This window comes from Numenius arquata, chromosome 13, assembly GCF_964106895.1.
Source record: "Numenius arquata chromosome 13, bNumArq3.hap1.1, whole genome shotgun sequence".
In the NCBI taxonomy this organism is placed as follows: Eukaryota; Metazoa; Chordata; class Aves; order Charadriiformes; family Scolopacidae; genus Numenius; species Numenius arquata.
In genome coordinates this window covers 6,285,465-6,357,553 of record NC_133588.1, presented here as the reverse complement: position 1 = coordinate 6,357,553, position 72,089 = coordinate 6,285,465, and the positions used below count along the sequence as shown (strand labels likewise).

Sequence of the window (72,089 nt, the reverse complement as noted above, 5' to 3'; positions counted from 1 at the left end):
AATGATGACCCTACCAATAAAACAGCTGTGTTTTAATTGTTTCTGGATAGACACATGCCATGCTTCTCAACCTAAGTTTTGCTCCATGAGAAACTTCCTTGAAGAGTTTCAGAAAACATTTCCACAATCACATCCAAACATGCAGTTCCACAGACTAAAATCATAATGAGAAAGCTCTTCAATATTTTCAACTTCATTGTAAGCTTAGCTTAAAAAACTTCAACTTGATCTCCCACCAGATTTGCAGCTTGGTTGGTGTCTTTAAACTGGAGGAAACCAATCAACAGGCTTAAGGGCAATACTGCCATTCAAAGGGACTTAGGCTGGAGGTTTGGGTCAGCAGGAACCTTATGAAATTCAACAAGCGCAGCATCCTACATGTGGGATGGAACAACCCTGTGCAAGGATACAAGCTGAGGACTGTCTGGCTGTGAGCAGCTGTGCTGAAAAGGAACTGGGGATCCTGGTTAACAGCTGAACATAAGCCTACAGTGTGCTCTAGCAGCCAAAACGGCCAACAGCATCCTTAGCTGCATTAACAGGAACAGGCATGTAGATTGAAGGAAGTGATTGCTCCCCCTGTACTTGGCACTCATTAGGCTGCATCCAAAATACTGTGACGCATTTTGGGTTCCCCAATCAAGCAAGACATTGATAAACTAGAGACCGAGTTCAGCGGAGGACCACCAAGACAGCTGGGGCCCAGAGCACTCATCTTGTGAGGAGAGGCAGAGGAAAGAATGCTGATACAGCCTCGAGAAGGGAAGGCTTTGTGGGGGGACCTGATACCAGTCCCCCAGCACCTACAAGGAGGTTATCAAGGAGACAGAAGGCGGCTCCTCACAGTAGTGTATAGTAGAAGGATGCAAGATAAAAGAAAAATTGAATCAAGAGAGGGTCAGATGGATACAAGGAAGAACAAACAAACAAACAGAAGAAGTCTTTTGAGCATGAGGACAGCCAAACAGTGGAACAAGTTGCTTAGTCTCAGTTCTTGGAGGTTTTCAGGACCCAACAGGATAAGGCCATGAGCAGCCTGATCTTGCAGCTGACCCTGCATCTTGCACTAATTGTTAGCCAAACTCAACAACAATGAGAATAAAAGATAGTTAAGATCTTTCAAAGATGCTTAGACTTCACAAAAGCATTCACTATAGAGAACATAAGGAACATGGGTTCTGATAAAGCCAAAGTAAATGAAAAAAAAAAAAAAGCAATCTTTTTTTCCTTTTTTTTTTTTTTAAGGAGGAATAAGCACACTAGATGCTGGCTTTACTACTCTAAAAAGAGAAGTTGTATAGATATGATATTGTGATATTCACAGAAACGAGAATTTCTCATGTATAAATACAGAATTTCCATATCAAAATTCTTTTCTCCTACCACCCTCAAAGGGAGGTTCTGGAAAATTATCTTGGGGTCTGAGATGCAAGCCTGGAGCTTTATTTTTCTTCAATAACAGTAAGATTTTGCAGTTAAAGGACTAGTTATTAAAGGACTCCACATAAGTATTTGAAGTTAAGCAGAAATAAGTTACTATAGGCTGAAAAAAAATTATCCAAGAGCAATGCTTTTTTTTTAATGCTTAGTACTTTAGAACCATCTACCTTTAGATGGATGCCTTCATTCTATAAGTGAAATTCTTTTCTTTTTCATTTCCTAATTTAAGACCTTATGTTTGCCATTGAGTAGACAGTGGGCCAAACAGAACTAATGTACAGAATCATCACAAACATCAAGCTCACTGGTAATACAGTTATTGAAAAAAGTTCAGTCATTGAGACAAATTTTTTCAAACTTAAAAACAGCCAAACAAGCATGTAGTCCTATTAAGGTCAGCTGAATAAGAGCTGGAGGACTAGGTAGCTGGTCTATGATATTAAAATAAAATTTTAGAGCATTTAATAGATGCCGTTAATGAAACTCATGAGGCTATAGGCTTCCCAAATAGCAATTTCACTCTCATGTGGATTATTTCCAAAGATTGCCTTTGTGGGCAAGGATTTTCTTTAATTTCTGACCTATTTTTTGAGAGAAAACAGTTCCAGTAAATAGATTACAAAGGGAGCTGAGCATCCTGGCTCAAATAATGAAACCTTATACTGACTCTCCAGGTATACATGCAGTCTTCCCCATTGAACTCTAAGTTTACCATATAGATAAACCAGCTGGGAAGGTTCTGCAGCACTACAGTGAATGACCCCTTCCAGACCATATGCTCCTTCCAAGACCATATGCCCTTTGTGACAGTCCCAGATTAACCCAGTTTGTGTTAGCTCAAAACCCACACACAGCACTTTTATAGGCCATAGGAATAACTCGGAGCCTCCTTCTCTCTCAAAAAGACCCAAACCTCAACCAAAAAACAAGCGCCCAAAAAACCCAAACCTACTAGGCCCCCAAAATGCACCTCCCACCAAAAAACAAGAAACCCCTCCTAAAACCAAAACCAACCACCACACAAAACATTTAGTTTTCTGTTTTTGTTTTTTGAAACCCCCAAATTAAGGCACTTCCAAATTAAACCTAAACTGTAGACCAGTTATGACATCTCTAGAATTTAGAAGAACATGCTTGCCTGCAAGTCTTCTTTAAGTACACAACCAATTTTGTTTCACGAATGAAATAAGCGGTACGTTCAAGATTCCATTTGCAAGTGCATTGGCTCTTGCAGCTTAATTGCATGCCTCACTAACTTCACACATCCAAGCATTTCTGCATGGTTGCTTCATATTGAACAATTTACAAGAAACAGAAAATATCACAAAACACTTCTGTAATCAGATATGCCATTGTACTACATATTATTTTTGTGTAATAGACACTGTGCTAATAGAGAGGCAGCTGGTAGAGAAGCCTTTATGGTTAAACGGGCCATCATCTCTTTATCACTGGTTAAGCAGAGGGGAATTCCTAAGGAGACAAACACTTCTAAGAAGCTTACCTCCCAACTGCCAGGCTAGGCAGATTAACAGCATTGTCAGTCACACCAAATCACCATGATTGTTACTTCACTTTTATGCAAGCATTCTGTTACTTGCTAGTTTTGTATTTTAAAACCAAGAAAAGCGCTTGTGTATCAAAGTTTCAAGTAAACCTTTATGCTTACTTTTGCATTCAACAGCAGTCACAACAGCAGTTATGGTAGAGGATGAACTAAGGGCCTGGAAACCACCAGCAAAACAAAAACTCATGAAGGAGATGAGGAGTTTGTCAAGAAGCTCTTTCAGGCCAAGAGGGCTCTGATTTCATATTAACCTAAGATCAAAGCATCACTACATTTAACGTGCCAAATACATTCAGAATGGCTTTGTGGCATACTTCACACTGGAAATGCTCTTTCTGCTTTGGTAAAGTATCATCCTGTGCCAGGTTTAGATAAACCCAGACACTCTGACGTACACTGAAGCTTCTGTGAAAGCATTTCAGTGTCAGCCTCTAGAACAACATACTGAACTCACTACCTTTAATGCCAGCAAGCGACAACTGAGCCTGACACTCAGTATCTTAGGACTCATAACTTTCTTAAGGGCCTCATTTATTTAAGCCCCGAACACACGATGAACCCTCTAAAAACAATCTTGGGCTGCACCAACAACTGCAATGAAACCAGTGCAGCATTCCCAACACACCTCAAAATTCAGACTGCTTGTTCCTGTGCAGCTGCTATAGTACAACCTGCTTCACCTTTATGCCTCCAGCTTTGAGTCTCTCTTCTTTGATCCCTTCCATCTTTATGACAGCAAGTTTAATAATGATCAGAACTGGAACCACATCCAGTAAGTTTAGCAAGTCCACAGTTTCATTAGTGTGAAATCAGTCTCAAGACTCCCAGGCGCACAGTGGATCTTGCAACAACCTGTAGCCACATTCGGGGCAGTTTACATGGAAATGCTGCACAGCCATGTGGCTGCAGTTGTGCATTCCTGTAGCATACAGCATACTGCTCCAGATGGTGCTAATGGTGTGGGACCTAAAGTACCTTTACTGCCCACTGTAAATCCACATCTGATCTTCCTTCCTAAGGCAGTCACATTTTGGTGATACTATATGAATGCAAGAGATGGGCATTTCAAAAATGTAAGTGCTTAGGTGCCAAAGCCACGCTTTCTAAAGTACCTGAATCACTGTGCTATTTCAGAGGTATTTATGTACCTATACACTTCTGAAAATTCTGTAGAGCACCTAACTGCACCTTTAGACCCTTAAGTGCCCTGTAAAGCTCCTGAGTACCTTCTGGAAAAAAACCTGCCCAGTTAAAAAAACAACAAAAAAAAAAAAGATAAAAGAAAAAAAAAAAAAAGAGAGAGAGAAGCTGAAACTCCTGGAGCACAATCCATTACAAATGGATGAGCTGGAGGTAAGGAAATATTTGCCAATACCTTCACATTGTCCACAGAATTATTCTAGATTTAAAAAAACAAACTGGAAAGCCCACAAACCCACAAAATCCCTGAGTGATAGCTAGATGAATATCATCCGTACTGAAAAGCAGAAAAGAGAAGGATAAGAAAAATGAGCTCAGCTGGCTTGATTTCATCAAATGCATATAATGTTCCTTCTTAAAATTATTAAGCAGGTTTATTACATTGAACACCAAATCACGAGAAAGAAAATGTATAGTGTATTACCATCACTTAAAAAATGTCTATACATATCAACAGGCAACAACCACATATAGAAATATATGTTATATATAATGATGCAAATATTACCTTTTTTTTTTTTTGCAAAATTTTGGAAATACTGTGAAGACAACAGCCTGAAGAATACAAATTGTATCTTCTCTACAAGATTTTTTCCTATTATTTTCTTTATTGCCAATCCAAACTACAGGTTTTCTAAATTGCCTAAGCAGACCTCTTTCTGCAAAACGCGTGAATTTTTTTGCACTTAAATTTCTCTATCCATCAGTGGAAGTAACAATATGTACTTCTTAGTAATAATCCTCTAAAGATTACAGGCGAAGAGTCCTCTGTGTATCCCAAGAACTATCATTAGTCTGTAAATAGTAAATATTTTGTTCTGCAGCACCTTTAAATGGATTTCTTTGGGAAAAACATACGCTTGAATGAACTTTTTTCTGTAAGTGTGCTAATTTGTATCAGGGCTGATAGGGTTAACTAGCTTAGAGAGAAATATTACATCTAACTAGCTCAAATGGTATTTAAGCACCTAAAGATACCAACGAGAATCATAGCAAGATTTTCATTACTTATTTTTACTTTTAAATTAATTCTACTCTGCAACAGAGCTCTCATAGGGAATCAAACCAACACAATGGAAAAACATGTCTATCCAACCACCTGCTAGCTTATTTATAAATAAATCATAAATATCTTCATTTTTTTCCCACTAAAACATTATGATATACCTCACTATTTAAGATGCACCAAGATGACTAAAGCCAACGCAAAAATGGACTTGCATATACATACAAAAACATCACATTAAAAATTGTCCTTATAAATTAAGAGTTGGTGATGTGTGTTTTCAAGCTCAAAATTCTGGCTTTCCATTAGTGGTTTGGTTTCTTCCCCCCAGACCACTCATCACTGCATTAGAGTCAAATACAAAACATCATAGGCTTACGCCAAAGATAACTTAGGCAGATCGCTAAAACAACAAGAAACCGATAAAAACCAACAATCAAAATTACAAGATAACTAGAAAATGTAGAGGAAAAAACTCCAAACCTTACATGAAAAAACAGCTACCAAACTCTTCATACGCCTGCATCACCCTCTCAGTTCTTCAAATTTTCAATTCAGAATGCAGTCTTCGTGACACTGCCTATCTTTTACTCTGAATTTGCAGGTCACATGGCACAGCAGAACCTTAATTCAGCTGGGTCTCTCAGGTATTTCCATAATAGCAGTTACCAATCATACCAGTATACATTCTGTTCACCTGTGAGCTAAATTACCTCGTCGGTGCTGTAGGAGTCATAGGGGAGTGGGCTATCACAGATGTCTTCAATATAGTGCTTGCAGAAAGCTTCAGGAAACAACGTGGTTGAAGAGGGAACACAGATAATGTTGCAGCCCATCACACCAGGTGCCATAGTTTCTCCCCTCAACTCTGTTAAGAGATGGTGAAATCCTTCCTGCTCTTTTTTCTGTCTTAGCAGGAAAGTCTTGGAAGCAGCTTAGCCTTTTTGCAAGTCTTGGCCTGAGGAGCTGCGTAATGATAGGTCCTGATACAGACCTTCACACCCTCTAAAGCCAATACCTGCATAACATAGGAACCATACAGTATATATGCCATTTTTTCTACTGAAATATGCACAATGGAAAATGTGCACCTATTGCCAACATTGTTCAGTAGCACAGAGCATTAAATCAATTAGAACAAACAACTCCCAGAAAGGCAGTTAACTCATATCAAATGATAGAAGTGTAAAATTTTAAGCCTGTTAAACTTGTATTGTACAGTAGGATATGATTTAATATTCAGCTTCTTCCACAATTACAGTCTGTACAGAGACAGAGTGAGACAATAGCATTGTCTATGGCAGTTTATTAAGCTGTTACAACTCGCAAACACAATCCATTCTGAAATATAAACACAGTTTTCAAATATACTGTTGTATTTTTGCTTGTGGAACAGAAGTTGCTCCGTATACCCACTCAGTGTCTTTCAGAGACTTCTGCTGAACACTGCTTATCGTATTTCCCACCCTTCTACACAGTGATATCTGATCAGACCTTCTGCTCCATGTCTGCATTCACTTACCACAAGACAGCCTTAAGCAAGATTCTAACGGACAGACTTTGTGCTTGTTTCACCCAGCAAGAAACTGGAAAAAAACCCATCATAACTTCACATTGTCATACTTTTTTTTTTTTTTTAAATAATTTTATAGCAGAGTATAGAACTCTTCACTTTTTTTGTGTAAGGATGTCATCCTTTGGACTGGAAAGATCTTTCTAGATAGAACAGCACAAAACCTCTACTGTTTGTTTTGACACCAAACAAGGTACCTCCTTGCCCAACAGCTTGTCTTCTTTAATTTAGCTGAATTCATCTTGTGTATGAGTGTTTCTGTATGTTTACAGTATTAGGAGATATTATCTTAACGAAACTTTTTCAAAGTACACCTACCCTGGATTTTATAGGAGGCAGAGAGGACATGCATGCAACAGTACTATTTAATCCATAACCACCACAACTAAATAGCAGTCCTAGTAATGACAAGGTGTCACTTGCGATGGGAAAAAAAACCATCTAGATTCTATTTCTTTCTCTGCCACTACAGCACCAACTAACCATCAGTAACTCTGTTAACTCTCCACCACTTCTCCTCCCAGCTAAGGGCCTAGGAACAGATACACACAATTTAAGGCAGATTCCCATTACATCCTTCTTACTATGTATCACTCATCATTACTGTATTATGATACAAACAAGAGACAAGCAAGAGCCTATCAGTGAGGAAAGAAAGAAGGGGCCATAACATTTTTACAGGAACATTACAAACTCATTTAAGCTGCTTTATTATTTGTATATAATTAAATATCATATTAAAAGAAATCATAACCTCCCCTCCCAAATAGCTCCTCAAGCAGAAATTACATTCACCTCCTACCGGAAACATTTGAATAATGTCCCTGAAAGGCCCTGAGACTAAACCCACCAGATGGGATAGATGAGATATTCTGGGCTTTTGCATGAATTATTTCAATCCATCATAATTTGGAAGACTCATAGCTGCTGTAATACTGGAAAGCTTAATTTGATTTCTGTTTTTAAAGTAGGGCTTTGATGGATGCTATGAAACAAAGGATAACCATCTAGCTACTATATCTTTATCTTCTCTGCATTTTTGTTGACAGCAGAGAACTGAGGGCTCTGACTCACGACCTACAGCAGTTTAAACCAATATGCCAGCTGTGACAACTGCGAAACCAACACACAGCAGCCCTGCAGGAGCAAGGGCAGCTGAAGTGAATCTCCCACAAATAACATCGGTAACATTTTATGCCACTAGGAGATAGTCTGTTTATGAATTAGAGTCCTAAATGATTTTTAGTAAAAATTAATATATTGAAAAGTTTAAAACAAAAATAATTTTGTGCACACACTGAATCAGTAGACACTCTGCAAATGAATTTCATGATCACACTAGCATTGCCTTAAACCATTTAATTTCTAGTGCTATCTCCTTACCCATTTACTCAAAGGTCAGTTCTGGCTCAGCTCTGGAAGAGAAACAGGCTTGAACATTGTGAAGCTGAGTGTTGATGTTACATGTTTCACATTAAGTTACCATCAGCCTTGGAAATTTCTCTTTAGATTAGGTGCTAGCAGCTGATAGACATGCATGCCAAGAGAATAAAAATTTGGTTAAAAGCTAAAATATAGCAAGTTCTGTTTCCCTAATGTAAAGAATCCTTGGGTAGCTACAAATGCAACAGAATACATTAATTTGTTTCCATTGAATGTCAAATATTACTATTTTAATGCCCCTTCACTTCAGAATGTCAAGAATGTCCTCGTCCATATTCTTGGTGTTCTGCCAGTAGGAGATCTGGCAAAGGACTCTGATGTGCTCTTTTTAATTCAAGGCCCTCTGCTGCAAAGATCTCCCACAGAAAAGTATTTATAAACCACAATGTATTTTCTCCTCCTCTTGGAAAATATTGCCAGACCTTCATGCTCTGCCTTTTAGATATTCCCAATTTTCTTCTGCCTTTGCAAGACACACAATTGACCTGGGTTCATTGGGATTCAAGGTGCAGTAACGCTCCTCACATAAAGTCAGGCTCAGACTGGCTTCAGTATCATCACTGGCTATGATATCTTCTCTGATTTTTAATGTAATCCCTCTGAATTTCGTTTTTTTAAACATAATTTCTCATGCACTGATATCTTAACTTTTGGCAATCAGAATTGTCCAAACAGCAGATTTCTGGTTGCAATTTTGAATTCAAAGAACCCGTATCAAAGGTAAATATATTACCACCAATTTCATTTGCATCTCAAACCTAAAGTACTAGCAAACAGAAGAAAAGTACAGTGCCTGAGCCAAGAATAAAATGAAACCTAACATATGGCAGTAAGGATATCAATAAAGGTCTAAAACGATACAATAAGACATACAAGTGAACTAAGACTGGGTAACTGCAAATTTTATTATACTCATACATCATCCCATAACATTCTAGATTTTCTTCGGAGGCCAAGCTTGCAACTGTTTGCCTTTAAACTGAAGAGTTAACAAGTGGCTCCCTCTACTGTTATAAGAATGTCAGTACTGCTTTTTCCTTCCAGAAACTGTTCTAGACTGTTTTTTGACCGTCAAAATCATTATATAAAATTAAAGAACTGAAACGTTTGGATTAATCTTTAACATTTGGTTTTAAAAGGTGTCTATACCAACAAAAATGCAAGCCAGCCTTTTATTTTTTGCTCCTATTTTTCCCTAATAGCCTCTGAGTAATATTTTGCTCAAAGATTTCTCTTAAAATTAATAATACTAATAATCAATACTTTGAATATTGTATGCTCATTCAACAACCAGGTGGAAAATTTATACATTACTTTAGATTTGAGTCACAACAATTCCTACACTTAGTGACAAATGATAAGAAAATAAAACTTAATTGACATATTTCAGCAGAACTATGATACCTTTGGAGCATAATTTCTATTTTTTATGAAAAATATTTTATATTTTAGTTCTTTTATGTACATTTAAAGCATCACTCCTGAAACAGTTAAAAATGTACTCAAGTGGAATCTCAAAAGGGGAACCAACTTATTCAAAACCAGTTTCCTCTTAAAAAATGCTTCCTTTGAATTTGCCATTTAAAAGGATATAATGCAATCTTACAGAAGTTAGCTAGCCATAAAGCAGACGGCAAAACTTGTTTTTTCATACACAGCTGCATAGTTTCAATGGTACAATGGAACCACATTCTAAAAATAAATGCATACACACAGAGGTGAAAAACATATATATCTACAATCCATCTGTTTTTTAAAATTAATCTTGTCTACCCCTTTTACTTGAGCATTGCAGTATTTCCCCTGTATATATAGAATTACATACCAACTTATATGTATAAAGTTGAGCACACACAGTAGCAGTCAGGGGCACTAAAAATACTTTGCATGTGATTAGTTGCATTGCTGTAAGGCCCTTGGGTTTACATTCTGTGATAAAGGAGAGAAACTGGATGTATCAGACACACCTAGTTTGTAACCAGACTCCTCCAAATACCAGAATATCCTACCATAGTTTATACTGCTTCACGCAGCAGATTAGGTAGTCTTTGAATCTGCAAAGTAATTATTATTTTAAACCATATTTATGAAAATAACACCTCCTATACATGAATTATAGCAGAGCTACAAGCTTCCCAATAAAACGTAGCTACCCAGAACATAAATCAGACCCAGATCTGAAAATAGAATTGGATGCAGCTATAAAAAGTTCCAGCAAGAAAGGCATTCATATCAAACACAGTCCACAAGCTTGCAAAGCAGAAAGAAACACTGTCAGAAAGACACTGTACGATTCGCTGTTTTTCATGGAACTTTCTCAGTCACTTTCTCTGCTGTTGCAAAAGGTGGTTCAGAAAAACTCGCCCAAAACACAAACTACCCTAACAGGGCAGTGAAAGAAAAAGAAAGACAGAGCACCAGCATGGAATATTAGGACTCCCTTGTAGCCTTGCTTATTTACAACTGGAATAAAATTATTTACATTACATAATGCCTACCTTAAAACTTAGAGAAAAAACTCCTTTCAGCAGTAAACTGTTGAATTTATCACAAAATCTTGTACTTGTCCTCACCCCAGGAATCAAAGTCTCAGGAGTTTATCCTGGAGTTCTATAAAATGTTAGGGAGAGGGGAATGCCGCATCACTCACTCATAAGGGATGGTCCCTGTTATTTTCCACTCAAAACACTGCTTGTAGTTGTGGTTTTTTCAGAAACCAAAGGTTGAATAGCACAAAGTATACTTTAGGAACAGACTTTAGAGAAAGAAATAAAAATTACAACATATGTATATTCTTACATCAGCACCTTAAGAAATGAACACGTATGCAATCAGGATACACAGAAGTGAAAGAAGACAAGTCCTTCAAGAGGCATGTTCACACATGAATGCAGGCTCCAGGCAGTTTAAGGGAGCCTATAGCTAATATCAGACCAAGTGCAAAGAAAGAAGGTCATTTCCCCTTTAAAATTGAGAACTAACAAATCCCCAAAATCACACTAGGGTTCTATCTCCGCTTGATTAAGTAATTGTCTGACTTTGAAGTGATTCATCTATTCCTGATTAAGTCCAAGCATGAATATTCATTTGGACATAAGAACATAATACTTAACATTTTTCAAGCATAGCTCATTCAGGATAAGAAAAACAAACCCCCAAAATCTCTGCCATCAGTTGCAGCAAACCAATTAATATGAACAGAAGCCTAGCTATATACTGAGGTAAAAAGACCAAAGCCCATCTCCCTTACTACAGATAGCTACAGCATTTACACAGCATTTGCACCATTAAATCATAGCCCTAACAGGAAACACATTTGACTGTATCTTTTAGCAGTTATTTAAGAACAGAAGTAGGATCTTGACCTCTCTGATACCCCTCACTTCATACGCAGGCTATTTAGCACAGTGGGCTACCTGCAGTTTGCCATCTCAGTTTAATACTGACGTTACTGTATTTTGTCAAGCAGTGTGGACAGAGCAGTGAGATTTAAGCTCACCTAAAACACATACCTACTGCGGCACTGCCCCGTACCCAGATGAGGCCTTTGCTGTTATCACACAGTCCACCATTGAGCAAGGGTTTGGCTTGTGCTCCCTCATCTCCTGCCGCTTTCCCACCAGCTTCTCTTCCCTCAGCTCACATACTGTTTGCTCCCAACCTGCCCGCTTCAGCTGCAAAATTGGGCCAAGGCACAGAAAACCAGCACAGCTGCTGCCCGGGCTGCCATACAAGCTCGCAAAGCCTTCACTTAAGCACAGTGTCAGCCACCCTCCCGGCCTTCCTGTTTCCTCACACCATTTTCCCTCCCTCCCTCCCTGTCACAGCTCACCTGAGGTGAAACAAGATGGACGCCCTCAGAGGCCCCATTTTCCACAGTAGCAGGGCTGGGATGAGGAGGGATTTACCGAGGAGCTTGTTGCTGCGGTGAGGCTTGGGAGCTTGGTCACCACATCCATCTGTCATACTAGTTTTAGGCAAGTTGGTTCTTTCTTGTGCCTCAGTATCTCTGTTTGAAAAATGGGAATGATTATGCTGGCCAGCTGTGTGGAACATTTTGGTTGATAAGAAAAAAGATAATCGTCAAATACTCTCCTTGGCAATTCTGTGGTTCCTCATGTCAAAGCCCTTTCCTTTCATGTTTTCCAGCCATTGAAACCTAAGCATTGTCTCAGATCTGTCTATAAAAAGAATGGGAATTAGGTAGTGATGTTCGTGCTACAAATTGACCCTCTGCATGCTTATTCTCTGTGTTAAACAAAAGGCAATTTACAATTATATTGTTAGCTTATCATTAATCAATTAGTATTTTTTAATAGGCAAAAAGAACACGTGGGCTTTTGCCATATACCCAGCAGGTTACCTGTTGCCCACAGGCACTTTATTGTCCTCAGCAAACCTGTGAATGCACCCATGTAATGCTCCTGTGTGGAAAAAAACTTGTTCAGTTCTGTAACAGTCTCTTCTCAGAGATTTTCACCTATTCATGTTAAGGTTTTCCTCTTAACTTTTTTTAAGTGAGGAACAGCTTTCCCACATATCACAGTATTTTGACAATTTTTTGTATTTTTCATTCTTCATACAAGTTAGCAGTAGGAAAAAGTGTTTTGCAGTAAATACAACAGTGTATTTCTTATTTTTAAACTGATGTGCTTTTTCTCCTAGGTTCAGTCAACTCTGTCTTCCAAGATGATGGGAAAGGTGCCTGGAACACACAAGGCATTAACACTGGTAGGAAAAAAAAGCCCAAATACCACATTGTGGGACACACCAGGAAACACAGTATGAAGACACTTCATGGCATTAGCTCAGGTCCAGCAGGAATGACAAGTTCAGGCTCACCATCAGTGCAGGACTTGCTTGCAAAACCATGTCACTCACTGTACGCTTCTTTTGCCAGCACAGAACCCAACAATTTATCTGAAGTGTGAGCTGTCTGGGATCAGGAGCAATGCAGGATGCAGAGTAGAGAGCTCTAAGATCATTGCTTAGAGCTGGATCCTCCTGGTCCCAAAGCAACCCAAGACATTCCTCTGGATTTGTATCTGAACTGCACTGTTCGCTACACAAGGATCACAGCAGAACTAAACCACAGTTACACATTAGTTATCGCACAGACAACTACTTGAATGCGCTCCGGCGATTATGGTATTTTATTGGTTTAGTATGGAGCTGGGAGATTATACATATATCCAGGATTTTGGTTTTTTTGTTGCTTATTGCTAATTCTTGGCACTTTTTTACTGTCACGGGTAAACTCAGGGCTGTTCAGGTGAAAGTAGTTGTATCTACCTTGAATCAAAAATACCTTATCCTAGACAACAGGGAAGTTCTGAGCAAGATCTAAGAAATATTTCTTTATCTTCCTATTTTAGTAGAAATACCAAGAAATTGAAAGCTGTATTAGCAATACATACCATCTCAAAGAAAATCAGTTTATTCTAGGGATCAGGAACATTCTGGCTACGTTTGAACTTCAACTTGACCTTTCCCTCTGCTCATTCCACCCTGAGCACTTTGTACAGTTAATAGAAGAGAATCACAGACCGACTTTATTGCATAAAAAAGCCTATTTTCTTTGCAATTTAAAAAAAAAAAATCCGAACAGGATCCAAGAAAGCTTTCTTGGTTGCTGTGTTTCATGTGGTGCTAGTTCTGTTGTGCACTGAGCAAGGCTGTTTACAGGTTTTATGAACAGCCATACTTACAGTAAGTAGGCTAACAGGGAACTAAGAACAAGTGAAAACAAAACTGAAATACACTGATGGTTTTGTTCTATGTGCAGTTGAGATGCCACCCTGGGTGTCCCTCTACCACAGAATAGCATTGCAACAGCTCCACCCACTCCCCTCAAGGAAAATTCAGACCATACTGGTTGTTTTTCATCTTCCCTGTTAACAAGAGATTCAGTGTTTCAAACTCAAAGCTGAAGGGACAATAGAACCCAAAACCAGAAAAAAAAGAACATTTGGCCTTACTTGGTATCATTTACAGGAACTTTAGCTGTGACAACTTGCTTTAACATCCAGCAATAAGCTTCTGCCACCAAAATAAATTGTTGAGCTTGTCCTCTATCTGGGAAAAAATGGTAAGATTACAGGTTTTAGATAGCTACTATTCCCAGCTAGGCTTCTTGTGTCATAAAAAGTAATCAGCTACTTCTCTGCCAAACACTTGATGCTATGGTCTTCTTTAATTCCTTCCAAATTGGATGTTTAGCACAGCAGTGAAGAGCACATCAGCATTTAGAAGCATTAATATAGTTCCCTAACCCACTGCTAGCTAGTGATGTTTACATACTTCACCACGTCTCCCACACTAGATAGTAATCAACACGGTACTTATCTTTTGCTGCCCCTGCAATGTCATACTCCAATTTCTACCATCTTCTTTCCTTGTGACAAACAAAATGAAAACAAAAATGTATTTCTTTATCTGCACTTTTGTACTGCACAATTGGATTCAGTTTTGAGTATACTAATATGCAAAGAAGACATAGAATGTTTGTATTGCTCTTGGCCCATTTCCTGGATTCTCCTGATTGCCTTTAGAAAAAGGGTTAAGAAATTGACCCGAAGTTCCTCTGTCTCACTCCAATGTACAATTAACCAGAATTACCCAATTCACCACCACTGTCCTCCTTGGGATCCCATCCCTGTTAAGGAAAAGCCATTCACTGGCCTTTTTCCTTATTAGTTATTAAAATGATACCAACTCCAATCAGTGACAACAGGCTTTAGGAACCTGCCAAAGTTTTTATGGGGACAAAACTTGGTGATGACATAGCACTTATTAGGCAAGCACTGCTTCTTGGCAAAAACGTGGTGGTGAGAATGACTGCTCACCTCACTAATTGCCCACTCATTTTTACAGGGAAAAAAATATTAAGATTTGTCTATTTGGATGTAGAAACATATTCAAAATATCCTCACTTGTGTTTTTAAGATGCTGCAAGAACTGTTCCTAATCCTTTTCTTTTGCTCTTGCTGCAATCATCTTTGAGCTTGCTCCTGGTGAGGGAAGAGCAAGGCTTTTCATTCTGTTTCTGACTTCACAATACCTGTGAAAGGGCCACGCCAGAAGACAGACTTTCAACACCCTGATTTCCTCAGTATATTTCAGCTCTTTTGCATTTAAGCAAATACTGAGTTCACAACCCAGGGAACTGGAGAGAAAGCCACTATACTTACGGTTTAGGGTAAGGCTCAGTACATCAGAAGTTTGACATGGACTCTGTAGCCCACATTTTCTTTAGAGTATAATTTGATTTTACTAATGTGAACACTTGGCACCAGACCCCTGTTAAAAGGAAAGTATAACAGACTTAAACGTGTACAGAGACATAAAGTAATCTTCACTTTGCTCCTGCTCTTGAAAGTGTTTCTATTGGTCAGCTTTCATAAATAATTTTCTTTTTTTTCACTTTACTTTTAGGATAGATCCCAGAACAGATTTAAAGGAGTGGAGCTGACCGTTAACTGCAGTGTATTAGCTCTGCACACGACAGCAAGCCATTTCCATATAAACAGAATCACATTCGGTTCATAGCTTACCACAGCATTCAGATTTAGAACAGGCGGGGCAAAGACAAACAGGTAACAGCACAGACTGTTAAAGATACTAAAATTATTCTGAATGAGTATTGACGACCAAAAGAATTTCCAATTTAAAAACCAAGGTATGTATCACAGGTCACTTAAAACATTATAAGAATCTTCTGTTAGGAGAGTTGTGAATTTACACTTTCTATCTGAAACCTTCCCCTCTTAACTACTCTAGCATAGCATCTCTCAACCTGGATGAAAAGGCAAATGGATTTTCTTGGTTTATTTTCATTCCACAGGCACCAAGATTTCACCCATATATACAAAGCTTCTTAGCTGCCCATAATACCAGAAGGCTGCTTAGTATCCGGAAGTTACTCATATAATGCACAACTTTATCCACAGCACTCTTACAATTACTTTTATCTGCCTTGCATTTAATCTTTCTTTATGTAAGAAGGAGCACTTCAGAATAGTCAGAAGCCTTCCTGCTGATCAACACCAACCAACAGATGCGTAACGCCACCTTGTGACAGTACTTCAGCGATACACCGAGCATCCACTGCTCCCGTACACTCATCTTCAAACTGCTGGCCAGTTTGAAGAATATAGCCTATTTCCAAAATCCACGATGCAGGCTTAAGGAAAGCAGGTTCACATATGCACTACGTAGAAGTCTTCATATCTGAAAATATTAAAAGGGTCTGTTTTATTTCCATGGAGAAATATTTCCAAGTTCGTAAGTGAATTGTCTAGCTACAAACACCAACGTAATATCTGAAAAGTGCATGGCTTATGTTATAGTATGTTATGCGTGCATCTGGAAAATTTATCTGAAGCTGTAAGAGTAAATTTTAAGCCTCTGACATGATTTTTCCCTTTTGAGGAAAGGGGTTTTTAAAAAGTGCTAAGACACTGTTTAAAGTGGTAACAGTTCATTAGAACTGCTACTGCTCTAATAAGCAATTCAAGTGAAGCAGAAGATTTGTTTTTTTTTTCATAGAAAGTATTATTACAAATCTGTAGTAGCAGCAGTTTTTAATTTACCAAAAACTGGCATCTATTAGCAACAGAACATACACAAAAAATATCTTTGTTTATACAAATAAAATTAGGTTCTGAATATTCACAAAGTAACACAATAGAGCAACATTTTTCTTCACATTGATATTCAAAGTTAGTCGTATCAGTTGTGATATAAAAACCTTGTAAAATATTCAGTCAAGCACCATGGCAGACAGTGCATTAAGATCTCTCATGAATGGATGATCAGCTAGGATTTGATCAATCTTCTGTCTTTGCTCATAATCAGGAAAAATTTTTATCAGGGCTTCTCTCAGCTCTACTGTTTCTGAGGCAGATCTCTGTGGTGGAATTGCTAGACAAGCCTGTATATTTGTTTCCAGCGGAAGCCATGTTGATGAACGATCTCCATGTACTCTGTTTTTAGGCTGTTGACTGCTACTGGTTGGTTTGGGGACTGGTGTGAAGAAAGGTGCCTCAGAAGAATATTGTCCGCTGCTCTGTAAAGCCTTTTGTGCTGACCAAAAATCTCTGTGGAACAAAATAAAAATTTCGGTTACATTAAGGTAAAGGAGATGCCAGCTGTCTCTGTACAAACACATAAAATAAAATACATATAATTCCTATACTGCACTGCTGCTCGGCTAGTTACTGACTGGAATCAAATGATAGGCATTTTTTCAAAGTGAAACAAAACTGTAGGTGTAACAGTTTATTAACTAACACTATCTCCGACTAGTTCCAGTATGCTGTAAGTACTTTTCTTGGCAGAATACAGCAACAGTCAAAGGTTATTTTATGGAATTATAACATCAGTATTATTGAGCTAAACGGATAAAAAGATACACTGAACACACCTACACTGACTCAGAACATGTAAAAATACTGACAGAATGAAGGAGCTTTGAGATGCTCCACAAGGCTATTCCTCACATGCTTTTGCTCATGACTGTGAGCTGTGCTCACATTTAGATCAAGGCCTTGATTCCCTCATGTGATATCCTTAATGAGGCAATGAAACTTGTCAGTAATTTCAGATTCTGAATGTTCTTCCTTAATTATGGAGATTTCATTTCAGACTTTGAAAAGTTGTTCCTACTCTAAACTGCTAGCACAAGTCTACTTCAGATGCCACCAGATAACACAGAAACATGAACTGGAACTCATGTTACAGTCCACTCTCCTACCACCAAGGGCAAGTACCTAAATTAAAGAGCTCTATTTTAAAAGCATTTGGGTTACAACATCTCCCACCACTCAACGTGGAAAGGCTCTCTAATTGCTCGAGAACCTTCTAGTTTCTGATCTTATTCCTGGTGCCACTTATTCTTTCTGAATTGTTTAACTCAAGTAGAAAAGTCTCAGGGAAGGAACATAATTAACTCTTTACACTGGTACCTTTCTTAAAAAACCCCACCACACGCCCCCGAAAACCAAAGCCTAGTTCCAGTTTCAAGTTCACAGACAGGAAACCAAACTCTTCTAGAATCTTGTCAAAAAAGTCTCTTTCCATTTCTACAATCATCTCTCAGAACACATTGTTTTCACCTCATTTTTCTTGGACACACGCAGCTGAAACACAGTGTTCCAAATGAAATCTTGTATGGGTTTTATATTAGAGTCAGGATACTTTCTTAGCATTTCTTGTTGGAGTTCTAGAACTACATTTGCTTTTTTCATGTTGACATTACAGGCTTATTTTCAAACCACGCTGTGACTTGCTGCTATATACGTCTTCCTTTCCTCAATTGTTTCCAATTCTTAGTATTAATCCTTAAGTATAGCATGTTTTCTGTATTGCTCATTTTATTTACCTCACTTGTAAAAGCAAAACCTCTCTCAATACTTCTCACTATCATTGGCATTTATAATTCCTAAGCCGGTGAAAGAAGAGCAAAGAGCAGCTTATTTTCTTGTGCAAAGGAGTAAAGTCTTGGCAGTTAATGCAAAGTAAATTCACATATTTAATAAAGATGCCTCTCAAAAATCATTTTATTAACAGTACAGTACCCTCAAGTGTGCAGTGAAATGCCTCTCCTGTGACAAAGAATATCAGTGTTGAGTGTTTCTTTTGTAGCACCTGTTGTTCCACCATGAATAAGTGATCAACCGAGGTGTTTTAAGTAACACCACTGTGATTAACAGGATACCAGGCTACCACATACCCAAACCACTGGCAGATTTGTGCAATGCTAACACAGTTTGGACCACCTTTGTATGAAAGCCATCACAATCAAATCTCAGAGGAAGTTATAGTCTTATCTCAGTTCTGAGAAAGATCTTGATTAGATGCAAATGTCACCATCAGTTTCGGAACAGACTGAAGTAACAGGAAAACATGGTTTTGTTAAGCTGCTACATCCTAGAGTGCTCTTGCTTCATTTACTGTACCTTTACTGTATAGATCTAAAAAATTGTTCAAGTGAACCAGGAAAATGGTTTATTTCACATTTGAAATTGTAATTGTCTCAAACAAAAGTGAAAACAGTGCTTGTACCTCGAAGAGCCTTCACTTCGAAGGAAGTCATCTAATCTAGGTCCATTTCTTCCCAAAGGATCATCAGGAACCATAAATATGTCACCAGCAAAAGTGTACTGGAGCAACCTGCAACAGAGTTATTTCAATGTTATTTACTAACAATGTATTACATCCTCACTGCCCTTCACCTCTGTAGCATAGGACAAGTTGCTGAGCAGACACTTCACAACCACACAAAGAGTCACTGAAATTTAACTAGCAACCTACTTTAGGTACAACCAGCATTCACTCTCAAAATAATTTAATGGGAGATTATATGAACTGTTCCCATGCACTGCAGAACAGAGATTTTATTTCTTCTCTTTTTTTGACAGCAAGCCTTGGATGATCGCAAATTTTTGCAAAGAGACCAGGGTGGAATTTTCATGGTGAAAAGAATTTCTGATTGTTCAACCTCCCCTTCCTTGTAAGGATCTTCAACCACATAGCTAAAATGCGTATGTTATCAGAAAGCCACACAACTAGCAAACATAGCATTAGCTGTTTACGGTTAAGATGATAAGCTTTTTTTCTGGAATCATTCTGGGACAGATGGAAATCTGCATTAAAGGAAACCAGTTCAAGTAAAATTTGTCTGCGAGGAGAGAATTTGGTATAGTGGAATTTTCCCAGAAGTAAAACTAATAGCAGATGTTAATGCAAGCTCTTAAAAAACCACAGACTCAGAATGACGTGCTAAGTGTTCTTGCTGAAGTTCTGTAGGAGAACAGAACCTAACTTGGGTAGAATTCACTCAAGAAATGGCATAAATACCTACATGATTAGCCAACATCAATTCCATGTTCTCCCAGATACACTGTGAGAACACAAGATAGTTTTCGATTATATTTATTTCATTAGACCTATACAGACCCCAGTCACTGCAGTAGATGGACCCTCAGGCGGTGTCAGGGAGACTCTGAGGCACTAGTGGGAAATTTGGGCAACAGAACATCACACCTTAACAGTAAAATGACACTGTGCTGGATTTAACTGGAGGGGAAAACCCAAACCAAAACAAAAACACAAGCAAACTAAAAAAGAAACCAGTTGCACAGGAGAAACTAGAATTCACAGAGAATCCACAAGCTGAAGCAAGGATATTTGATAGCTAAGTGAACTCATCTAAACCCAAAGGACACTCAACAGTTGCAGGGAAATGGCTACAGGGATCCATTGCAAGTGTTTATTATTTTAACTATGCCAATTTGTTGTAGTACAGCGATTGGTTACATTACATGTCAATATTGTCAGCTACAACTCACACCTATCAGAATGAATCTATCTATAATCAAACAACTCCTTCACCACCCTGATTTAATCAACCTCCTACAATAATCACGAGAAACCAGACAAAAGACTCTTATCACAGTCCACCAAAATGTTGAAGAAATACATCGAGTGTCAAAAAGAGCCAAAGGAGATGGAGAACTCTGATGGTGGGAAGTCCTGTTTGGATGGTCTCCAACGGCAACTGGAATACTGAACCTGGTGCTGCACCCTATCATGATCTTACTGATTGCTGTTAGATTGTTTTATACATTACATTTTAGAGGATGGCTAAACAAGTTACATTTTTGCAAAAATTTCCCCATGTATATAATGTCACTTAACCACATTTAATTAAACACTGAGAAATTCGCAAAACACAAAATTTCCATTAAATTATAACTGGATTGCAGCATTCCCTGTTTATAGGCATAGAGGCAAGAGGCAACCACGCTGTGACTCTATGGATGAGATCAATTGAATTTAGCCACGGGGCGGATTGTGGTGGTGAAACAGATTAGGTCCCTCAGTACTTGCCACGATTCCTCCCCACCTGGGCCACAAAATAGTACAATGGATCAGAACAATACATAATGGTCAACCATGAAAGAAAGAGAAGGTGCAGAACAATGAACCAGAACACTATGGCAACCCCTTCACATGCCTGGCTCCCGTGACTCCTACCTTTTGACAATAGTAACTATAACTGATCACTCCTGACAACATACAGATTGTGGCCAAAAAGGGGGGCGAGACCAGGACCCCAAGATCTAGCAAATTCTGGGCTCGCATTACTGGTATTCTGGTAACGCGTACCAGAATATCCCATTGTCCAGGCTGGGCCAGAGTGGAAAAGTACCTGATGAAAGTCAACTATCTTGGATCCTATAAGTAGTGATTCTAGTATGACCCTTTGAGCTCTTCTGGATCGCAGTAGGCTGTGGCCACTACCTCCCCTGAGATGGGACGCTGCTCAGGCTGACACCTTGAGGATTAGAAGGCCAGGGCAAGTCAACCCCTCTCAAGTCTCAATTAGCGCCCGTTGAGGGATGCCAACACATTGTGAGTATTTACTCTAAACTCAGGAAAAGGGACATTTTTAACTATAGGCTACCCTCTCTTTCATCCGCCTCTCCGTCTACGTGTTTCTGATATACACATTAGCTTTTACAGATACGGGTGTTGTTCTGTTTGTCCATGCACACACAGGGGTCGAAAGGGGTATCTGTCAGCTCATTAGAGTCACCCACTACTAAGGGATCTTTGATCTCAGCAGTTAGAGACCCAAGTGTGTGCTTATATGCTTTTATATGTATATATATATAATATAAGTATATATATGTATATATATACTTATATGTATATATATTAATTTGGGATATATGCTTTCGCTCGTACGTGTATGTATTGATTTGGGATACCCTATAGTAAGTTAGTGTGAATCTTGTCATCTTCAAATCTGTAATTAAGTTGCTGTTTAATTATTTTGTTAAATCACTTTGTAAATCTTTAAATCGGTTAATGATTAAGTGCTACTAAAAGTCAACCTTTTGATCTATCTCAAATCACCAAGAAGTTTTAAATTGCTGCTAAATCATAACTGTGTCAAATATTTCCATCCGTGACAATTCTGAAACCTTAAAAGAGCTGCTGTGTGTCTGCATCAGCTACCATGTCTCCTTGAAGAATGAAACATAAAGAGAGCCTGTAAGAATGGACCACAAAGTTTATACCCTAACAGGATCTAACACCAAGCTTCAGAAGTGATAAAGCTTGGCTGCTAGACCAAGATCCTACTTACGTGAGCAATTAACAGATTTACATCAGAGAATACATGAATAATAAGGTCATTAGACTACTCAAAACATGATTATAAGGCCATGAATCAAAGCGATGAAACGCAGTACGTTGTTGGGCTCTACCAGAGCTGCATGAGAGATTACCTAAAAATAAAAAATCCTACATGAACAACTGTTAGGACAGACATCCTTTTAAGCTTTTTAAATTTTAAGAAATTTAGTAATTACCTTTTTTGAATAATTTCTCTCCAGGCATGTGATTCTGTCACAAATTCTCTCAAGTTATCATTAGTCACAATAACACCTCCAGTTTTATCAGCAAGGTGTAATAAAAACCTGTAAAATTAATTTCAAAGACCATTAAGATAGTCTGCTCTGCTGCAAATTGTCCAAAGATCTAGAAAACTAAACATTTCACCATGCAAGAGTAATCTATTTGCATGAAAACAAGCACTTTGATTACCAGGAAATTGCTCTGTTTTGACCCACCATGTAACTTTAAACAATGTTTTAGATAGCATGCATTTATTTAGTGCAGAAGAGTCTTCGTGGGAGGCTTTTTTCCCCATAAAACCCCCCAAACCCATGGGATTATCAGATTCTGAAATATTTGTAGAAGTAAACTGTTTGCTTTACAAAAGAGTACAGTATTTATTACACATTTCAACACAAACCTATTTCCATATACCTTTTTGCTTAGCATTAATGTCCGTGTTCTGCAAGGCAGCATTATGCACGTTAGTCCGTAAACACTTGTTGACAGAGTGCTGTTACCATTTTGTTGTTAAATAAATTATAATAAAAGCTGTCATGGTTTAGGCTGGGCTGGGCACTAAATGTACAACAGATGCTCTTTATTAACCCCTCCCCTTCCCAGAAGGGGAAGGGAGAGATAATAAGAGAGACACAGGTTAAAAAAAAACAACCTAAAACAGCTTTAATGAAATATTAACAATAAAAGAAAAGTTAATAATATTAATAAGAAAATAATGAAATATATACAAAAGCAGTTATCGAGCTCCCAGGATGACGATCACATCTCTGGTAAGCACTGGGACTGGACCCAGCGGCAGATGGGAACTGGATTTAAGAACTGGATTCAGGAACCCATAGGTCAGGATCAAAGGCAGACAAACAGAGAGAGTCCTCCTCGTACACCAGCCACTGGAGGAGAGTTGACCCCTTTGATCACTCGGCTTTTATACTGAGCATGATGCAGATGGGTGGAATTCCCTGTTTGGGGTCACCTGTCCTGTCTGCTCCTACCCACAGTTGCAACCCCTTTACACTTCCACTTCCAACTCTCCAACTTGGCACATAAAGTGAGCTGACCTTGGTTGTTATAGCAATAAGTATAAGCTAGAGCCTCTCTGCATACCATTCCTTAGCATTAACTGTAAACACCAGACCTTATCACTGCTAGAAGCAGACATTGCCTCAAAAATATGCAGTTAATTTCAGAGAATGCGGTCAATTAGAAGACACTTAACTGAAAAGTAAAATTACTGAAAAGCAAATTGGTTCCAGTCTATCTCAAACCAGGTCACAAAGTAACCACTCATTTATTAAGAAAAAACCATGATTTTTTTTTTTAACCTGTCTGAAAATAAGCTTTTTTCTATTTGAAACTATTTTAGCAGAGATAATGGATTATGTTCTTTTAAAGATATATGTACACTTTTGACAGAAAGGTACAAATATGTTAGCACAACACTCCTTTCCACAGTAATATCAACTGTAAATACTGCACCTAAATGGCATTTTATATGAAATGCTGGGTGTATACAAAATATTAGTGGGTAAGGAACTCGAACTTGGCTAACTTCTATTTTTTTTTTTTTCTACAACATTATTATTCAAGAGATCAGAGTTGCTATATTTTAACAAAGAAGATAAATTAAGTGCACTCTAGATATCTTTTGCATATCAAGTTCTGCAATCAGGTACATGACTGCGCAATCTAACAAAACCAGGCATGCCCATGATGCAAAAATCTGACAAGTTTGTAGTCAGAGAAATAAAGTAGGAATGATTATTAGTATGAAGGAAGAAACCGAAATGCAACAAACCGTAGCTAGCTGCAGAACACAATTTCAAAGCTGTAAACTGCTCACCCACGCAGAATTAGGAAAGCTTGTTGTGGAAGAAAAACGTCAGCAGCATGTGCTTTTAGCCGTGTCAAGACTGAGAAAATTTGGCAATCGCAATGTAAGCACTAGGAAACCCCCCCAACAATCAAAAAAAACCCTAAAGCTTTCTGTTGTTCACTGAAACATGATCCCCACATTTTGAAGTTGAACTTTGGTGCTTTAATTAACTCGGAAATTTACTGACCTACACACTGTTACAAATACACTGCTCCGAATACCTATCTATGTCCCTATTCCACAATGGCATAAAGGAAAAAAAAAAAAACCTGAACCAGAACAAAATAGTACCTGATCAGATTTATCCTAGTGCTCCCCAACCATAAGAAAATTCAGGGATAGACTGATGATCAGGAAAACATAAAAGCATTACTAAAAGACTAATTTCTTCCTCAATGCAAGTGATGCCGTTTGAAATGGATTAACTTTGTTGTTGTTCTTAAAACTGCCATGAAAATTTGCCATTTTCCATAAGTTTCTGAAAACAGTATGTACAATATTAGTAGAGAATTATGTATAAAAATGTTTCTTAGGACAGTAAAATAATGTAACAGATTTAGAGCTCAGTCTTAAGTTAGATGCACAGCTCTCTGTCTAGACAGGTTGAAGAACTAGCTAATACTAGTTAGTATTACACTTATGAAGTGTTAAGATTTTACAACCATTAGTCAGGTGTTCAAAAAGACTTCAAAATCACATATATTCCATACCTGTCATCATGAGCAGCGATTCTTGCTCCTAAAACCATCCTTGCAGGGGTTAAAGACAATATTCCAACATCCTGCAGCTGTGTTAAGAAATCCTGCTCTGTTAAAACATGAAATAACTGTTCTTAAAAACAAAAGCTTTCTTCTAAGCTATTTATAGATTTGACAATTAGTCTGAGATATAATTAGCAGAGAGGTTGGCTATTTTTGTACCTATTAATCTTCAGAAGTGACATATTTATAGCTGAAGAATTGTGAGTATTTTAAAAATGGAGAGGAAGAGGTTGAAACTAGAAATTAAGGAGCAAACAAAACCCAAACAAACCAAAAAGGCCTCCACTTAGGGCACACCAATTAGCCTAAACAGCGCTGCAAAGTGTCTCAGGTTGTACACGGAAACCCAATTACTCACGCTGAGCGGCCAGACTGCTCATCCGTAATGTTTTATGAAGTATTCCTTCTCCATTCGTTCTTTACAGAAGTATCCAAATAAATAGTTAGGATGCAGTTCAGTAAAGAAAACATTAGGAAACTATTTGCCTCACCTGTAATGTAAGGATCACGTCTTGTTCTCCACTGTGGAACGAATACGGTAATATTTCTGTGGCCACGTTTCCAGAAGTAGTCAACAGCTATTGCAATTCCTCGACAGGAGAAGAATTTCCTTAGACCATGACTAGGGGTGAAAGAAAGAGAAGGGAGATTAAATTAACTGGAGTTTTACTACTGTGAATATAAAGAAAACGGAACAAAACCTCGCAAAATGAAGCTGGAAGTTACGCATACAGCCGTACCAAAATAAGAGGTAGATGATGTTATAGATGAGGAATCGTACAAACGGAAAGAGATCTTCAGCAAAAGAGAATGGAAGCATCACTTTGCAATTTCATAGCTCAGTTTCCTTTCAGTTTTGTGGGCACGATGATATTTGAGTAATTAGAAGTGGGTTTAGCTCTAAAAAGAGGCCAATAGTGATGGTTCCCAAAATCTACTGATTACAGATTAAGATTAGCATAATCCAATATTAGGGTAGTCCCAAATACAGTCCCACTGCAAAACAGAATGCTTTTGGTTTCGCTGGTTCCCAAGAATTCCACGTGAAGTTCTCTGACAATCTAAGATATTCGTGCCTCTTCTACCTTCATTTCAACAATGTGAACTACTGTTTTCAAGCAAAATAAAGATATTACTTGGAAGAAAGATTTTCAAAATACTGTACCTTAGTGGCAATCTTCCCCCCCAACCCTTAAAAAAAAAATAAGATGTTCGTTATCTGTTTTTGCAATGCAGTTAACTGACTTTTCAGAAAAATCCGCAACTGCCCAATATGAGTGATAGAGATTGGAGTTAATGACCTTGAGTAGTCCCTCTCAATCTGAATTATCCCAATGATCCTATATGCCCATTTAACACGTGGCAGGAAGTCCTCCTTTAGCAATTAACTGTCTAACCAGATTCTGGAAACTGAGTTTCAGGAGAATAATCGAAGAAGAATCTTAAAATAAAGTACAGAAGACAGAATCAAAAATACCTCTAGAATAAATTCCTACAGAATACCTATTAGCACCATACATAGGGCTAAATCCAGTTTTCATTCAGAAACTTTTCCCCTCATTTTCATAGATTAGAGGCTACGTTTGGACAAAGACATACTTGGAAAAGACACTTACACCAATTCAGAACTGATGGCATGAATGAGCAAAGCACTTCTTACAAAGCAGTACCTACTCTATGTTTTGAGTTAGATGCTAAGTCACTACAAAGGGCTTCATAACAATAAGTGATCAAGTGGTATCTGTGTTTTAAACGTAATTAATGTGCAATTGTATATTATAAACCTAATAGTAAGCCTTATTAGTTTTGAATGGAATTTTATTTTTAAAATCCTAGTTTAACCTACCAGGATATCTTTTAAACAGAGAGTTCTTTAAAACATCTCCATGGAAATATTTTACAGTGAAACTGAGCCTTTATTAGCATTCATGCATCCTTTCCCAATTTTGTAAACTAATTTTAAAATAAATTAATCAAAATATAAATCTATTAAGGCTTTCTGATTTTGGAGAGGAATGTTTTATGTAGAAGGGCAGAAAAATGAGTAAGCTACATCTGAAGTATAAAATGCAAAAATCTGATTTATTAACAGAGTTTCTGGAGAAAAAAAAAAAAATCATTTGCCATGCTTGCACTACTTGTCAAGATGTCTTGATGTCAAGAGCAGTCAAATAAAGAAATGCAATTGTCACAGAAGAGTTACCCCTTGTAAACCTCCTAGGTTATAAGCTTAAAACATAGTTGTCATCCCCCCAACTTCAAGTTAGATGTCCTATTCAATAAACTGGAAAACTCTGTTAAATACTTTCACTGTATTATTATTAGTAGCTCTCAACTGGACTTCAAGAGATGCAGAAGTCTCCATGTATGTTCGTGTTGAAAATTACGCCTTCTCTACTTGTCCATTCTCCTGTTTTAAAGCTTTAAACCTGCTAAACTACACAGAGTACTCTCTGGTTTTTACACGGTTTAAAGACTAGAACAGCAGCCCTTGATTTGTCCTGTATCATCAAACACTCCTGCTCTGAAGCAACTTAAAAAAAAAAAAAAAAAAAAGGCTTGTAAATATAAGCAATATATTTAACTTTACCATATAATATGTGGAGTTAAGGTGAACTATAATATGAATAAATGTGCCACTGCTAGATGAAAAGAGATATGAAGCGCTTTATTTGAGCTAGGTAAACAACTGCAGGACAGCAAATTATCACAGCGAGGTGGTCTTTTCAAGACATCCATCTCAAAGACTCCACCGGTTCCCCAATTGCCATTGTAAATACTGGTTTGGGCTACCTCAGTTCTTTAAAAAAACATGAAGACCCTACATAGGTATGTCTGAAATTAAACAAGAGATGATCATAAGCAGCATAAAGCACCAAACAGCAGGTTGCTTTCCAGGACAGATAACATTTTCCCTTAGGTTTCATAACTAAATTATGGAGAGCACATATTATTTATGAACAATTCCAGCAAGAAATAATTCCATCCAATTATTCTCTCATTCTGAGGTTTCTTCCACATTTTAATAAAATTTAATTTAAAATTACCTAACAACTATCTGGATATTTCAGTCTGCCCTGAAAGGCCTGTTTTCACAGATAAAAAGAGGCAATTTCTTAAAATACTTGTTAGTGGTTAGACTAATACCTGGACTTTCTCTTATTCACCAAGCACACTGAAAGTACAGCTAGCCTTTAGAGATCAATGTGCCATTTTTACTGGCCTGTACGTGTCAAGGAAAAATTCTTCAGCTTCCTGAAGAGTTAAGTCACATGGCAAGTTGTGATTTGGAAGCTCGTTCAGTCTTAGTCCAAGCACGTGGGCAATGAATTAATTCCACCCCACTCCCCAAACACAACACTCAGGGGGCAAAAAACCCAAAACCAACACAGGCACAGAAGCAGATGTCCGTAACTTCAAGGTACCGAGAAGTAAAACTGAAAACAATTCAAAGCAAAACTGAAAACAGTTCTTCACTTTCTAAGACGTAAGAAAATAATGAGGCTTTATTTAGCCAGAAGGAAGCTGCAGAATACCTACTTTAAACCCCCAGACCCCATGCTTTGATTATTTAGTCAGACATTTAAATATCTCAATGGTTCTGCTATTTTGAGGCAGTTCTCTGTCCTTTGCTTTTCATAAGCAGAGCTTTTATTTGGCTGTGCAGCAGATGTTCTATAACTGTATTTGGGGAGTGTGCATCAGTGGCACCCAGCTACTATGCCCTGCTCTAGTGTGGGGTGCGTGCACCCCAGCTGGTGTGCAAGACAATCCATTGGGGTGCATGAAGGAAGTATTAGAACTTCAGTAAGGCACATACATAACTGATAAATATATATACATTGGGGGTGCATGCTCAAGGATCTTTTTATTGATGGAGCGCTCAATCAAAAAGAGTTAGGAGACCACTGCCTACGATAGTCTCGCAGACAGCAGGGAGATAAGCAGATGTTTATTAACCATCTTTTAATTCATTGGTTTCAGATGTATTTGGCTGTTCCTAAAAAACAAACAAACCAACCAACCAACCAAACCAAACAAAACAAATACACAAAACCCCACAGATGAAATATGTAGATGAAAAAAAAAATCTCTCCACGTTAAAAAAAAATAAATACACAAACAGGATGTGGGAATTTGTTATTTTCTATACGACCCAAACAATTTGCATTTTTCTTCCACTAATACACATTTGGGAAATCATTGTATAAAGTTCAAGGCAGCTTATGACTCACTTGTGAATTGCACTTTTACATCACTATCTTCTGAATAACAGTCTGAACAATGAGGAAATAAGGTTACTTTAAAAACAATTTACTGTAACAAAACACTGTACTTGAATTAAAGCAGTGTTAAGAGCTACGGATCATTTCAGACTTCCCCTTTAAAGTTAGCAAGACTATAAAATGACAGAAAACCTTAATCTATTAATTCAATTAATTCTCCAGTGATTGACCTGAAAAGTTTACTGTTGCCAGTCATAAGGGACTAGCTCTGGGCTCTGTAACCTGGAAAAATCCATCTATAAGGACAATCATCATCTTCTTCAATTAACAATCACTTGGTAGGAAAGGTTACACATTAAGAAGTCTTTCGACATTCCTTCTCACAAATAGAAGAAGTTACTTAGATTTACTTTTGACGCTTCATCTGTGCTATAGAGACTTTCTCGACTAACTGCAAACATTTCTATATTACTAGATCCTTCATCCTTAAACTGCACTTGAAGCTAATACTTTTTTTTTTTTTTTTAAAGACTATGTTTTGTTCTGAATGGGGAAAAAATAGTGATCTAGCAGGAACATGTGCAAATGCATAAGAGGCCTGTCAAAAAAAAAAAAGGCTGAGAGATATTTTTATATGAATTAAGTTTAAAACATCAGCAGAAGTGTTTCTGAATGAACTATATGTCTAAGAATTCCAAGGTATCATCTGGTAGTCAACATAAATTATCAGCAAATACCAAGGTATGAAATAGAAATCATTAGGCTAGGACTATACACAAAGGGAAGAAGTTAAGATTGGTTCCCCATTTTGCTAAAATAATATTAATAGTTCTACTAGGACTTCACAAAAATAACAACAGAACTTATTATTTCTGTTATCAAACAAAATTTGTATGTATTACAGATAAAGGGAGTTAGAAGTATTTATTATCCCTAAAAATTGAGGAAGTTTTGCTATTCTATGAATATAACCACGAAAAAACAGTATCTAAGGGCATCTTTATTTATCTCTGTGAAACTCGAAGCATTTTTTTCCCCTTTAACACAACTGTGTGTACAGGCATGTGCAGATCTGCATTTACATAGTTACTTTAGGGGAACTCTACCAGCTGTCAACTGTCTGAAACATTCAATTCATTTTAGGACAGATTTTGACATTATTTTCTTGTGTTACATAACATTATAATATATTTATTTTTTTTTTTCTCCCCCGTAAAAGCTTATTTTCTTCCCCTAAACAGCATTTAAGCCCATTCTTTTGGGAAGCCTCTTCCATCTAATATCTGGAAGTAGATTACATACGATACATGTATCTTAACCAGTCAGATGTGTTTTTCTCAGCCTAAGAGCATCCTACAGAATCGTCCTACAGAACTCATGGGATCCCTGGTAGTACTCTGGCCTATTCTTAGATAACATCCTGTTCAAGAATTAGTTACAACTAAATACAAGATAATACAGCTGATATGAGGCTCTTCAGGATTTCCAATCTCCAAGATTAAAATCCATATTTTAAAATAGTTTAATTGTTTAAGAAATACTTAAATAGCCTAGACTTTTCCCACTTTGTCTGGGGATACAGACGATCTTTTTCAGAATTACTACTATTTTGCTTAAAGTACTCCATTTTGTTCTGGCAGCATGATTTCAGAATGAAAACTCATTTCTGTACTCGGAAGAGTTTATGCATGTTCAGCAGAGGAAGTCTGAATGCACCAGAAAAAAAAATTAAAATCTTAAATAGCAAGTTCTCATGGTAAGTTTACTCTTACTTATTGTTACATTGACGAGTGGAACAGGAGAACAGTGAGTCCGTTTATTCTTAAAAACTACCACTTCCTCATTAAGAAGAAACACTGTATTTGTCATTGCTCACTTTTATATTCCAAAACTAAAAAAAAAATAAAATAAAAAGCCCCATAGCAAACTGCCATGGTTTAACCCCAGCCAGCAGCTAGAACCACACAGTTGCTTGATCGCTACCCCGTTTGGATGGGGGAGAGAACTGGAAGAGCAGAAGTGACAAAAAAAACTCGTGGGTTGAGACAGCAACAGTTTAATAAGTAAAGCAAAAGCCATGCACACAAGCAAAGCAAAGCAAGGAATTCATTCACAGCTTCCCATGGGCAGGCAGGTCTTCAGCCATCTCCAGGAAAGCTGGGCTCCATCACACGTAACAGTTACTTGAACGACAAATGCCAACACTCCAGATGTCCCCCTCTTCCTTCTTCTTCCCCCAGCTTCATATACTGAGCATGATGTCACATGATATGGACTATCCCTTTGGTCAGTTGGGGTCAGCTGTCCCAGCTGTGTTCCCTCCCAACTCCTTGTGCCCCACTGCTCCCTGATGGGGCAGTGTGAGGAGCAGAAAAGGCCTCGACCATCTTGCAACAACTAAAACCACCAGTGTGCTATCAAAGGTACTTCTCAACCCAAATCCATAACATCGCACTAAACCAGTTTCTAATCACAGAATGATATGGGGTTGGAAGGGACCTCCGGGATCATCTAGTCCAACCCCCTGCCAAAGCAGGTCCACCCAGAGCAGGTTGCAGAGGAACTTGTCCAGGCGGGTTTTTAATGTCTCCAGAGAAGGAGACTCCACCACCTTGCTGGGCAGCCTGTTCAGTGCTCTGCCACCCTCAAAGTGGAGAAATTCCTTCTCATGTTTAGATGGAACTTCTTATGTTCAAGTTTGGGCCCATTTCCTCTTGTCCTGTCACTGGGCACCACCGAAAAAACACTGGCCCCATCCTCTTGACACCCACCCTTTAAGTACTTATAGGCATTGATCAGATCCCCCCTCAGTCTTCTCCAGACTAAAGAAACCTAAGTCCCTCAGCCTTTCCTCGTAAGAGAGAGAAAAAAAAAAAATTAACTCTACCCCGACTGAAACTGTGACACAAAGACTGACAGAACTTTTGACATGTGTGGTTGCCAGAATTCCTAAGTATGTAAGAACAAATCCAAGTCTCTTCCTGACTAGAGAACAGCAATCAATTCAAGGATAGTTTTGATGAGACAAATGTTAAAATGAATCAAGTGAAGCACAAAATTGTGAAGAGAGATAAGCTTCCAAGTGATTTTTGCTATTCCAATTATTTATAACAAACTTAAAAGAAATTTGTAATTGGCTATGCCCTCCAAAGTTGTCTACAATAGAAACATTGAGGAAAACCAAAAAAGGAATGAGAAGATATTTACAATAAAGCAAAATCCCTACATCTTAGTCAATGAAAGGGATTTCTTGATCTTTTCAGTATTAACTGTGCCTATTTCATAGGGTTTGTTTGCATGGTGCCTTATCAGTCAATCTATTAACGTTATCCAACAGCCCTATAATTGTCTACTATTGTTTGCACACATTCTTTCAGGTATCAGGAGGAATAGGTGCCAAGGTGTGTGCACACAAAGACACAGTTCCCTGTTCTGCACGTTTTATGGAGGGGGATGGAATATTTTTGTTTCATGTGTACATTTGCAGAAAGTAATGGGACCCAAGCACTAACATATAATGTCATTAAAGAACAAATACGTTACTACTATCTAAGAACCTCCATTTTAAAAATAGAAGACACTAAGAGCAAAAGTAAAAAAAACCAAAACACTTAAGTTGATGATAACTCAACTCCTTTGTTCAGTGCGTGCAACGCAAATTAAATTTCATGAATAAAATTGCTTCCGACAGAGCTGAGCTCACTGCAATTACTTCTGACTGAAATACTACACTGAGCTGGAGCACTGATAATTCAAAGTAGGTTGCTCTGAAATGGTGCAAACGGGTGCAAATTTCGCCATTGCCTAGTAAGAAATGCTGTAGAATTGATTAACTTTTCATTTTGAAACATCTTGTTATCAAAAATGATCTCATTTACCTCTAACGTGTATCTAGTTTTAGTTTCCATTGCCTGTTCTGTTCGTTTCAGATTATTTTTGTATTTGGGCTTCATAAATCTGAGCTGTTTTTACAAATTCGCAAACTTCTACCAGAGCAGGAAAGCTAAGCCTTAAAAGGCTTTACAGACAGTATTTTCCAGTGCATTGCAACTACCAACCAATTTTTAAGTCAAAATCATGGATTTTCCTTATTCTTTTTTAACCAGTTATCGCATTTGTTCAATTTCAGACTAAGTAATTTTTTTTAAGCCAAACGTAAGTTTTACAAGAATCATTTCACGATAGAATATCCCACAACCACACTGTCCCAGCTGGATTTGTGTACTGCAGTGTCATATAGTGCACCTGCTAAAAATTTCCAAATTTCCTTCTATGTACAGTATCTCAGCAAAGAATAACAACTTCAAAAAAGTCAGTTATAAAATCAATGCTGTCACTAAATGGCAAATAAAAAATGGAGAAAAAAAAAAAAAAGAGAACCAAAATTGCTACGTGTTGGAAATTAAGATGCTTACTGTCAATCTCACATAATTTTTCATTCTCAAGCCCTACCATAACTTACCAAAGCAGCCATCACCAGTGGCTGAAAAACCTTGCTGTGCGGATTGACTGTTGGACACTAAAAAGCTAGCCAGCAAAAACCTATGCCACGGCAACCTCTTAGTCCCTATTTAATTTGAAAGCTCATTGAACTTTTAATAAAGAGATAGTTGAAAGGAACAACACTTACGAAATTGCAACATTGCTTCCATCAATAATGATATGTTTTAAGTAGGGTTTCCCAGGTTCATTTTTCAACTCCAGTCTGTAAGGCTTTTTCAGAGATTCCAAAAATCTTTGAACTCCAGTAACTGAAGGATCAGGATGATGTCTGCGTGGTCCCACTGTCTCTCTATCAGGATTTGAAGGATGTATTTTGGAAGATAACAGGTGGTCTGGGATAGGATTTTCAGAATCTGAGGTCTGAGAAAGGCATTCATTGAGAGATCTCACTTGAGAAGAAGAGCTGCAGTGTCCTATTTGGTCCTCAAAAACAGGATGACTATTCTGTACAGATGAGGGCCCTGCAGATTTTTGCTGAACTGCAGCTTTAGTCTTACTGGAGATACGCTGCACATCTGAGCTCCCTCTGGCTACAAAATCAACATCTTTTAGAGCTCCAGTTTGTTTAGTGCTGAAAGTTACACCACCGTCGGTTTCTATATCACTTGACCTTGAAATGTGATTCTTACCAGGGCAATGAATGTCTCTCTGTTTATAGCGTATAGCTGAATTTTTGCTGGAAGGAGAAGCAGGTTTGCATACCAATATATGCATTTTATCTTCTTCATCAACTTGCACGCCTGGTGAATCTCGTGTTTTGTGATATTCGTTTTTTGTCTCCTTTGTGGTACGACTGGATTTCAGTGGACTTCTATTGCTAGAAATGCCTTTGTCTTCTAGCTTTTGTGAATTATCTGCATTACTTCCTAAAGGAGGATTGATAGTTCTAGGCTTTTGAGATGATTGTTCATGTTCTTTTTGAACTTTTAAGTTTTCCTTCTCAATTTCTTCTAGCAATGTTAATGGTTCCACAGATTGTCCTAGAATACCAATAACTTTTTCTACAATATTTTGGGAATATCCCATTGTTCTGAAAAAGTTCACAAGAATCTTATATTCCATTTCCTCACTGATATCATCACCTTCTTTAAGGCAGTAACTGGGATCTGATTCATTGCAGGCATCTGAAAGTAGATTAATAACTGTGTCGCTGTCTGAAGGATTACTGTGTGAAGTGGATTTCACTTCCTGATCATTTTCCAAAGAGAAATGCTTTTTAGGGAGCCTTTCCTCATCATCAGAGGATCTTCGTTTACATGACTGCCTTTCTTTAGGCACCACCACCTCTAATAGAGGCACAACGCTTATGGGAACAAAACTTGTTTCAGGAGCATCAGAAAACACAGTGTCCATTTGTTTTGTAAGTTCAGTTACAGGTGTCCCAGCATTGTTTCTTGCTTCCTCACCATCTGCTCTTCCATCTCCGTTTGTAGCAATTACTTTGGAGGCTTTGTTCTGTAAATGTTCTGTCGGGCTTTCAGAACCTGTAAGATCTATGATACCACTCTCCGCTTCACAACATTCGGTTTGTGTGAGAGCTAGGAGTTCTCTTTTTAGTGAGCTAGGCAAAATCAGTAAATCCATTGTATATTTATCTGCATGCGCTTCCACAAATTGTCTGAATTGCTTTTTAATCCCCGATTCATTGTCGCTTAATAAGCTCTCATTATTCTGAAAAAGCTTCACAAACTGCTGAACGTGACTTTGAGCCATAACAACAGCTTCTGCACCCCCCTTAATACTGAGCAATCCTATTTCCAGCACTGTTATATCAGCACAGGTATCCTGGATAAGGCTGTTGAGGAACAGGCTCTGCGCACCAACAAAGATGCAGTGCATGTCCTTTGGGTAGTACTCCTTTTCTTCTAGTTCAGGTTCACAGAGCCCCTTGATATACTCCTAGAAGGAGAAAAAGACAGCGAAGTGAATATTTGTGAAAAGCTAATATATAAAATTGGTTAGGTCAGTAATGAACAAGTACACTAGAAAATAAAGCCAACTTAGCATAACAAATGCAAGAAAATTAAATACTGCCAGTAAACCGGATAATAGAGATAAAATACAGATATCTGACCAGAGGGATCTGGACAGGCCGAGGCCAATGGGATGAGGTTCAACAAAGCCAAGTGCCGGGTCCTGCACTTGGGCCACAACAACCCCAGGCAGCATTTACAGGCTTGGGGCAGAGTGGCTGGAGCTGCCTGGCAGAAAAGGACCTGGGGGTGTTGGTCAACTGTCGGCTGAACATGAGCCAGCAGTGTGCCCAGGTGGCCAAGAAGGCCAACAGCATCTTGGCCTGTATCAGGAACAGCATGGTGAGCAGGACTCAGGAGGTGATCATCCCCCTGTACTCAGCACTGGTGAGGCCCCTTACCACAAAAAAAGGACACTGAGGTGCTGGAGTGGGTCCAGAAAAGGGCAACGAAGCTGGTGAGGGGTCTGGAGAATAAGTCTTAACGAGGAGAGGCTGAAGGAGCTGGGGTTGTTCAGCCTGGAGAAAAGGAGGCTGAGGGGAGACCTTGCTAATCTCTACAGCTCCCTGAAAGGAGGTTGTAGAGAGGCAGGGGTCAGTCTCTTCTCCCAAGTCACAGGTGATGCGACAAGAGGAAATGGCCTCAAGTTGCACCAGGGGAGGTTCAGATTGGATATTAGGAAAAATTTTTACACTGAAAGGGTTATCAAGCACTGGAATGGGCTGCCCAGGGAAGGGGTTGAGGCACCATCCCTGGAGGTATTCAAAAGACGAGTTGACATAGTGCTTAGAGACATGGTTTAGTGATGGTTTTTATCAGAGTTAGGTTGATGGTTGGACTAGATGATTTTAAAGGTCCCTCCCAAACTAGACAATTCTATGGTTCTATGATCTTTAAGGTGCTTTCAAACTCCAACCATTCTATAATTCTATGATCCAGTGGCATGGCACAACATAACTAGTTGCTACAGTAGTGTCCGTTAAAGATACTCTATAGAAAAAAATGCTAAGACCAAACATGACAAAAGTCACCATCTGGACTCTGATATATTCCCTTATGAACCAAATAAAAGGTTTGTATTTTAGAATGACAGCTGCCAGAGCACGCACTTACAACGGGTATATAACACTAAAGAAAATCACACCCAAAAGCTCAACAGCAAGTCAGCTTTCCACATGAGGCTTTGAAACTCAGTATTCTGAAAAAGCAGATGATACTGACAAATGAGAACTCCAGGCTCCAGCTGGTTCTGTGTTCTAGAAGTTAAGGTTCTAAATATGCTGTGGGTTTTTTTTTTCCCCCTTTAAAAAAACCAAAAACCCTCCCACTGCTATTTCTGCCACCTAGAAGGTACTATAGGTAAATTCATGACACTACCTGGTTTTAAATGTGCCAGAGTTCAGAACTCTGTCAATATAGTATATAATTTCTTCTGTCAGATAGCATTATTTTTCCCCAGACTGTCTCTTTCTGTGCTTAAAATCATGTAATGCAGTGAAACCAGTTTCTAAGATGCAGTCACTGTGTTTGCAGACTCCCAAGTACACCACATTCTGTTATTTATCTTTACTCTCAGAAAGTAAACTTCTCTTTTAAATGGAACTGAAAACCAACACAAGGTAATCGATAATGTAATACCACTTTTCACTGAATTTCACTGAATTTTTAGAGTTGGAAGGGACCATAAAGACCATCTAGTCCAACTCCCCTGCTGAAGCAGGGTTGCCCAGAGCATGTCAGAGCATGTTACTCAGGACTGCATCCAGGCGGGTCCTGAAAATCTCCAAAAAAGGGGACTCCACACCCTCCCTGGGCAGCCTGTTCCAGGGCTCTGGCACCCTCACCGGAAAGAAGTTTCTTCTCATATTTGAGTGGAACCTCCTATGTTCCAGCTTGTGCCCATTGCCCCTCATCCTCTCACTGGCAACCACTGAAAAGAGTCTGGCTCCCTCCTCCTTCAACCCACCCTTCAGATACTTGTAAGCATTGATAAGGTCTCCCCTCAGCCTTCTCTTCTCCAGGCTAAAGAGTCCCAGCTCTCTCAGCCTTTCTTCATAAGGGAGATGCTCCAATCCTTGAATCATCCTCGTTGCCCTTCGCTGGACTCTTTCCAGTAGTTCCCTATCCCTCTTGAATTGGGGAGCCCAGAACTGGATGCAGTATTCCAGTTGTGGCCTCACCAGTGCAGAGTAGAGGGGGAGAATGACCTCCCTCTACCTACTGGCCACACTCTTCCCTATGCAGCCCAGGATTCCATTGGCCTTCCTGGCCACAAGAGCACACTGCTTGCTCATTGTCATTTTGCTGTCTACCAGGACCCCCAGATCTTTCTCTTCAGAACTTGACTCCAGCGGGTCCACACCCAACCTGTATTGGTGCCTAACATTCTCCTTCCCCAGGCGCAGGACCCTACACTTTTCCCTGTTGAACCTCATGAGGTTCTTCCTTGCCCAGCTCTCCAGCCTGTCCAGGTCTCGCTGGATGGCAGCACGGCCCTCCGGGGTGTCAGCCACCCCTCCCAGTTTGGTATCATCAGCAAACTTGCTGAGGATACACTCTGTCCCCTCGTCCAGGTCACTGATGAATATGTTGAACAGGACTGGACCAAGTATTGACCCCTGATCATCAAGTATTGACCCCTGATCATCATCACCCCTTGACTTCCTATCATCTCTTGAGTTACATCACCACAGGCTGCTTCCAGACCATATTAGCACAAACTGCTTCTGCAACAAAATCCAGAGGATTACTTTACGTGGCTTAGTCATTATATGACTGTTTTTGCTGAGCAACAGGACAACACAATTAGAAAAAAGGATACTAAAAATCGGGGAATTTTTTTTTTTTAAATTTACTAAACAGCACTGCAGAATGAATATATTGCATGTGACTGATGAATTAAAATGCAAATTGCTAGAAAAAAAACCTTTTAAAAGGGGAGGCAATAAAGATGTGCAATTGTTCATACTTTCTAGCCCATAATCTCTCAACATAGGGTCTGAAAACTGCTCTTCACGTAAGGGAAGTCACATCTCCCAAACTCTTTTAGTATTAGGAGTAGAAAACATTCTGTATGTTATTAGGAAAGGCAACAATTAGAAAATGGAAGTCTTGTGTGGTTTGTTTCAGACTTTAATTTTCTGGAAAAAATAAAGCGTACTGCAGCTGCCCAGAGAAGAAGAATAGCTGTTTATGCTACCTGTAATAGTTCCTGGAGTTTCTGAGACCAAATATACAAGCAATTTGGTTTAGAGTCAGAGTCAAATAATTCCAAAACCTCAACATTCATAGTATTTTCCTTATAAGTCTTAGGCATTACACAGTTAATGAATCAAGTTTTTCCGAAGCGGACTGCCAAGTCTGTGAATTAAGTCACAAAATACATGATGAGGATCCTCACTAATATATATGTGCATTTAAACAGACAGACACAAATGCCTGCATATCGAGATTTCTCTTTTGAAAGCTACCTTCAGCCCAGCTAGTGCTCACACTACTGTTCTCACCACATGATTCAAAGAGCTTTCGGTGCCAGGCCCACTATGAGTAATATTAATTTCGTCACTGCTGCTGAGCAACCCCCCCCTCCCCCCAAGGTTAGCTGTACAAGAGACTTAACAAAATAATTCTGTGACGACACTTCACAGCAACTGGTGTCAGAGGCACACACAGCCTAAACGGCTCTCTCTCTCGCTCTCTCTCTTAACTTGTTTAGTGTTTGATTAAAAAGAAAGCTATCTGCTCCAGCACACAGACTGCTGAAGCTGTCTGGATCTGCCAGCTTCTACAGGAAGGAAATACTAGCTCTGTAAAGGCGTCAGCTCTGCTAGTAAGCTACTAAATGCCACAGAATAAGTTAAATCTGTAAAGCAACGGTGAAACATAGTGACAGCCAACCAACTCCGAAGAATTCCTTGACCTGGGGAGGCAAAAGGCGAACGATACATTGTAATCGCGTTTTAAAACAAGGCTCGGCCCAGCTCTCCCAGGTGTTGGGAGCCTCTCGGGCAGCCGGCAGGAGCGTCCCTGCCACACCGGTGAACTTTGCGCTTCTCAGCTGAATGCCTTCTCTTTGTTCCCTGCGCTCATGTCAACACCGCCGGAGACACCCTGGCACCGGGCACACACCTATTTGCCAAGGCAGGACCGTTCCTATTTCCCTGTGCACCGCTGACTCCTTCCCCCAACCCTTTCCGCCTCCCACCCGCACCGAGCGGCCCCCAACCGGCCCCGCCTCGGGCGGTGGGGCCTGTCCGCCGGCAGACCCGGCCCCGGCCTCCCCCCGCCCGACGGAGCCCCCAACGACACCACCGGGCGCCGCTTTCTACCCTGCCCCCGGCTCCCCGCTCCTACCTTGGCGCTGCGTACGGCCTTCCCACCGCCCGCCAGCTGCACCCAGATGCGGGCGGCGCCGGGCGGCGGGATGGCGGGCCGCCAGTCCCCCTGCGCCCCCAGCACGGCCAGCCGCACCTCGAACAAGCCCTCGATGCGGCCCAGGCTGCCTTCCAGGAGGCGGCTCTTCTCCGCCGGGACGGTGAACTCATCCAGCCCCGGCTCGGAGCCGCGGGCCGCCCAGCGAGCCGCCATCAGGGCCGGCCGGGCCGCCCCGCTCTGCGGCCGCCCATCCCGCCGGGCCCCAGGACAACAACACGGGGAATCCCCGGGCTCCCTCCGCGCCGCCCGCTCGCGTCATCGGTCCGCGACGGCGCCGCGGCGCGCCGGGAGGCGAAGGGCGCCTCTCCACAGGCGCGGCGCCATCTTTGGCGAGGGCAGGGGAAGCGCTCCGCCCTGGGGCGGGCCCCGTCCCGCCTCCCCGCGGGCCGGGCGGTGTGTGGCGGAGATCAGGGCGCTGCCGGAGGCCGAGCCGCCCGGGTCCTGGTGTTGCTCGGGTGCCTGTGGTTGTGCCTCGAGAGGAGGCGGGCGGCTCCCCGCCGCCGTTGGCGCCAGGCACAGTCCCCTCACAGCGGCCTCTGCACGCCTGACAGGCCCGGGGAGAGGCTCGCTCCCACCCGCCTGGGAAAGAAACCTTCCTCTCTTACGATTTCACAGCCCAGAAGTTTGGTTTTAAGATACTGTTGGTACAGCCATGTTCTGGTATCGTCGTCTTGGATTTCATTTGAAAAGAAATGTAAGTTTTATCCCTCGTGGTCGCAGGGGACAGAAGTGTAGCCCCCATCCCCAAATCCTTAGCTCTCATAGCTTGGAAAACAGAGGACATGTTTTTACTTTATAAAGTCTTAAGAGGAGATGTGAAGGATAAGATTAGTTCTTAAAAAGTAGCTCTAGGGCCTCACTAGAGTTCTGAAGGCCTGGAGTTGACATTACTCACCAGTGGTTGTACAAAGAAGTAAGTATCTTAGTTTCATCTGTTCCCATCCCAGGCCCAGGTAAATATCTGCCAAGTTCCCACAAGACCATTTGATTCCCCCTTGTTTTTTCTATCTCTTTAGCATCACTGTGAAGTTAATTTTTAGTAGATGTTCATTAAATATAGACTCCTAAGAGAGGATGAACATTTTATGGTTGTATATCTAAATGTACGTATTTTGTTTTAAGTTACTTATATGTTACGCCAGGAAAGGATTAATATAAAAAGATAAAATATCATGTTGGGAAAGGCACTTGTATCCCTGTTTAGAAACTTTTTAACCAAATGAGAGTGTGCAATTCTTAGCACATTGGAAACTCACGCTAAATGGTTATGGCCAGAATAGCTATATACATTTTCCTGTCTGAATTTGAAATGTTTTATCTTTGAGTCCAATATAATTTTTTGTCTGTGGCATGGTAAAATGGAAAAATTTACATCTGTCTACACACACACTGTGTTTACACACATGCACACATTCTAAACAAGATAGGGTTTTGATGATGAGTGTTATATTTGAGAAGGATGCTGTACTTTTTCCTGAAGATAATTTTTTTCTGCTTTCCCATCAAATTCTGCTATAATATTCACATATAAGAATGTAACATTTAGCTAGGCAATTTCTGGAGGTGATTGGTGCCATCAACTGTTAAAATGTAGTCACTGCAGCCATCGTTGCATTATAGTCATTATTAATTACACATGAAATTGTAAGCAAGGAACTTTATATTAAAAATGAAATTACCAGCATTTTGGGATACAAAGTATCATGAAGCTGAAAAAAAATGCCTTTATTTCTGTATACCATGTCAACACAGCCTTTTGGAATATGTCAGGATAACTGAAAGCTTAGTGGTTTCTAAATAAAATGGATAGTGCTTGGTGCTGTGTATATTTTCTTGTGGTTTGTTTTGCCATACTGTATATACAAAACTTGGTCTCAGTGCTGAACTTATTTTTAATCTGTATAATTCTAAATGTGTTCTCTATAAATCTCCATTCAAAGGTCATTTCCAGCATTATAATGGTCTAAAACTGCTCTCAGGGAAGTCCTTGTGAGTGTGAATGGTTCTGTAAGACTGTGACCCAATCTGCTAAGGTTAGGTAGTACATGACATTGTAACATTCAAGACAACCTAAAGCCCTTTTGAAGTGGAAAAGACTAATGCTATTGAAAAGGTTTGCTTAAGTTTGCAAATGTGGGTTAATTATTAAAACAAATAGGAACTTTCTCCTTGCATTTTTGTGACTCAGACAAGAAAAAATATTTAGGTTATAGTAATTTCTATGATTTTTTTTTTTTTTTTTGTGGCTATTTGAAACTGCAGCCCAAACTTAGTCTTTCCCATACTTAGGAGAAATTGCAAGCCTCTTGTCGCAAGCACATGTTCTGGTGTATGAAAACCAAATGTGAACTAGGCTGAGGACGCTAGAAATTCTCTTACTATTTATTATAGGCTGCATACAAAGAGGATTTGTCAAGGAAGAAAGATGGGCTTTTCACAGTAAAATATCCATTGTGATAGGCCCTGTTAAGTTGAAGGGGAAATTTCAGTTTCCTGAATCTTTGGTTGCATTTTGTAAGCTTATTTTAGGGAAAGGAAAGTGCAGTGTTTAGCTGGTAACAGTCAAAGGAATTGATTACACCCAGTGTCTGATCATGCATTTCTTCTTGGAACACTGGTGGGATATTTTACAGTTTGTCCTGAATGTGGTTGAGTGAGTTGTTGCCAAGTTCATTATTTGTATTATTGTTGGAGAAATACTGGAATGTGCAAATAGGTGTTGGTTTTTTTTTTCTTTGATGTTTTAAAATAGCTTGCTTCAGCTGGCTTGTGCAATTTCTTTTTATTAAAATTTCTGCAGTTGAAAATTGGTTGCGTAAATGATTTTATGAAACTGGGCCTTTCTGAAATGTTTGGGCTTGAGTTGCGTATTTGAAATAGGAGCTGTGCTAGTTGAAACAACATGGAAACTAAATCTTAAAGTTGTCTTTCAGATCCATGTTGGTTAAATGAGCTATGCAATCTATGATGATGCACTTTACAGATAGCGCTCTGATCCTCATTATTAGTACTATGGTCTTCAGTGGGGTTACTTGCATGTATGAATTTAAATATATGTTCAATTTTTTGCAGGATGAGGATCTAAAATATTAGGGTATAGAAAGTATCCTGCATGAATTTGAATAGCAGAAACTTTAATTTGTAGTCATAACACAAATAGTAGCATATTTTTTCTGAAAGTGATACCTCAAATAAATTTTGTGTATTTCAGAAGGGAAAAGAAGCCTTGGCTACAGCTCTCAAATTTTTGTGTGTAATATAATCCTAAAATTTAAGACTGCCTGTGGTTGTATCAAGCTCTCATTAGGAGACTTTGGTATGTGCTTTAATTAAAGTTTTTTTGTTTACAGAACTACGAAGCAAAAAAGCCCAAAATGGTTTGAAATAAAATGACTTCACAGTGCTTTATAAAGACAAACTTCTAGATCTTATTCAAATCTCCCGTTATGCAGTGACAGACATTTATATTTCTTTGAAGCCCTGGTGACACTTGTGATTAAGAAGTTTCCCTTTTGGAGACCTTATTGCAATGCTGACATCTTAATGAACTTATAGATCAAAGCTTCAATTTTATTTCTCTAGTATCAAGAGACAAGCTTTTTGAAAATAATCCAAGGTATGGATTCTGTAATTAGTAGTTTCTATTAATGAAACTTATTCTGTCCCTAAATTTTAGAATTAATTGCTTTGCTCCAAATTCCTTTCAAAAGAATCTGTTGTAAATAATTGAATCATTATAAAAGGAAGGAAAGACAAAACATCACAATTATACATGCATCAGTTGTTGAGAGTGGGTAATATTTTTCTCTTTATGTAATGGATTCTGCATTTGGTTTTTGAGGCTTTTTGAGTGTGTTTGCTCAAGTTTCTTAATTAGTTACAAAAAGCTGCAGGTGTATTGGCAAAGACTGTTATTTAGCCTGGGAAACGTTCCAGAAGATAGTTTTGTGGTTTTTTTAAAAGGTAAATATTTAGCTATATTATTACCAGTCACTTTAAAGGTTCCACACTGTGTGCCTGCTGTGTATTTAAGCATTGTAGCAGCACTTGAATGACTGACAAAACAAATGATAACATAAGAGTATAATCTTTATTGTGAGAGGGGATGAACGCTACTGAATTACTTGCAGAAATGACAAGTGGTATTTGAAGGAGTGTCACCATCATGCAGCTGTCTCTGAGGAATACGTAGCCCAGCTTCAGCTGAAATGCTGCAAAAAGTGTACCATGCTCAATTACCGCTCTAAGTTAGTTTAAAGTTGGTGTACTTTATCAAAGTTTCTGCAACTGCAAAAATTAAAGTAGTAATCTTGCTAATCTTGTAACTAGGGATTTTATAAAGCTCTTTCAAGTAATTTTTTTATAGTTTATCAAAAGGAAAACTTAGACTCCTGAGTGCCATTAAGGTTTTATGACTTTTGCAGCCCAGGGTCCTTTTTTTTTTTAAATTTTCGTAAGCAAATGTTTTGCTCCTAGTCTTGACTACAGGAATTTAAATCCTTTTTGTAAAGCACTAGCTATAGAACTATAGTTCTTGTATGTACTGTACCTGTTTGGTAGCTGACTGCTGATAGAATAGGACCTTACAACTGATTTCTGTTTGTTCTGGGAGGTTTAGTACAGTATAAAAGAGTTGGTGGAAAGTGGCACCAATAGTTGAAAGGTACAAGGAGTGCAATAAGCTTGAAAGACATGTTTATAATGGCTTTTTAATCCTTTTAAGAGATGCAGCTTGTAGTAAACCTAACTGTAGGTGATTTGCTTTTTGTTTTGCTATTTATATTTGTGCAAAGCAGGATGAGAGTAAGTCTAAAAACTTCCATGTCTGAATGGTATCAGTTTTCAGATAGCTTAAACAAAACCTAACTCTTATAAGGTTAAGACCAATAGAAATTAATATTACTCATCTTTATGTATGGCCACCTTGACTTCAATAAGACTGCTAAACTGACTAAATGTTTTTCATCTGAATGAGTGAAGAGCAGTGAAATGGGATAGTATTTTGGTGACATACATAATTGATATGGACAATCAGATGTACAGGAACAGATAAAATTGTAATAGTGCTAGTTAAATTGAATACCAAAAGCCAACAAACAAGAGAGGAAAATTAATTGAATGAATTGTCATCGAAGACTATTAGACCGTAAGTTAACATTACAGGTGTAAAAAGAAGTACCTATCTGGCTATGCAATATAGTCTTGAAGTCAATAAAGTTATTCCTACTGGCTGGACTTTTGCATGGGTGCTGATACACTTTAGTAAGGTTTTCCAGAATCTGGTCCTAAATGCTAATTAATGTCTAAAAAAGAATGGTAATGTTGGCTTACATTTTCTTTTACAGAACAATATTTTTTTTCTTCAATTAAAGAAGACTATTTTTTCCCCTGTGAGTATACCATGTTTTTTAAACTTTTATGTGTGCGCTGTAGGCTGGGCCAGACTTTCAGTACATTTCACTCTATACAATGACTTCTACTGGGTTGAAGTGTGTGAAAATGTTTCTAATGTATTTACATTGTAACTGATCCTATCTTGAGAGATCTGTGTGAAAACACTGCAGTCAAAAATCGGGATCACAGACTTTCTGTGAATATAGGGTCTAATATACTCATACTAAAATCAGTGGGGTTAATGATCAGCTGCTATAAATCAGAATATTTCCATCAATTTCCAGTAAATTTTACTTATACCAACTGGACATGCTAGGCTTGTCTAATCCTGGTGAAAAAAACAAATTAAGCTGATTTTCTTTACATAGAGGACAACGACGCATTTACATTTGATTCCAGTGTGTTTTACTGCATGCCTTAGAGCAAAGGCAGTTCAATTAAATATCAATGGAGGGCTTTTTGTAGACAGAGACCTCTGGAAATTGCTGTAACCCTTTAACATTTAGAAAGCCTATTTAGACAAGTGGGCTGCCTCCTTTTATGTGCTTGCTTTCACAGTAGTAGAAAAACAGTAAAACATTTTCAGGAACATATCATGCCATTTCAGCCTATTCCACTAGAAGTAATAGAAATCAGCTCTGAGGGAAATCCAGGAAAAATAACTTGGAGGTAATTTACTTTCTATGACAGATGAAATTTTTGAAACTTCTGTCAGTCATGTTATCCACTTTTTCATATTGATGTCCTGTCAGTCTCCAGTTATCTCCAGACTATTAAATCCTAAACCAACACACTTCTATCATACATGTAGAAATACATACGTCAGGACTATCTTCAATTGCATTTGAGCTGTATTTGAGCACAGTTAAATGCAATTTTGCCATGAAAATAAAATGTAATTATTAGAATTCCCTGTCTGGTCAATGTCTACTCTTGAGTCGTTCAAAATAATATCCTATGACTTAAAACATTTTATATTTATTTAAATCTGTATATACTTCTAACTCCACTTAACCCATAGTGATCTCTATTAGGTAAGGATTGGAAGAGGATAGTTACATTGCATTCTCTTGAACTAGTGTTATTCAGCTAGCACTATGAGGGCCAAACTTTTTGCCAGAAACTGTCTGCAGAAAAAATAATTAAGCTGGGGCAAATTCTGATTTCTGATCTTATTTAGAAAATATGCGCTTGAAGAAACATGTATGTATATGGCATACAATCTTTCAAGTTTGAATAGAATTTATATTTTGCTAAACCCCATCACCAAGCCAGTCTTCGGTCTGGTTAATTTTTGAAGTGTAAACCATCGTGATTTTTTTTTTCCTATTGCTGATGAGTTGTAAAGTTCCCATAAATTACCAGAAATGGCTCTATCGAAATGTTTTCCAAAATACGGGTGCTGCAATTTCAATTTATTTTGCTTTGACAATGAATGAAAAAGTTTTTTTGTTTCTCACACTCTACTGCAGGAGCATCTGCATAAGAAATAGATAAAATCTAGTTCTCTTGTATCAGTGCTTCATTGTGCTTTGAGTTGAAAATGACCAGTGTAAGGTCATAGTAGTATTGTCTAAATAACATCAGAACACATGGTAGGATTTGTGATAAAATAAGACTTTGTAATAAAAAAGTATGCCTATTCATGTCAGCTTCTTAACTTTGCTTACTGATTTAATTTTATTTATTTTTGTGTCATAAACACTTGTGAACTGGAGCCACTTCACTCTTCAAGACTTGAACAAAACTAGGTAATAGCAATTTTAAGACATTTTTAACAATTGTCTCAGAGTGCTGAAGATTGTCAAAGGCAATCAAGTACCCAATATATATTTATGTAACTAGTTTACTTTGAAATGGAGAAGTTCAACCTGTCCAAATACCTTTAAGAATTTGGGTGTAATTTTTCACTTATACTGGTGGAAATTGGGATTTAACCAATGGTGATACCAATACGGTATCATCTGGTCTATGTGGCTTAAAAGCAGAACAAAGAGACGATGGTAATGGCTCTTCTGTATTTGAGCTTTCTCTTTCCCTGAAAAGTATTTCAAACAATAACCCCGTTGCTTTACCTGCCCATCAAGAAATTCATTACAACAGTAGCTGTGATATCAAAACCTAAACAACTGAGTTGGGAATTGAACTGTAGTCTCCCACAACTCAAAGGCACGGTATGATCTGTTAGCTGTCTGTGAATTGTGTCAACTTGCTAGCTGACAGCAAAATCAATCCTATCAACTTTGCTATTTGAAAAATATCATTACTATATAAAAGTTATTATTTGAAATTTGATGTATTCAGAAATACATCAAGAAAAAGTATTGAATTAAATCTTCGTACTTTCTTTACCCAAATACATAACTTCTGAGAAACTTAAGATTATATTTTCACTCTAGCTGTTTATGTTCCTGAGAGTTTCCTCTACAAGGCAAGGCCCTTCATATATTTTAATTAAAAGCCAGAGAAGAAATAAATTGTCCTTGGCATATGCCGTGCTAATGAGCACTGGTTAGTTTGAAAATACATGTTCATTGGTTTTACATGATAATTTCCCTTTGAACCAAAAGACCCTATTTATACAGAAACATTTTCTGGAAGCAGTAGGGGGCATCGTTTCACTTTTGTAATTCTTCAGAGACATTATCCCAGTGCATTATGTGTGCAAACTGAATTTTCTTTTTTGTTTATGGCATTAATCCTGGGGTTAAGGTTGGCCTATGGTGAGCAATAATAAGTTTAACCTTTGACTTCATACAATAAGATGTAATTTATCATTTCTAGACTCTTTTGTAAGTGCCATTACCCTCACTTCTGCTTAAGATAAATTGAGACAAGTGAGCACTTGATATCAGTGATCTTTACATGCAAAACATAAATCTAAGCTACTTAGTTCTTTATCCTCTGATTATGTCTTTTAAACAGTACAAACATTTTTTGTTTGTTTGATATGTTAGTCAATTTTTGCAATTCATAGAATGTTCAGTTTCGGTCCTTCACATAGATTTCAAATCAGTGAATATAAATCCTGGAATGTCTAAATGTGTAGAAACTTTATAAAATGTGGAAGCAAAGCAAGCAATGTATTCATATTCATAGTATTTATTTGCTAAGTAACAGTGATCAGGAAAGCATTTAAAAATGAAATTTTAAAGACAATTTAAAGGTGATTAAACAACTAGCAGCATGTAAATAAATTGCTTTAGTAGCCATTGACATTCACTTATAATGTATATATATCTGTCATTTATAAGACCTCATTATTTTTTAGTAAGTGAAACAGTTTTCTTTTAAGTTTGCTATTTTAAACCACTTTTTTTTATTTTGCTTTAAATGTTTATGTTACTGTTTGGTTTGTAGTTGAAGAACAAATTTATAGTAAGTTTATTACTCTCTGTGCTCTTCAAGCAAGAAAAAGAATATACTTAGTAATTGTGCATACTACGAGTACTTCATCTTTTTCTCCATGGTGAGGAAATGCTGATTTATCAAATACATTTGGGTGGGATATGGGCTCTGAGGTATATGCTGATCTCAGAAAGTATATTTTGGTTTCAGAGTAGGATTATTCAGGTAGAATGATTCAGGCTCATGACCCTCAGTAAGACCAGAACATTGAATCTCTCTTTCCCCCATCTTAGGCCTTATTCTATTTTGACATTGGGACCTATTTTTATCATAGCAGTGATCACAAAAAAAATATTGGTCAGTATTTATGAAGTATGTGCAAGTTAAAAGGCAGAAAAACTTGAACAGAAATAGAAGTTATGTAATGCTGCTTTGGGAGAATACTAATGTTTGGTAAGATTCTAAAATATATTATTCAGCCTGGATTTAATGTTTTGGAAGGAAAAAATGTTAAGTCACGAATGTATGTGTAATTACATAATTCACACGGCAGGACCACCCATGATCACTATATTTGGTCTTCATAACATTAAGGGCTACGTGATGGTCGTTTCAGTCCTGCTTCTACTTTTAGAGTAATTGTTTAACAACTAAAGAGGCTGCCAGTGTCTGTAATTTGTACTGGTATTTGAATCTTCACTAGTTCGTTTACTAGAAGTTGGCTTTTGGCTGAGCTTGCTCGTAACAAAAAAGCAGTTAGTGGATTAGCTTAGCCCTTGCTGGCTAGTTATAGGTAAGAGATGGGTAGACTATTATGAATCCAACAGTACTAGCTGTCTCTCATGGCACACAATATGCAATGATGGACTATCAGAGTAATTAGATTCCTTACAGTCTTAGAAGCATAATTTTGAAAATCGTCCTGCAGCCTGCATTGCATAGATATACTTTGTAATTTCCTTTAATTTGAATTATTTCAGATAATGAAGATGTAATAGTAAGAATTGAAGATACCATCATTTATGCTAGTTTCATACACTACAGCTAAGTTGAGTAGAATGAGCTTAAATGTGAGTTAAGGGGGAAGAAATTATTCTAATGATGCTTATGGAAAAAGGAAAGAAGAAAGGAAGTACTCTTTTTTTTAATGTCACACATGTGACATTTAAAAAGATTAATTTATGTTTTAATAGGCTGGGCTGCTGTATTTGAGAACAGAAGACCTGTGTGAAGAGTGAAGGGTGTGCTGGTTGTTGGTGAACCAAGAAAATGTATTGTACTAAGCTATTATTCATACTGTAATACGTCCTATCAAATTAAATGTTTGTAATAGATACCAAATCCTAAGAAGGGTAATCCTCCTCACAGTGTTGGAGCGTCAAGGTATGGTAACTTCTGCTTGGACGAAAGGCAAATTCTTCAGCTAATGATAATAAACAGTTACTTTGCATATTGATCAGTTGTTAGAATACCTATGAAAATTTGAAATTTGAAAAGATAGACATGTTTCTGCTTGCCACGAGCATGTGTATTTGACTCATGAACATACAATAAAGAGATGATCCATTTTTGTGCAGCAGCTATTTTCCCCAGAATTCTGGATATCTGATAATGTTATCAGAACTGTTGTGTTTGGAAATCCCAATCTGGAGACTGAAAATCTCCAATGAGGGACAGAAAATGCAAGGATACTACATGTTGCTTAAAAGCATTAGTCTGCCACTGGAAGTGGTTCAGATGAGAGGTATATACTGCAAAATGCCATGATTCCTACTTTGCAACCGTCTTCAGGATAAGTCAAGAGGCTTTTTTTTTTGTCTGTCATATTTGCAGGTATTAATACTTAATGTGCAGTTATGATAAAAAAATACATGACAAAATCCTGGGACTCTTCACAAGACAGATAATATTTCTTCTGAAATGTCTGTCTTGGATGATTCCTTCTACTAAAGAAGTGCTGCTTTGACTACAAGGATCAAGAGAAATATGGGAATGCCATGTATTTCATCTGGTTGAAAGAAGTTGTCCCTGCGGACCCAACAGAAATGCTGCTAACATAATTGCCACTTCTTTTGCTGTCAATGTATCTTTCCCATGTTGATTGAGAAAGTCATATTAGTAGTGGGAGGGAAGAGAATGGAAGGAGGAACAGTGATCTGAAGATGGTAGTCCTACATGTGCATTGCTGGTTTCCTGGGCTTTCATCCCTCGTGTCCTTTCTCAGAATGTGTTGGATCGTAACAAATGGCAGATACTATCAGAAATATAGCTCTGAAGCCTCTTTCTTAATTCAAATATTTTTTATTTTGATCAAATGAAAGAAGTTGAGAGAACAATGAACAAATTGTCTGCATGATATGTGATGCCTGCTGTGGATAAGACATATACATGTACAGTACATACATACATAATATAAATAAAATTTAAATATATAAATATAAAACAAGACATTAACAAACTATTCATAGCCATTTAAACGTGAAGGTGAAGTGAAATGTAGCTCTGAGCCCTGACGTGTGAATATACAACTTCATTTTTCCTATGATTTCCTTTGTGCCCTTTTGATATAGAAGTTTTAATGACAGAATACTTAGAAATAAGTTTGCCACCTATAGGCTGAAGGCGGGGGAAGCTTCTTTGCTTGTCAGAGGCAGCAGGCATGAAGGTATTTCATGAGATTCTTCATTTTACTAATTGGAAATGTCCTCTTTCCACTAGGTGAATAGTAGTTCTGACAGCTTTGCAGGGTTTATATCAAGTAATGTGATTTTTTTCTTTTTGAAAATAAAACCAGTCTTATCAATGATGGGCAGGTATTGGGATCTTCATTCTATCTTCCCTTCCTGGTGAGTTTCTCCTTACTTACAGCAGGTTTTTTTAGGTCAGAAGAATGGTTAGCCTTTAAAAATTGCTGGTTAAAGTTTGGAGAAAGAGAAAGTTGTGGCTCATGTGGAGAAGAGAAGCACTTTGGTAGCTGAAGATGAATAGAAGTCTCACAGCAGGGAGCTGCTGCTGACCTGTTACCTCTAATCATTCCAGCGCTTTTCTGTGGTGGACATTTGCTCCAGTGGCAGCTGAGTCATTGGTGTACCTGAACTGATGCGGGTTCTGGTAGATACTTTGAATGAGCAGAATGATTCAAACAAGAAAAAATCCTTCTGGTGCAATTATGATATTTGCTTGTCCACGCTAGAAAAATGTGTTGGTGCTGCTGGCTATCAGTGGTTTTTCATTGGGGCATATTCCCTTTTATAGGCAAAGACAGAAATCATGAAGAAATTCAGTTTCTTCTGAATAGAGAAACTATAAAGTGAGTGAAAATTGCCTCTCATGTAAATAAAAGTGAAATCCTCAAAACTCTTTTGAAATTATCTTGTGTGGGAGACGCTGTACTAATTGTGCTGGTTTATTCTCTCCTCTAAAATCTGCACTGCTTTGGCCAGTGGCCAGGAGAAGAATTGCTTTCTGACAGTTTTGCCTTTTTATAATCCTATCAAGTACTCTTAACTACCCAATTAAGGCAGTTTCTCTCCCACTAACATGCTTTTTTTCCTTGTATTTTCCATCAAGATTTTTTTTCTGAGTTTAAATACTTGAATTACTGCTTCAAAAGGACAGTTGAACATTTTTAGATATGCTGAGATCACTTCAGGTGATTTTTTCTGATAGGTTGTTATGACTTAAGGGCTCTACAGATCCTAATGCAGTGGCATCTGAATGAAGTTTCTGTGCATGTGGAGTCTGGCTGTGGGTTTCAATGTGTTGTCTTTTCTCCCTATTCTTTTTGTAACACAAAAAAATATTTCTGGGAATTTCCAAGGAGTGCAGTACACTTCATTTTTAGTTGTCAAGATAGCTGACAGTCTATTGTGGTACCATGAATAAATTATTCCAGGGTTGATACTTAAAACAAAGGCAGAAATGCTTCCTTTTTTTAAAGAAAAAAAAAAAAAAGCTGACATTTTGAATTTATATTAAGCATAGTATCACCTGGATACACACTGCATGAAAATGTAGACTATTCAGAATGAATTATTAACCCAAAGCTTTTACCCTTTCTTAGATGCACTGAAGTTACTCTGCAGGATACTATGGGGATATGAATGTGGGAGAGAATAGGGGGTTTCTAATAAGATTTATAACAGGCTACAGTATCAGCAGATGTCATTGTTCAGCAGCTATTTTCTGTAAGAGAAAGTTCTTTATTACTAAGTGCTGTGCAGAGACCTCCAACCATATTATTAGGAAAACAGGAGCACTGTAGTTTGTGGATTTACATTAGGTAATCTTCTGATGTCTAGGGTAACTGCATAGTCAGGACTGTAGTTTAAATGTAGTCAGTAAACCTGTAATCCAATTAGCCACTGAATTTAGTACACATTTTTAATAATGGTATTTGAAATGTCAAATTTCAGTCTTGTCTCAGAGCTATCTGAAGAGTTTCCAGTCTCCATGCACTTCTGCAAGACTTTTTGGAACAGTCAGCTTGCTCAAAACGGCAAGAATCAGCTGTATATATGATCCTTCAAATTAAATGTTCGGTGAACATGGTGGTAGGTGGCTTGAAGTAGCGTAAGTGTACAGGCAGCACCTTCTTAAATAACGATTGCAAAGTTTGTCTTTTGTTCTTTGATTTTTTTGTATTGGATGAGTAACTGAAGAGCATCAAGACAAACGTTACAATTTTAGGAAGACTGCTATTGATTTCAGTGGGCTTTGAATTATATTCTAAGTGTCCTATTACTGATTGTCAAAAAGTGTAGGATATTTTGGGCCTGATTCTTTTTTTCCACTGTAGTGCTAGTATACCAAAAGAGATGGAGTTACGTAATCAGAAAGCTCCATAAAGGGACCGTGACCTGAATAGTTTGAGAAGAATTTTCTGTCTTTCCCTACTGCTTTCAATGTATTTGCTTTAATGCCAAGACTTTATTTAAAAAAAGAAAAGCCAAAATTGCCCAACTGACTGTGGAAAAATGAGTTAATTCTGAAATAACAAAAATATTTAGATAGTTAATATACAAGCCTCAAATGCCCCAGTTGGTTGTCATACAGGGTTGGAGAAAAGGAAGTCTAGAGTTGGCTAAAGTCTATAAAAAAAAGTCCAGGTGACTTAAGCTCTGCCTGTAATTATTTTCAGAATTGTTTTAGGCTTCCTAAGCATCTTACCCATTAACTGCCCAGTGGCTTTTTTAGCCAATGGCGTGTTGCCTACAGGACATGCCTCCAGGATGATTGTTTTATTTTAAAATGTATAGAAGAAGTGAAATGATGCTGTTCTTCCTACTTTCACCATCTCCGGGGAGACACTACTTCTAATTTTTAAATAATCATCTCCACTGTTTCTTCCTTTATCTTCTTTCTGTTTTGGTTGAAATTTTTAACCTTGGATTAGTTAGTTTTCCCTCTTATTTTTTTTTTTTTTTTAAACTGTGTTACTTAGGAGTAGCAATTTCTGAGTGACAGTGCTACGTGACCTGTCAATTCCCTCAACATCAGGCCTAAGTCTAACATGAAGATATAATGCTACAAATAGGGATAGAAACATAGTGCTAATGCTGCTATGCAGTATCGAGAGGTGCAATGAGTGCAGATATTTGTTTAAAAAAATCCCACAAATAATTAAGCATTTGTCTTCCCTCAAACAACATTTTTCCATTTCTAAGAAAAGGAAGTTTGAAAGTTCAGTTAAACTATTAATTGCTTTACATCGACTACTAAATTGAGCACAGCAAAATCTGCTTTGGTCTTCTCTAGTCCAGCATATTTGAAGAGTGGCCAGTAGAATCACTCTCTCAATATTCTCTGGTGTTGTCATGCTTTATAGCAAACAGCACTATTTAAAGGGTTCTGGACTTCACAGATTCTTGTACTCATTCTTCTGTACCTTCATGACATTATGAGGGTCCATTTGATTTGGTTTTTACCTGCAAAAACTTGATATTGAGAAATTATTTTACGTGTTGAGATAGCTGGGATGAGTTTGAACTCAAGCTTGACAGATTTCATTCAGCTAAAGTATGGGATATTGTTCTGGTTCTTCAGTTGGAATCAAATAAGTCATAGGTATGTCTTTAGGTACATGGAAGAATTTAAATAAATGCAAAAATAAGTTTGAAAACAAAACCTGAAAGAATAAGCACAGTGCCTCTTTTCAGCTTTTAACTATAGGCTTCTGCAGAGAAGCTTGAATTTATGCAGATCAGAATGAATTAATAGCTCTTATTTTGTAATAATAATGCAACCAGCCAGGAGATAGTTGAAAATCCGGGTGCAGCTTGTGTTTACAGAACTATGATTCCCAGTTTCCATGGATGTTCATCATTTGAAAGAAAACAGTTATATATTTTATTTTTAAAAAATATGAACAGGTATTTCTCCCTGTCAAAGTCCAAAATGGTCTTACTACTGATCTGAGTGAAGGAAAATTCATTCCCTTTGATTAACAGAACCACCTTTACTGTTACGGATGCAGAAGACAGTAATTAAAATATGTTTAATATAAACCACCCTCATTTTGAAGCTGCCTCGGTTCGCAGCCCTGGGGGAAGCCAAGTAATTAAAGTTTAGATGCAGGACTGAAGTGAAGATACATTGTACTAGCAAAAAAAACCAAATAATGATTTGGACAGTACTGGCATACCAGAAGGCTCCCATTAGATCTTCGAGTACTGTTTGTGACCCTTAGTGGATGCGCTGTACTGAGTGATGTTCATTTCATTACATTCTAGAGTTGAATGTTTTACATAGAGATAACAATGTTAAACCCCAGTAATTCTCTAGGTTGTCTGTCCTGTGCTACAAAGGTAATGACTCTATGTTCAAGAAGCTGGTTGGAGCTAGCAATGAAAACGTCCAATTGCAAATAAAACCAACTTGCTGCAAGATCAGACAATAGAGAGCAGTCACCTAGATGAAATAAGAACAGCAATTTGAGTGATCTCTGGATGGAGTGGGAGTAGAAGACAGAGGGAATGTGAGCAGAAGGAGTGAAACTGGCCTTGGAAATAATCACTTCTGTGGGCTGGGTAAAACAAGTGCTTGATCCTAATTCCACAGGAAGTGGCAGCTAAGTACACATCTCTGAGGCTAAAACTTTGTGAATCTTGGTATTTACAGGGAAGATAAATACATGGCCATTTCTAAAACATTCCCCCTGCCAGGGGGATTTGTGGCTATACTTGCGGCTATATTTGTCTCCTCAAGAACTGTGCAAGAGTTTGAATGAATGATTCCAGTGTGACTGTAAGTGTCAATTCTGTTCTTTCACTTCTGCCAGGTACTTTCCAGTGTTTCCTGTATAATAGCTGTGATGTGACATATGCTAGAAATATATGTATATATACAGAAATAAGTTGGTCAGCATACATTTCTCATTTTACTGACTGATGTAAGTTAAATTGAGTCTGCACTGGGAATGTTATCATCTATAATAACATCAGCAGGGTTTCATGGTTTTTCTTCAGACTCCTGAAGATATAATGGTATCAGCAAAACGTTGTAGGTTACACTTTTTCTTCAGAATCCCTATATTTTAGTACTATTTTCATGACAATTTTGTTCAGCCTTCCATTTGAAATATTCTGTTTGGTGGTGTGAAATAATGTGTCTTCTAACTGAAACCAGTTAGCGCATCTGATGTGAAGGATTTAAGAGGATCCTTATCTTGCTGAAGAAAAACTTGTCTCAGGTCTTTCTTGTGAAAAAGAACAGAAATAAGCCCTGGGTTCCTGGGCAACAAGTCTTCTCAATAGAATAATTTCTATCGCCTGTGAATATATCTGAGCTTTTGCTGAGAGCATTCTGGCTGCCACGTTTTCCTGTACTCACTGTGATATCAGTAAGATACTGTGTTACAAAGTGCTTTGGGACACTCTGTCCATAAAGAGGTATGATACAGAACCCAATTCCGTTTTATTTGATTCCCTGAAATGGTGCAATTAGTTTTTTAGTGAATACTGTTGTGAAAGTGATCTGAAATCATTCCATTTGGTCATCTGACAGTGACAATACAACACTCTTCTGAATAGCTAGTCTGAATACCAAAAGGAAATAATAGGAGGTTACACTGGTAGGAGTGATCAGAAAATGCTATGATGAATAGTGTTTTTCAGGGGTAAAGGGTATTCATTGTATATAGTAAATTTCAGGATTTTCTCTGTCCTCTCTCCTTAGTGTTGTCAGTACATGTTATTACAACTTTTGCTATGCAAAAAATTACAAACCCATAAACCCAATGGGATTACAGTAGTATAAAATCTATATGTTCATTAGCATTATCCTGATATTTTAATGTGTTGAAATGCTGGAAGTTTTGTGTGAACATTTGTATCTAATCTTTCATATTTTAATGGGTTACAATAAAATGCATATCTTTTATATTTTCAGCCAGCATTCAAGCTTAGATTGAGATGGCAAAGAATTACATGTAGGGGTGAGGAAGTATCCCCACCCACATTCCTTTTGTTGCAGATATTTTACACTAAAAATTTCTTCTGGCATCTGCTTACAAACTTTTGACTTCGTGAGATTGCCTGTTAGGTATGCTGCTTAAAGGCTTTTAATTTTTCATTTTGTTATTCCTTAACCAAAAGGCACAGAATCAGCACAAGAGTTGATAACTGTGCACTCTTTTTAATTATTTCAGAAAAATAATTGTTAAGAATATATTGCAATGTTGTGAAGTGCCCATTTACTTAACTATCTAACAGTTTATTATTTTCTTATGTACTGCATATAATAAGATTTTTTTTCTGTGATAATGTTTGAGAAAGGTTGATGAAAAGATTCAGAGTACTCTAAGGTATTTACCCTAAATAAATTGCCTGGAATCCAGGTATTAAGGAAATCTTCTTTGGTTACTGTATCTTGTGCTTGGACAGCAAGGAGTTTGTCCAATTGAGAACAGATTCTGGACCAATGACTTTGACCTTTTAGAAAGAATGACTGTAGATAGAAAAAAATGCTATCAGCCCTGCAGCATATATAGCTTCCTCAAAACATGCTTGAATTGCTATTGCTAAATTTCTTGAAAGTTTAGCTTCTGGCTCTTTTTTATATTCAATATGCTTTGAGAATTCTTAGTTTTATAGAGAAATTGTGCACTGTAATTTATTGTTTGCATTTTTCAATGTTGCTGGTGCTAACAGTTTCCCAGTAATGGAATGATTTCACATAGATTTCTCTGCCTTCATGAAGGTTTAGATTCTGAAACAGGTAGTTTCTTATGGGAGTCTGAACCTTGACAACAAGGGGTAATGATTTGGCCGTACTTTGAAAATTCAGAGTTTTTCTCTTATCCCTCATGACTCTAACCTGCTAGTGTAAAGTCCCATAAAGTGATACTGCCTGGAGCTATCACGTTGGTACACTTTGTTTACTAATCCTTCTGAGAAGTCAACAAATGCAGACTGCTATTAGGAATCTGACTGAAAAGATACAAATAGGGGAGATATAAATGCAGAACCTTTATGGTTGCTCCACCCCTGAGGTGCAGGCGAAATACTATTGCAGTTGCTTTTAATTATATACATGTATTTTTCATCAGTTCTTTCCTGTTTTAGGGTTTTAGCAGTTCTATGGAGTTAGCTTATACAAGAGTGATAACGGGAAAGAAATGGACATAACAGACTATAGCTATTACCACTAACTTCCTTAGCTCTCTAGAAAGCTATGTATTAGAGACAAAATTTATATTCTTATTTGGACACCAGAATTTCAGTTTTCTAGTGTACCATGGGAAAAAGAACAAACAGCAAGAAGACAAACATTTGACACTCAGAAGAAAAATACGGAAACGCATAGCCATTCTGAGCTTTTTTTGGAACACAAAGTAGTTGGTTCCTGCTTTGAGTGAAATCTGTCTGAAATGATCCCTCCCCAGTCCACTTAGTGATTTCACCTATCAGGTGAAGTCTCACCACCCTGTTAGTGGTGTGGTTCACTACTGTCATCGTAGTTAGGAAAAGAAGGGCTGCTACCTTTTCCTTATAAAAGTTCGTTAAATAGGATTGGCCTGCTATAGTTTTAATGAGAATAAGAAAAAGCATGTATTCATGTCATGAAATATACACAGTGACATATAGCATACATTTGCTTTCAAAGTCAGGTATGCACAGTACATATAAGCATATCTAGTTGCTGCAGATGAATGAAGTAAAATTTTATTCAAGTACCTTTAGTAAGCATGAGAAATCATATGGTTTACAGCAAATAATAGATTATATAGAAAAGACATATCTATCTGTTCATCATGGTTTTATATTCAAATTTCAAAATCCATTTGTAGGATAACATTAATTAGCTGTGGCATGATTGAAGCATTCAAAACTGAGAGTAGTTGCATGGAACAAGGAAAGGACAGGCTTGTCTGCCAGAGTTTCATTGAAATGTTGCCAGCATTCAGATTGTTCATAGAAGAGGAAGAATTCAGTGTAAATTGTGGTGAAAAAAAGTGAACATAAAGAAGAAAAAGCATGTCTGATCATATTTTAACATTTAAAATTAAATGCAAATTCATTTTACTGGTCTGGAATTTAACTCCATGTTAAATAATGGCTGCTATCTTGGCTGATTCTGGAAATGACCTAAAGAATTCCAAAACTGAGTCAGATTTTTTAAGAGTCAGACTTCAGCTGTGCTGTGAGACTGAGAGTGATAATAGGATATGTCTGTTACAAACTAAACAGATCTGATGGTTTGTTGAACTCGCAGACCAGTTATTTGTTATCTGGAACCACAGCAATTGCCATGTAACTTATCACAGTTTGTTCTCCTCTCTCCCTCCCCATACACTCTGTCATTCTTCTCTCTCTTTCTCTTCCTTCCTTCATTCCTGCTCTGTTGCTATCCTTTGAAAATTTATTCATCAGAAATGGTACCCAGTACTTGTTGCAATAGACATAGCTTCTTTTTCTTCTTTAGTGCTATTGTTTTCTTCCCCTTTTAACTTTTGCTTTGAGAAGCTTTGAATTATTTTATTTGTTTAGAGAGAATGATGAGTAATAACATTTGAATCTTTCACAACAGCAACAACATGAAAGTATCACAGCATCATGAAGTAAAAATAGTAGCAGATGTATCTGAAAAGTACTATGGTTAGTAATGGACATATTATTTCAATGGTGACAGTGCTATGGTAATAAATAAATATACTGCTATTATTAGGAAGCTTTAGTATTTTCTGTAACTGCTGTCCATTGACTAACTACTTAAAAATCACTCTCAGAACCTTGAATGCTCCTGGCCTTTACTGAAATTCTTCCCTCCTACTTTAAAGATTTTGAGATTTTCTGACATCTCTTTCCATCTTCAGACTGAGGAAGTATGTGCTCCTACCTCATACTTTCTTCATTCAACTGTAAGACTTGAAAGATGCGTATTTTCCATCCCTTGACCATGTGCATGCAGATTTCTGTTCTTTCATACCATACAGAGGGGAGATAAAAGATTTGATTGGCTATATGGAGTGCCCTGCACCTTCCCTACTTTTGAGCTTTCTCTGAAAATCAGAAAGATACAGAAGACTGTTTGTCTAAAGAATGTGTACTACTACACAGTAATGATCTGTTGGAATTCCAGGAATTTCTGAAACTCTTTTGTCTTCATTACTTGTTAATTAGAAAACATAGGAAAAAAATTTCAACAGAGAAACTTGGGAGTGGTGAGGAGGGTGGCCTGTCAGATTACGCACGTGTGGACCATCTCTATGGTCTCTTTATGATAGAACACAGAAATGGGCAAAACCATCACCCTTGTCAGAATAAGAGAAAATAGTTTGGCTAAGGATAACTTTCTGCCTATTCCTCCTTTTGCAAAGATGGATGCATGAAAAATGTGTGTTTGTGTTGTTCTGTGGAGGACATCAACCTTATTTTATGATTTCATATTTCTAAAATTAAGACCTTAATACAGCTATAAAAATCTCATTTGACACTTCACATTTATAGTGTGTGTAAAACAGTAATTTGAATATACAGTATAAAGCATCTTCTTAGAGGAAATGGGGTAACTGGCATTCTGAATACTTTGTAAAGCCCATGGTGGGGTTAACCTTCTTCAGCAACCATTGTCTTTTTTTACAAAACGAGTCAGCAGTGGTCTGCTCTTTAAAAACCTTTCCTGCTTAGAGTTCTCAGGTGCATAGTCTACTTGAACCATATACTGTTAGCTCCTCTGAAAAGGGCATTAATTTTTACTGCATTTTAAAACGGAAAATGGAAAGTCCAGACCTGATGGTGGATCACGAATGCAAATGAGAATTTATGAGTATTCAGTAGCTGTCTTGTAGAAGTACATTAATAATTAGGCAATTTCACTGTAAGCATATTCTCTTTGAATCAAAAGGATCAACTATGAATATGTCCTTTTAATAAGAGTGCTGTCTTTTATGGAAATAAAAAAGATATGTCATGCTTTTATATTTTATCCACAGGAAAGTAATTGTTTCTCAGTAGAGAGAAATCAAATAAGACCTTTTTTCATGAAGTTCCTCTTTCAGAAGAAGCAAATTTGACTGTATGTAAACTTCATTTTGAATAGCAGAGTATTTAAATTCTTGTGGTCCGTTTTTCAGTTGGCAGCGTTGTTTAACTGGGTTATTGTAAAGGGTCCTCTAGTCTTTGTAAGGAGTAAAGGCATTAGACACAATAGGCCAAAAGTTAATGTTAACAAGAGGTTGAATAAGAAAACAGTAGGGTTTCCTACTATAATAATTTTCTGAGTTGTATTTCTACCAGAGAGAAGATCTGCAGAGTAGTAACACACAACTGGTAACTATTCACTAGCAAGCTCAAAGAGGACAGTTCTGTGTCTATCTAGAGCAAAACTTAGCTTATGTTAGAGACAACAGAAGGAATCCTGAGGGTGATTTCTTGGCATCAACTTGATTGAAATTATTAGATTGGAAATGAAGAGAAATAATCAAAACAATCATAACAGTGTGCCATAGAAGCAACACAAAATTTAAACTGCAAGAAATACAGAAACAGCAGCCCTGTCAAGAAGGACTTGGGGGTACTGGTGGATGAAAAGCTGGACAGGAGCTGACAATGTGCCCTTACAGCCCAGAAAGCCAACTGTATCCTGGGCTGCATCAAAAGAAGCGTGACCAGCAGGTCGAGGGAGTGATTCTGCCCCTCTGCTCCACTCTGGTGAGACCCCACCAGGAGTACTGCATCCAGCTCTGGGATCCTCGGCACAGGAAAGACACGGACCTGTTGGAGCAGGTCCAGAGGAGGGCCACAAAAATGATCAGAGAGATGGAGCACCTCTCCTGTGAGGACAGGCTGAGAGAGCTGGGGTTGTTCAGCCTGGAGAAAAGAAGGCTCCGGGGAGACCTTGTTGTGGCCTTCCCATACTTAAAGGGGGGCTACAGGAAAGATGGGGACAAACTTTTCAGGAGGGCCTGTTGCAATAGGACAAGAAGTAATGGTTTTAAACTAAAAGAGAGTAGATTCAGACTTGATATAAGGAGGAAATTTCTTATGGTGAGGGTGGTAAAAGACTGGTCCAGGTTGCCCAGAGAGGTGGTAGATGCCCTGTCCCTGGAAATATTCAAGGTCAGGGTGGATGGGGCTCTGAGCAACCTCATTTAATTGAAGATGTCCCTGCTCATTGTAGGGGAGTTGGACTAGATGACCTTTAAAGGTCCTTCCAACACAAACTATTCCAACAGATTCTATGATTCTATGAATTTATGATTCTAATCACAATGGAAATAACACTTGTTTGCATTTTTGAGTCAAATTGCTTGTATGAAGCACAAGCCTGGTAGTCAGAAGTGTTTGGCCAGTTTCTTGTCTTTCTCACATACTTTACACTTGTTGAAGTTGAGTTAGTTCAGCTGAATCAGTTTCACATTTGTGTAGGTCCGCAGAATTGCTAAAGAGAGAGAGAGTGAACAGGAAAAATGCTGGAAATAGCACTTGAAGTTGTTTTCCACTATAAAGTTTGTGAACAGATTATTTTTTTTCAAAGTTGTCCTCTCACTTTTAGTGTTCATCTTTGTGGTTTACTTTGTGGCTAGTCTCTGTGATATTTTAGAACAAGAAAAACGTACATACAGTACGTGTAAGAGAAAGAAACAAAAGTGAAATTCAAGTGGAAGTCTTGAACTGATTCTTTTTCCATTCACCGAGCCTTGGTGAGAGGCTGGCAATTTGAAATAGGTATTGTGAGCTGAGAAATGAAACGCACTGCATTTATCAGGTTCACCCTTAGTTTCAGCTGTTTATCCACTTACTATTTTCAGGTATTTATTATTACTATCTTTTTTTTATTCTTTCTCCCCTAAATTAATTTAGTTATTTATTATCTGCAAATCTGGCAAACACTAAGAACATCTCAATTTTTCTGCCAAGTAGTTTTCTTTCAAGTTCAATTAGATCCAGTGTTATTTACTTTCAAATGGCAAAACCCTTGAATGAATTTTAGCATCAAAGTGATCAAAAGAAGGCATCTGAATTCCCCATTGCGGTAAAGGTGTGTGTGAAGGATACACATGGGAGATGCAAGAAGAGCAGAAGATGAACTGTAAAGTATTGATTGGGATGTGGAACAGATGCTGTTTCTGGCTGATTGTGAAAGATCCTGTCTACTCTGCTTTTCAAAGGAGCTTGAACTAATATTACTTTTGTCCATTACACTTTTAAAGTCCCAAAGTATAGATGGAGAGGTATTTTCACAATAAATGCTCTTCTTGTGACTGACATTATTATTTTGCAAAACAATTCCCACTCCCAAAATTCTGCAGTAAATTCACTGTACTACAAATTCAGTTTGGTTCTTAGTATTTCCGTGCATCATCAGCAAAGGCTGAATGGACCGTCTGTGCTACGGGGAACACAGAGAACTATTGCTGCAAATGGTTTTGCTCCTCAGGCATTCTGTAAAGTGAGAAGCCGCGTAAGGGATTCTCAATCAAGGCATAAGGTTACCTAACAAATAATTTCTCAATAGCAGAGCTTTAAGTTATGAAAAACTTCAAGAATATCCACAGGGAAAATCTTTGGTTCTGCAGCTTCATATTTAGATTACAGTAGCTGGAAGTTAATTAGCCCTGCTAGCCTTTTTCTTTTAGGCTAATTAGTAAGAAAACTGGATATAAAAAAGTCAAAGTCATTTTGAGAGAAAGAACTTCAACATTTTGTACATAACAGTCCCTTTGGACGATATTATCTCCATAATGACCATAGGATGCTCTCCGTTCTGACAGAATGTAGTTCTACAGTCTCTGGACTCATTTAGACGACGTCTTAGTCATTAATGATTTTAGGCCTAGCTGCTTGCAATTGCCAGATGAAACCACATGACATGTTGTTTAATTATGCAATGATCAGCAGCCTTTACATTTTAATTAGGGAGCCACTGTAATGAAGCCGTCCCACTTTACATATGGCTTATTGGGCTGAAAGGTCGTCTTTACTAATTGGTTGTTTGGAAATGTAATTTTGACACAGCAATACAGGTAGACTTGTCTTCACTTCTAATGTGTTTCCTGATCTTTTCTTGATTTGGCTAATTAGTGCTAATAATTTAAAAGCTGCATGGCATTCCAAAACTCCTGCTGTTTACTATATGTATAGTAGTTTTGTTAACAGATTTTAGTACTGTTAATACATGGTGACATACTGCTAGTGTCTACTCACAATTTTCTCTGGTTTTGCAAGATTACAGGGACTTTAATGTCACACATTTCTTTCAGTTAGCTGTGTGTGAAAGAGATTCCAGATGCAAGGAGTTTAAAGGACTATGCTTTAATAACCGTTTGCAGTACTCTTTAGAGAATATTGGCATTGTAAAATGCATGATTTATTTGAGTTTAAATTTTTCAATGATTAATTCATGAATATATCTGCAAGAATGCCAAGGTCTCCAAAATAATGAAAGCCTATCTTTTCATAGCTGTTTGTTTTCATTTCAAATCAAAGCTGTCTTGTTTGTATGTTTACTTTTTTAAAGAATAGTCTGTTCTTTCCACTGGGGTTTTGATATCATTTTGACAAGTAAAAGAATTAATTTACATTAAAGAATCAAATAGGTAAAGTTTCCATCTCCCCCTGCCTTATTTTATGAGATATGATAAGCAGAAACCTTTCCCAACCTGCTCCACCAATCCAGTCTGTGCTATGTAAAGTCTGTCTCCTATTTGGTGTTCCGTTTTATTTGTAACAATAAAGTAGACAGAGTTCATCTCAGTTCCTCACAGGGATGGCTGTTTATGAGGATCCTAGCTCAAAAATATTTGGCTCTGTCTCCTTTGTCCCTTAAAGCTATTTTTGCTTATATCAAGTTGGGCAAAAATAAGTTAGTTGAGACTCAGCAGGAGTGTTTCAGGCAAACGTTGCTGCTGCTCAATTGTTAGAGCTCTCTAATAGTTACATTGACTAAATCTAGGGTCACTTTCACATGACATTCACGACCCTTCTTTTACCAGCCTTCCAAGAACACTACTTCAGGGTTTCTATTCAGCAGCTTCTGACAGCTATACGGGGTTTAGATCCAGATAAATGTCTCTAAAAGGATTGTTTCATTTAAAACGTTTCCTGTGCATTTCAGGAGATCAATCCCATAGCTCTATAATGTATTACTAATGTAAGGTTGTTGGAGCAGAGACGTGTTTTACTGTGTATTTTTATTGTACCTAGCAAAACAAAGATTTGAGCTTGATGATATAATTTAGCAACACTGATAAAAATTAGTAGAAATCTATCAACCACCAAAATCTAACAAGGACTTGCAAGACCTGTGCTAGCTAGCAATCGAGTCATTTTTGTCTCCAGTGTTGCAAACTGGATGTATTTACATGTATCAGTATTGTCAGTGTCTTCAGCCAAGCCATCCACATTCCCAACTTGAAGTGAATAATATTTGTAGGGTCAAGGTAGAAGGTTATCTTGTTCATTTCTTCCTCTCCTTCATTTTTTCCTTCATATAACTTTTTTCTATTGGTAACTTGGCTTGGTTTATATTAGCAAAGTGCTAGAACACTATGGGTGTTGTTAAAATAAGACAATATGAATAAATTCTTCTGAAAAAAATACAAATTATTTAATAATTATCACATAGGGTATATTAGAATGACGCTTGAGCAAACTTTATTTTCTCCTGCTCACTAACAAGTTTTTATAGTTACCTCTAAAAAGTTTCTCTAGCATAAAGAATTGTAGATAATTCTCACATATTTAAACAATTTCCTCATTTTCTTCATAGATCTCCAGTAAATACTGGATTCTGATCATTACTACACTGAAGTTAGCAAGAAGACTTTAACTGAAGTTAGTATAGAACTCAGATTTTAGTAAAATTCTTGCTGACTGATGTAGTTTAATTAAAACTAACTAACAGAAGATCTGATCTTTTTGAGGGACTATATAATGTACCTCCCTGCTTGTATGGAAGAACTTGTCCTCTGGTACATGCTTATGCAAGCCTCTTCAAGAGCCTTGTGTTTTTTCTTAGATTTTGACCCAGCTAAAACACTTGTGCACATGAATGCTTGGAGATCACAGAGAAGGACTTGAGATGATACAGTGCTATAGGCATCATCAAGTGGCCATAGTCAACAGGATGTTAATTGAAAAACTAGTAGAAATGAAGTACAGTTATAGGTACTACCTACTACAGTTACAATTAATACTATATTTGTTAGTAAATGGTTGCCATATTCTCTGTGTTTCAGGCCAAGGAATCATTGCTCTAGGTATATATTTCTTAGAAGCCGTTTTCTTTTTACATTATGGAGAGATCAGCATTTGATTAACATGTTTTCACCCTCATGCTGTCTGTATAGATTTTGATAACAGGGTCTAGTTCTTTCCTGAGTTTTCAGGTGTTTTTAATAAATAATTTGAGGAGAGTTTTCTGTAATGCATTTGACATATTTTTAGCTTTATAGAGACTGCATATAAATTATTTGCATATATAAAAGTCCTATTTATTAAGTAAACGATACCAAACCATGGCTATTTTAAAACTTAAATGGCCAGAACTCTTGCTTCACGTAGCACCTTTGTAAGAGAAATTAAGAACTGTGCTATTTATGTGTGTATATGTGTAAGTGTATGTTCATAGCTTTAAGGTTTATGATGACTTCAGTAGAACTGCATAGGAGATGAACTCGGCTTAAACCCAGGACTTAGATTTATCTCTTTTCTGAGGAAAGGATGCTGTATACCCACTTCTGACTTGTACAAGAGACATAAATGATTCTTCTGTTGTCAGTAAAATGATATGCAGTGGTTAAGACTCACTAGCTATTGTGTACCAAATCCTTGGCCTATTGCTGGATGAAGAAGATATATAGTTTGATTGTGATATCATGGTGATTAAATGTTTCTCTTACATACACTCAACTTGAAATCTGTAGTCTAAATCAGGATAGAAGATTTTGTTGCATGCTTACAGTGTTTTGCACATTTTGTAGAAAGAGTTTGTATTTTTTGCTGTTTTGGGATGCAATGGTAAAATTAAATCAGTAATCTCAGTATATAGTGTAGGCTTATATTTCAGGTGGCAAATCTGTTTTTCTTTGATATCACTACATCATCTTCTTTCTCTTCTGTAGTACAATGTTTGTTTTGAGATGGTGATAGGAAAGTTCCAGTGGAATAGCTTTGTTTTATTAACACTTCAGAAAAATATTATTCCATGTATGAGTTTTCATTTAACGTTTATTCCACTTGAGTTTTCATTTACATTTTTGGAAGATAAATGAGTCTCACTCCCATAGATAACCACAAAATAAACAGGTGAGTATGGAATATACAGCACCTGAAATTAAACTTTTTGCAATTTCAAGAAAAAAAAATCTTGCTGAGTAAAAACTTACACTTGTTTGGAAATGTCTTACCTTTTAATGCCATATAGGAGTTAATAAACTCTCTTACTTCCCTCTTTTTAACTCTAAGCACCTTTGGTTCCTTAATAGCTTGGGTTACATTGATGAATTAAAATGTAATTAAATAGAAGGAAGTTAAATGTGTTCAAAGTTTTTGAATTCTTAGCTAACTTAAATGCAAAGGAATTTATTCTGATTCTAAGTAGTGATTGTGCCATGTACTGTTCTGTGCTGGCTTTTGTATTGTTCTTGTCAGCACCTACTGCTAAATTAAAAGGTGTTACTCACTTATGGTCTCATGCACTTATTTGGCTCTGAGTCACACCTAATAAGAGCACAACTGAACCTCAAACTTGACTTAAAAAAATTATTACACCAATTGCTTAGTTCTGAAATGAATCATCATTGGTTGCCAAAATATCCATTCTTTGTATGTAAAACTGGAAAAGAACAGATCAGCATTCAGCCAGGTTTTTTCCATCCTGCCTTATGGCAGATTACTTACTGTAGTGTGTGATAAGTAGATGTCACATATCCTGTATCCTGATATCACAGAGACATCAGGAGATAGCAGAGAGGAAACCCCCCCCAATTAAAGGCAGGCAAGTACACATCACATGTCAGGTACGTAGATGAAGTAGATAAAGGTACTTGATCACTAGCTGATGAATTGTCTGTTAATTGCATCTGCATTTTGGGGTTGAAACACTACCATTTGCCAGAATAGATTTAAATTAGATACTTTTGGAATTCAAAGCAACTATCCAACTGGAAAATAGGATGTTGAAATTTTAGTGATTGAATTAGGGTTTTTGTGATCCTGAATTTTAATTATGCTGTATCAGCATAGCTGGTAAAATACCTGAGATGCACGAACAGGATTATCGACCCCTATGGTTAGCTCGAAATACTATGTATTCACTCTGTATCTTATTTGTGCGTTGCACAGCACTATCTAACATCATAGCAAAATGTGATCTGTTTTGTAGATCAGGTGAGGGAAGGGGATAGCTCCTATAAATGCTTAGCAAAGGCCTAAGCCAAAGTCTGCCAGAGCCAATGGGAATAATTCTGTAGCTTTGAATTCAGTTTTTAATAAGGACCCAAGTACATCAGGATGATCATAAGTTATACAGGTCTTTACCTAAAAATCAGGTTAGCCTAAGAATTCCACCCACACAGCAGAACAGGAGCAAGAAAGGTTTGTATCATGCAGAAGTGCAGGTTCCATATCCACATCATGCTGATGCGACGTGCCGACCATGTCTGAAAGAGAAATTCTTGCTCTTGCTGCTGAGCAGGGCTAGCATGCTTTCTCTGGAAAAATGAGGTTCTTTAAGCAACTGGTCAAGCCGCTGCTAGAGATAACAGCAAAGCCTAACGTTGATGGGGAGCTGCAAGTGGTTCTTGGTCACGCTAAGCCTCTTTCTCTAATCCATTTTTCTCCTTTTTGCCAGATAAAACAGTATATTTTATAATATACTAATTTTACTGGGGGTATTAAATTTATGTCACTCAGCAGATAAGGCATTAATGTGATAAAACAATCAGAGTGAAATGTCTTGCTAACTATTGCAACTACTCAACTTTAATTTTAAACACCAAAACTACCTTTTTAAACTACTAACTTCTGTCTGATAAGTAAAAGTGATTGGTATCTTTTAAAAGATTATGAGTGGCATAATCACGTACTATACAGAAATCCCTAAGTATGTGTTCAGTATGACTTCTCTCTTATTTTAGGGGACCTGAATGGTTAAGATTAAACCTAAATATTAAAAAGAAACTATAACAATCATAACAGTTTGATCTCATGGTATTCCACAGCACTTCAATGAGTCATGGCTTATTAATACTTGATTGGGTTAAACCCATAATTGAATTCCCCATCACATTTCTACCAGATTTCTAATCTAATCATACTAAGCTCCATCTTTCTTTCAACAATGGGTTTTCTAATTTTTTTTTGTTGTAGTACATAGCCAAAAGACCCTGTAGTTGCTACATTATGTCAGTATGAGCTATTGCACTGAAATTATGAAGAATTATTTTTATAGATCTCTGGGATACCTGCATTGCTGTTTATCTATGAAGACAACACTCATCCTTATAATATGAATGAGTCTTTGCTGTATCATAATGAAAACTATTTTACAGATAGAGAGGAGAAATGCAAGCACACTAAGGACATCTCTCTGCAGAGAAGTGCATCCCAGAGCAGAGTCCTGAATTTACACCAGCTAAGCCTGTGCCAGAACCCAGGGCAGTACAAACACAAGAGCTAAAAGGCAGGGTTTACTGGCTTTAGTGACTATTGTTTAAGTCTCTCTCCTTAGTCTTTTTGTGTATTTACATGCCAGTTCAGAACAGCAACAGCACAGGGACCCCACTTCATTTCATAATTACTACATGTCCACAGGGACTTCTAACTTGTACATAGTCCTCTATAACATAACACAAAATTCGCATCTGTGTCATCTAAATTGGTGCCTGAACCAGTCATTTCTCTCTTTAGAAATATCTGAAAGTCTATATTTACCATGGTGTCTAGATATTCTGCGTAACCAACTTTCAGCTCTGCAGCTCCACCAACTAAATACTTGATGTGAGAAAATGATCAGCTTTTTGTTACATCTTCCATGCTCATCCCCAGCTAATATTTGGAAATCTTAGGGATTTAGTCTCTGACAGGTGGTTAAATTCTGCCTTCTGTTGTTTTACAGAGATAAGCCTGACAACACATATATGGAAATATATATTTCTTACATTTATTGTGTAAAGAGAATGGAATAAAAATTAGCATCACAACTACCCTGACAGTGATGGAGAAACCTTGGATGTTTTCAGTTTGTACTAAGAAAGATGCTTCACATTACAGAACTGACCTTGATATATCTCAGAATGAACATGTTGGGGGTCATTTATACTGAGGTGGCTTTTGGTCATCAGGATAAAAAAAAAATCACTTCTAACAGATCAGGATGCTCTCTCTGCTGGAGAGTCCTTGTACTGAAAGATACGTGTGCGGTGTCCTGAAAATTAAAATTCCACAGTCTGTTACTCATCAAAAGAATCTACTGCTGGCAAAAAAGCACTCCTTTTTGTTTCTTCATATGAATTAATGAATGTTAACTACAACTCAGTGTTCTCATTATCTGACTACCTCATTCTATCTCTTGTGCGTACCAGCTGGTATTAAATTGCCTTTTTACTAACTTGGGTATGGTGAAAAAACAGCGGTTAACAAATGTGGTCAGTAAAGGTTGTTTTTATTGTTTCAAGCTGTTAGATACATAGTTAACTATATCTCAGCTATTTAGGACAGTTGAATTCACATTAATCCAATTAAATATTTTAAGCAGTGGCTTTATTAAAATAAAATTTTTCTTCTAGCACAGCTGCCCCCGAGCTTGGCAAAATAATCTTGCTGCATGAAGTACTTTGCTTGTAGAGAGCGCAGCTACACTGCTCCAACAGTGCACTAGGGCTGCCTTTCTGACTTCTGTTTGGTCTGCGTGTTGTCCTGTCATGAAAGGTGGAAGAAAATGTTACAAGTGAACCTGCAGTTCTGACATTTTTTGTAGTGTATAGTACATTGCCTTAAATATAAAAGAAAAATTCATTTGTTTGGAAGAACAGTAATTCTTGGACTATTATGTAGTCACTGGAGTTGGTGGGAAAAAAGACCTATGGCTATTGTGGTGTGCTCACAGGCACACTGTGACAATACTCTGCTGTGTGTTTTCTAATGCATTGCATAGTCTAGTTTTAAGTGATTATTTAGCACAAACAGGATACCTTTCTGCTATTGTTGTCGTTTTGTTTTGTTTTTTAAAAACTTAAACCGGAATCACTCAACAAGCTGTAGGGAAACCTCAAACCTTTATGCCCCTGAGTCCCACTGAAAAACAGCTGCTGAAAGCAACAGATGGTTCTTCTAAATAGAAGAGGGTTTGGGCCCTCCTTGAACTGTTTCTCTGCTAAAACTACTCCTTACAGAAACATCATATTTGTTAATCCCAATGATATTCTGCCATTAAAAGCATCAACTGCAATACTTGGGGTTGGTCAGAAAATTCTCAT

The 72,089-nt window shown here is 37.8% G+C and overlaps 1 protein-coding gene across 1 annotated transcript; it reads right to left on the bottom strand.

Moving 5' to 3' along the window:
- Positions 1–16,771: 16,771 nt before the first annotated feature.
- Positions 16,772–40,648, bottom strand: N4BP1 (NEDD4 binding protein 1). Its single transcript, XM_074158043.1, has 7 exons — positions 40,346–40,648; positions 34,147–35,918; positions 25,782–25,912; positions 25,240–25,336; positions 22,611–22,718; positions 19,294–19,401; positions 16,772–17,327 (listed from the first exon to the last, which is right to left on the bottom strand). The coding sequence occupies exons 1-7, from the start codon at positions 40,577–40,579 to the stop codon at positions 16,991–16,993; spliced, it is 2,787 nt and encodes a 928-aa protein (XP_074014144.1). The 5' UTR covers positions 40,580–40,648; the 3' UTR covers positions 16,772–16,990.
- Positions 40,649–72,089: the final 31,441 nt, after the last annotated feature.

Bases quoted from the DNA above. Each gene is read 5' to 3' on its own strand.
- N4BP1 (XM_074158043.1), bottom strand. From the start codon at position 40,579: ATGGCGGCTCGCTGGGCGGCCCGCGGCTCCGAGCCGGGGCTGGATGAG. The intron at 35,919-40,345 runs GTAGGAGCGGGG...TTCTCCTTCTAG, and splicing joins AGGCCGTACGCAGCGCCAAG to GAGTATATCAAGGGGCTCTG. The intron at 25,337-25,781 runs GTGAGGCAAATA...ATGTTTTAACAG, and splicing joins ACGTGATCCTTACATTACAG to AGCAGGATTTCTTAACACAG.